Source organism: Furipterus horrens, unplaced genomic scaffold, assembly GCF_987537825.1.
Source record: "Furipterus horrens unplaced genomic scaffold, mFurHor1.1.pri manual_scaffold_2, whole genome shotgun sequence".
NCBI classification, from domain to species: domain Eukaryota; kingdom Metazoa; phylum Chordata; class Mammalia; order Chiroptera; family Furipteridae; genus Furipterus; species Furipterus horrens.
In genome coordinates, this window is record NW_028327172.1 from 185,511,068 (window position 1) to 185,583,156 (window position 72,089).

General features: G+C 45.0%; 1 protein-coding gene and 1 pseudogene across 1 annotated transcript; both read right to left on the reverse strand.

Annotated features, from left to right (window-relative positions):
* Positions 1-6,106: 6,106 nt before the first annotated feature.
* On the reverse strand, positions 6,107-51,895 carry PDGFRA (platelet derived growth factor receptor alpha). Its single transcript, XM_090266862.1, has 23 exons — positions 51,747-51,895; positions 42,372-42,432; positions 40,563-40,880; positions 39,016-39,276; positions 37,781-37,911; positions 35,868-36,039; positions 35,587-35,776; positions 32,521-32,636; positions 31,442-31,568; positions 29,695-29,888; positions 28,859-28,953; positions 28,523-28,655; positions 26,237-26,341; positions 25,735-25,845; positions 25,326-25,479; positions 24,294-24,460; positions 21,390-21,505; positions 20,914-21,036; positions 19,463-19,574; positions 18,140-18,239; positions 17,909-18,014; positions 13,930-14,171; positions 6,107-9,175 (listed from the first exon to the last, which is right to left on the reverse strand). The coding sequence occupies exons 2-23, from the start codon at positions 42,418-42,420 to the stop codon at positions 9,028-9,030; spliced, it is 3,270 nt and encodes a 1,089-aa protein (XP_090122988.1). The 5' UTR covers positions 42,421-42,432; positions 51,747-51,895; the 3' UTR covers positions 6,107-9,027.
* A 17,316-nt stretch (positions 51,896-69,211) lies between these two features.
* Positions 69,212-69,968, reverse strand: LOC150020128 (small ribosomal subunit protein uS5 pseudogene; annotated as a pseudogene).
* Between the last annotated feature and the right edge of the window lie 2,121 nt (positions 69,969-72,089).

The window sequence follows — 72,089 nt, forward strand, 5'->3', positions numbered from 1 at the left end:
GCAAGAGAGAAGAAGAGAATTACATACAGAGGGGTCACAAGAAGACTATCAGCTGATTTCTCAAAAGAAACTCTGCAGGCAAGAAGGAGCTGGCAAGAAATATTCAAAGTAATGAAAAGCAAAAACCTACAACCATGATTACTCTATCCAGCGAAGCTGTCATTCAGATAGAAGGACAGAGAAAGTGCTTCCAGGACAAAGTAAAACTGAGGGAGTTCATCAGATCCGAACCACTGTTATATGAGATGTTAAAGGGACTTGTTTAGGAGAAAGAGGATCAAAACTATGAACATTAAAATGAAAACTGTATCACAACGACCAACAACAGAAGCTAGGGAACCGAAACAAAGGCACACTAAGTAGGCAATGAGAGTGAGAAAAAAATTATAGGTATGGGGAACATTATGGAGGGAGGTCAGCAGTGAAGAGGAAGCAGGGAAAGGGAGGGAGATGGTACAGGAATTAAGAAGCATAGTAGGAGGGAGTGGAGTAGATAGGAAGATGTTGAGAAGAACTATATGCACAGCCAATGGGCATGGACTAAGGAGGGGGGTGACAACTAGAGGAAGGGGGGTCACTGGGTGGAGGGGAACAAAGGGAAAAGAAATCTGGACAACTGTAACAGCATAATCAATAAAATATTTTTAAAAAAATAAAAATAAAAACTAAATTAAGAAAAATTATGTAAGTACACTAAAATCTATAAAACATTGCTGAGATAAAATAAAGACTTAAGTAAATGAAGAGACATACCATGTCCATGGATTGGAAGGCTCAATTTTGTTAAGGTGTCCAGAGTATAAGTCCTTCAACACAAACAAATTTCAAGTATCAGCTGTCTCGTGTTGTATTATCATTTATTATTCAAAGGGAGTCACATGGTCAAGTCCAACATCAATGTCAAAATGTCTGTTTCTCATATAAAAATCGGGGTGAGGAATGTATTTTTGAAGTATAATTCAATTTCCCACAATGTTCACGGAACATTAGTTATATTAGTATCCAAGAACTTAACATAATACAAGTGAATGGTTGTTGATGTGATGGCTAAATAAATGTCTTTGAGAAAAGTGTGTCAAAATATCATTTCATGTTTCAATTTGGAAGGATCTTGGTTTCAAAAATCATAACTAGAGGGTCACGACCTTACCCTATGATGATGATGTTAACTCACTATCCACATTCCTGAGACTACTATCACCACAGTTTCATGCTGGGAACAAAAGGAATTATATGCTAAGAGTTCAATGGCAGCACCAAAACACTCACATCATTCATGCCAAGAGTAGGAAATTGTCATTTTTCTTCTCCCTATTTTTTGTAGAGTTGAGGTGTAATGGTAGGTTGAACATATAAACAAAGAAAATAACCTTAATTAATTATTGTCTCATAGCTTCCCCCTACATACTACTCCATGGAGTTCATTCTTCCTGTCCCTTTGGATGAAATGTAAAATACAATCATTGACATTTCATGCTTTGCTTCAGTGATAAAATGTTCGATGATTCCTCCATATAGCAACCATAAACTGAACTTCAGTGAAGTTTTAATTTCTACTACTTCACCTTTTATCTATTGAAAAAGAAAGGGCTGCAATGGTAAAGAGATGAATATGATCAATTTCTTTTTCCCAACTAGAGCTTTATTATTACACTACTTTCCTACTTTGTTGCCACTGGTCCCTCCAAGATTAAGGGGAGTATCATTTGGGGAAGAAGGAAAAAGATAAAAGAGATCTTACTTGACTGGTACTATCTTGAGTTAATATCAAGAACTGTGAAGGATCTGAGAGGTTTTTTCCTATTTGCAAGGTAACGAGTTAGCAAGTCACATGTTAAAGATGCTGTCAGAAGACACAAGATGCCTGGGTCAGAAAAAAAGGACTTTACTACTCATGGTACAGTAAAAGCATGAACTTTATATTTATGACCATTCTCTTTGTTCCCCAAGCTCTGCGGGGTCTATGCAAAGTGGCCCGGATGGATCCTATACATGCAATGGATCTGTGTCACAGATAAAGACACCTAAGTAAGAAGCCCCAATCTTTCATCATAGGCTACAGGCAAATCTGACCAACCTTCATCCCAGAGGGAGATATTGTCTTTATTACACCAACTACCAACCCAAAATGCCCCCTGCTCTAGAGAGAATGTCCCTATCTTCCATGATGTAGAGACCTTGCCTGTTGTATTAATTTTTGAATCCCAGAACCTAAAACAGTGCCTCGCTAAATAACATTTAAAAAACAGAGGGATAATAGTTGGGGAGAATGTATATGAAGGTGGCCATGGAAATAGCTCAAATCAATCAAGGAGAGGGATCGCAGGGAGCAAGACCACCAGGTAAGGGCTACCCCAGCCGAAGCTCCTCATTCTCAAATGTCCCAGTAACACTTTGCATCCTCTGGTTGCAGAAAAGCTTTAGCTTTATCAGAAGCCTCCAGTAAGCTATGCTCTATAATCCATTCTTTTGACTTTTTGTTACTTCCAGGTAGGGATTGTGGCTTCCATCACAATTTCCTGCTCTGCGCTTCTCCGCTCTGTGATGTACTGTTCCCCTCAGGTAATTAGCTGGTTGGCATCAACTCTGCCAGCTGCCACGTTTAGGCTTTTTAGAGATTTAGGCATTTTAAAGATCAAGTAAACAAAGAAGAGGCTGTTCTCTAATAAATCTTCGTGGAAGGAATTAATTAAAAAATAATTTTCTGCGGCAGGATCATTGCATCATGTTCTTATGCATTTTCCCCATTTCGGAAACCAAACCCCAACCTTCCAAGCGAGAAAGAAAGGATGTCTAATAATCTCAGGCTAATGAAAGATGCATCCACTCTGCAATTGTCTTCGGGCAGCAGATACTACATGCCACCCTGTGGGAGAGCAAGCTGAAGAAAAGGAGAAATGGCATGGGATATTCAGGACAGAGAAGAAAACTGTTTTCTTCATTTCAAAGAGTTATTTAATTCCTAATCAAGTCTCCAGCTTTGACCAGCCAAACGATGTGCAGCTTCATCACCACCTAGAAAAGACGGGATCCAATTCCGTGTGGAGCCGTCAGCATGAAATGTAATGCAATTCAAAGTAGACAGGATACACATGCTCCAGAGGGAAGTCATTAATACCCATGAATAACGATAAAGCAAAATACCATCTGCCAGGATAATGTGGCAAATCTTTTTAAAATTCCAATTAGCCTGTAAACCAGGAACAGCGAGCAAATATGCTCCCCCTGCCATGTGAGACAATGTGTCCCTGATATCTCCATCACTTTATATGTAGACTAAAACGTGAGTGATAGAAACATTACCCATGTATGCATACATTTTGAAGGATGCATTCATTATTCTCTAGGACACAGTGCTAGTTATGTCACCAGGCAGAACAGAATGTTAATTAAGGCCACATATGTATTTTCATATATATTTTAATTGAGGGGGAAAATTGTGCCTGTTATAAACACAGTATATTGATTGTGTTGTAACAATGTGGTTCAATTTAATTCTTATATGTATTTGGAGTCAGAGATAATGAAGCATTTCTATCACTCTGTTATCCCAGGGAAAATTGCCTCATTTATGATGGATTCAGGTATTCTCAGCCATTTTCTTGAATTGCATTTTAGGAAGCACATAACTATTAAAATCATAATGTCCATTATTAGAACTATTGTGGTATAGCCTGAAAAGAAATTGTTCTTATTACAAATGCACAGACTAGTTCTACAGGCCAACTAGTCCATCACTTGTCTTTTGAAATATCTCAAGAAGCAAAGCAACCTACTGTACTTCTGACCACTGACATTTCCCACTAGCTCTTGCTTTCCATGGTTTATTGCAGCATATAAACAGCACTGGAGTTCCTATATTTGAAATTTCTGATCTCAATGCTCTCATTAGTCAGTCGCATGCTTTTCAGAAGTCACTTGGTTTCCTCACCTATGAAATGTCTTCCCTGCTTCAAAGCGCTATTCTAAGCATCAAAATAAGTCAATGTGAAGAGTATCTTCAAAAAAACTTTAAAACCCTCCAGTGGTAAGTCACCTTTTATTATCCTGACTAGACAAAGGATGCAGAGTTGTCTGCATTATATTAAGAGGTAAAATTATACATTAAAGAAGCGGCAGAACTGTCTGCATTATATTAAGAGGTAAAATTATACATTAAAGAGGAGAACAAAAAGATCTCTCTGCAGGTTTGAAGCATGGATTTGATGCTCAATTAGGCCACTATTGTGTAATCAGCAGGACGATCTGTCTCCTTCCTGGGGATGGAACAGAGGGCAAGGCAATACTCAATCTTCTGCAGCTCCTTCCAGCTCTTAATTCCAAGGAGGTGTGCTTGAATCCGCAGGCGACTTGAACTTGGGTGACAGGAGTTAGGCTGGGATAGGGTGCTATATTCCAATTATTAACAACATAACCAATTTCCATTATCCAGGTGTTAAGAAGAAGATGAGTTGTATCATTTTTTTTTTAATTTTTAAAATCATTTGCTTGGGCATGCTTCTGAATACAAAGGCCCACAAACTCCCACACATATCACACCACGGTGAGCAGTGTGAGGCAGGGAAAGCCTGGAGCTGCAGATAATGTGCAAAGCAGGTGATTCACATGCGAATGTTCAGGCATCTACCACGCCAATCATATCTGAAGACTTGGACTCAATGGCAATTTATTTCTGCACACCCTTGGGCCTAGTGATTTTATTTCTGGCAATCTATCCTAACAAAACACTACTCCATGTGCCAGGATGATTGTGAAGTTGTTTTAATAGTAAAGAATTGGAAACTATAAATGCATCTATGGGAACATGAGGGTATAAATTATAGTACATTTGCGCAATGGGATACCATACAGCTGATAAAAAAATGAGGGAGGTCTATCTACATATACTTCTCATATAAATCTCCAAAATATAGTATTTAAAATAAAAAGCCCTGTGGACTCTGGTGGTAATGATGCGTCATCAACTGTAACAGCTGTACCACTCTGTGGGGGATGGTGATAAGGAGGAAGGCTGTGCATGTGTGAGGGCAGGAGGCACATGGCCAATCTCTGTGCCCTCCCTCTCATTTTGCTGTGAACCTAAAACTGCTCTAAAAAATAAAGTCTATCTGTAAAAAGAAAAAAGAAAAAAGCATATTACAAAGCATTAGCTAAAGAACAATCCTACCTATAAATATAAATATAAAGCAAAAATTGTTTCATTACACTTCACAGATGTTGTGTTTTACAAATTGAAAGCAAGACCCTCCACCAGCAAAAAGATTACAACTCGCTTTATCGTGATACTTGCTTTATTGCGGTGGTTGGCACCGAATCTGCAACATCTCTGAGGTGTGCCTGTGTGTGCACATAAGCAGATGCACCATAAGGGGGCTGGGAGGCTAAAAGAACACACACCAACTGATGCAGTTCTGTCTCCAGGAAACAGGACCAGGACAGGGAAGAAGGTATGGTGGAAAAAGTCTTTGTACTTGACACACTTCTATAATGTTCGAATGCTGTCCAGAGTAAATGCAGTCCTGTACTCTTTACATAGGGTAGAAAAACATCACACAATAATATGCCATTATAGACACAGAGAGTGAACTGGTGGTTTCTGGAAGGGAAGGGTGTTGGGGGGCTGGGTGAAAGAGGTGAAGGGATTAAGAAGTAGAAACTGGTAGTTACAGAACAGTCATAGGAATATAGGCAATAATACTGTAGCAACTATGTACGTGTCAGATGGGTACTGGAAATATCAGGGGGATCACTATGTAAACACAATATGATTGTCTAACCGCTATGCTGTCCACCTGAATCCAATAAAAAATAATATTGAAAGTAAACTGCAATCGAAAAATAAAATTTAACTTAAAAATTAATAATATGCTAATATAACAAACAAGTAAAGCTAGACTCAAACATGAGCCAAGTGCCCATCACCTTTAAGTCAAATGCTGGGTCTAAAAACTGACTAGCTCAAATAATTTTTATGTCTTAAATTTTCTATTGGTTTCATCAAAACCATAATGCAGATCCTACTGGAATGTTGCTAGGAAAAGAAATTGAACAGGATTGCTTTAATTTAAATGATTAAACTAAAGACAAAAATGCTGGAACCTTAACATAACTTTAAATTATACATATATCTCATTTATTGAAATATAGAGATCTTCATTTACATGTTTAAAAACAAAAACAGGAATGGATTTTTGTAACACATTTGCATCGCTAGACCCTTCCTATCGAGTTAGTCCTTCTCACACATTCACCACACCACTGTTTTGGGAACACTTATGCATTTTTCTCTTTATTATTTCTAAAATATAAATTTTGGACATTCAAAAGTGCAACAGTTAATGTGCCTGTGGGGAATATCACAGTTAAAAAATATATAAACAAAGGCAGTGATACAGCTTGTCATAAATGTTTTGGCAGTATTCTCCAAGTCTATATAGAAATACATATATACATATTGATGTATAACATCATCTTATCTTACGTCCCTCTTCACAAAAATAGGACTGTTTTGTTACAGATTGGAAGACCACATTTTAAGGACATCATTGATCATTTTAAAAGTCACAAATTGTGTTTCTGAGGCCAGCTTTGATTGTCTTCATAAACATAGAAAGCAGGAAGGATTGGCAAATTTTTATCTGGGGACTTTGCAGGAGGCCATACAGGAAACATGTGTTTTTTTATAAATGCAGTAACACACCAGCTCAGGTGGGAGCTTCATTAGGGCTGGAACCTGCTTGTCTGGGGATTTTCATCCAGCCTGATGTTATGTAAGACTCAAAGGACCATGAAAATGCAAAGTACCAACAAAAGAAGGCTGTACAAGGGACAGTGAGTGATGAACAGAATGCTTGAGCTGTGAGTCTAGAAACACAAGTGTATTTCAAGTCTAATTGGCTCAACAGAACCTAGTCAGGTATTTTTGTTGCTTTTTTTATTTTTTTTAATTGGCCAATCTGGCTCAGTCTTCATACTATGAAAAAGGTGGATAAGAAAGGTGGAGCTTGCATTGAGATTACACCAGTAGGTAGTCAAGTACCTTGTTATTGCTTTTACACCTTCTAAAGCATCACCTGCCAGGAGTGCACAGACTGCAGTAATTACAGCCCATGTTTCATTCATAGGGTGTCAGCGATTAAGCGGTAATGCAGAGAATGCCGATGAACCCACACCCACCTATTTGACGGTTTGGATGGATGTGACAATTTGTCCTCCCATCTAACCCCCAAATATCAGTAAAACTTTCTGGTTATTTTTCCACCAAAATATTGACCTGGTTCTAGAGATTTGGCATGCTGAATCACATCATTTTTGTACATGCATTTTGGGGCTCCCAGGGAAGAGGGAGTTCAGTTCCCCCGTGCAGTGGGAAACAGTGTCTTTACTTTTAGAAGACCTGAATGCTCAGCCTCAGCTAAGACTGAAAAGTTAAATTAAGGGTAGCAATTGCTAGATGTGTGGCATTAAATGGCATTGACCTGAAGCCAAAGATTTAAACAGTAGGCTTCCCACATGGTAGATTTCTAGCCCAGTTCCTAATTTCAAATTATTTTGTCCCGTGGCAATTTCCTATAACCTAAGCCAGTATTTCCCAAACCTGGCTAATCAGAACAGCCGGGGCATTTATAAAAATACAGGTTTCTGCTCCCAGCCCCAAACTTAATAATTCAGAATCTCTGGAATGGGGACTTAGAATCTGGGGATTCTGGTTGCCAGTTCCATTTGGGAACCAAAAAATCCAAACAAAGGCACACACAGCCTTCACTTAGCAATGCCTTTGTGGTCTCAGAGTTTCAAATTCTTTCTCACTGGGGTAAGAGGTGAAGAAAGAGACCTCATGTTCAGGACATTCTTCTGACTCTTTTAGGGTTCACAGAATTTTAAAATATATATGTTGGGATCCACCAAAGTTATCACTAGGCATGAATAAAACCTCAGCAAATGGCATCTTTTTGACGATAATTGTATTTTCTACTGGTAATAACATGAGAAGTCATGTTGGCCATAGGCTTACGCCTTTCTATATTGAGAACATTTAAGATTCAGGGGTTTTGCTTGTTTGCTTTGAAACCCATTACTTCTGAGGGCAGCTAATTGTCTTTAGTACAACAGATTAGGGAACCTATTCAGTACACAGTTAAAATCTCTGATTTCCTGGAAGACACTACTTTTACTTTGTTCTCTATGTTCAACTAAATTTAATCCACTAAAGCTATTACCATATTTTATAGAGAAACATGTTATTTGATATAAATGTCAAAACTGTCAAACTTGTCAACTACTTAGTAAGGATTTTTTTTTAAGTTGTGCTTTCTCTGTAGGGAAAACGTGTTACGTATTATACATTTAGCATTATGGATAACAGTAGTATTATTATAAACATAGATTACAATATAAAAATGAATTGTTGGGCTTCTAAATTACCCAAATCTATTAGACAAGGTTGGTTAATCATTAGCCTTTATCTCTTTAACACTAAAAAAAAAAAAAAAAAGTAAAATGCTATAGTACCAGTACCTTTTAAGGTTCAGAGTGGTTTTGCATGTACTTCATAAGAAAGTTCAACAGCAGCTGACACCAGGTTTCAAGCGGAAAGTACATGGATGGGTTGAGTGGTCGGTCTCTTCAGAGGTCCAGAGAAGATTGTTAATACAAATCTAAACACATCCTTGGTTAGTTATTTACATAATTACAATGCTGGAGTTTTGTTGCAACAATACGTTGGAATCACACCAATGCCTTGAAACACAAAGTTCGTCTCCTGTGGTCCATTACTTCCTTGTCCATCTACTTCCAAATTTCACACACTGAGATGCTACTGAAGCATTGCAAGAGGCAACGCTGAAAAAGTTCATTTCAAAATATCCCATTCACTCATACGTAGAAGGCTCCCCGACACCTTGGCCGGGAACTTCTCATTTCGTATCATCCAAGTCCTCCTCTCAAACTTTGCATTGCAATAAAGTGGTTTTCTTAGAAGGATCCACAGTGGCTCCAGGAGTGGAAGGTACCCCTCACACCCACCAGTTAAAGGAAGCTATCCTCCACCAGGTCTGAGGAGTCTATGCCAATGTCGTCCATCATGTCGATGTCCTCAATGGTCTCGTCCTCTCTCTTGATGAAGGTGGAACTGCTGGAACCTGTCTCAATGGCACTCTCTTCAGAGGTCTGCGAGCTAGAGAGGGAAAGACAAGAAAAGTTACAACCATGCACAGATCAACCTGACCACGGTGGTGTTTCTAGGGAGGCCCCCCTGCCAAAAGACAAAGGAGCTCTTCCTGGAAGATTGTTTGCATTCAAACACGGACAAGATTCCACCAACAAGTCCAATAGCTACCCACTGCCCATAACACTGCAGTGGGCCACATGGAAAACCAAGGCCTACAGGTCATCTTCACACTTCGGCTCTCCTTCTCTTCTGTTAAATCTGTCATCAAAGTTGCAAACAAGCTAAGATAATTAACTACTTTCCCGACTCAATTCTACTGCAAGAGAAAATAAGAAATCCCTGATCAAAAGGCAGGGGGGAAGGAAAAGCAGAGAGATTTTGAAATCAGGCAAACTGCAGCCAGGCCAGTCATTGGGTTTCCCTGAAACCTCCTGAATGTTAAAACTGTGTTCTCAGAATGTCACCCATGGCCCTAGAAGGCCCTCTTCCCCTCCTCTTTATATCCAGTCCCCTTGAGTCTTGAAGGTCCATGTGAAAGCTCGAGTCATGGCTGAGAGGGGACATTCTAGTGTCAGAAGGCCCTTAGGTCTGGAACGGTTTACCACTTGGTAACTGTGGGACTTCACACTAGTCACTTAACCCCCTTGTTCTTTTGCCTATAACATGGGACGACAATAGTGTCTAATAACATTTCTGTTTGTTAGGATGACTAAATGAGTTAATAACCATAAAGCACAGTGCCTAGAACATAATAGGTGCTTAATAAATGTTCACTATTATTATTAGTATAGGGCTTGTATATTAGCAATATCGGGAAATAGTTAATTTTCTTATGTGTGATCCTGCTATTGTGATTATACAGGAGAGTATCTTTATGCTTAAGGGATGCAGGCTGAGTTTCAAATGAGTTAGTTTCAAATGATTTTGCAAAGGAAAAAAAGTGAGTATGTATGCATGTGAAACACACAATTCCTATTATACACATATAGTTAGATAAAACCAACTGTGGAAAAATGTTAACTACTGCCAAATCTAAGTGGGACATGTATTCCCTCAATTTTTCTGGACACAAAAAAATTTTGGAAAATAATCTACCCTAAAATCTCCATCCTGTCACAATTCCCTGTCTGTCTTTCCTTCTCTGAACTCTTACTGTTATCCTGCCTTGTATTGCTAAATTTTTATGCATGTCTTTTTGCTCAAGCGGATCGTCTACTGCCAGGCAGGAATGGTCTCTCCTCCTCGCTGTGAGGCAGCAGCACCAGGCTACATCCACAGCATAGAATCACACTATTGGCCAGGCAGCCAGAAGAAGGAGGCTGTTACACCAAACAAGGGTTCTCAGCACTTTCAGCAATTTCCTGCTTGTCATCCCAGCCTGACTCCTCAGTCTCTCTCCCCTCCTCTCCGATTCATTTCCAAGCAGTGAACTGAGCCTGGCCAAGTGGAAGCCTATGGGAACAGTCTGCTGCCATCCCTCCTAGACCTCTGTGACCCGGAGAGCTCTTAAAACCTATGGGGCTACTGGACTGAAGTTTCCTTTCACAGGCCCACAAGCTGAGCCTTTCCCATGATGAGCTTTGCCTTGGTTACTAGTTTGTACTCCAACTCACACCCCCACTTACAGACAGGTGCTGGGGCCTCATTTGGACCCCTGGGCCACTTGGCTGGTCTTGATAACCGTCTAGTTCTGACATGCCCCCTACCCTGGCAGGCCACACTCTGTTCCTGGGACCTCGGTCAATGGCTAGAGGCCTGTGTCAATGCTGGGATATTGACCCCAATTCAGCTGGGAGCTACATTATGACACTTTCATGAATGCTGTGACTTGGACTGCCGGTACCCTCCTTGGGGGCAAGTTCGACAGCAGAGTCCTGCAGCGGAGTCAGGCTCCCTGGAACTGGCTCTCCTGGGCCTGCTGTATGCCTCTCACCAACAGCCTATCTCCCAGCAAGAAGGCAGGCACGTGGGCACAGAGCTGGTTCCCACAGACTCAGCCCGAGGTCACCCTTGCTGCTCGTCAGGCTGCAGGGTGGGCCCCAGAGCTGATGGCTGGGATCCCTCCTGGTCCCCAAGCCACAGGACCCATCTCAGAGCCCAGGGCTGGCTCCTGACAGGCTCTGACATAGAACCCCTGCGCTCCCTAGAGCAAGGCCTTGTCCTCCACCTGCCCACTCCCCGCCCCGGAGCCTGAAGATCAGGTTCCTTAGGGCCACTCCTGCCTGCTACACCCAGAGCATCCCACTTGGGGATTGCCCCTCTCTTCTATGGGCTGAATTGTGCTCCTGCACCAAATTCACGTGTTGAATTTGAAATCTTAATATGACTGTATTTGGAGCCAGACCTTTAAAGAGGCAATTAAGGTTAAATAAGGTCGTAAAAGTGAGGCCTTAATCCAATAGGACTGGTGTTCTTATGCGAAGAGGATGAGACAAAAGGGGTACTCACACACAGAAAAAGGCCATGTGAGGACCCAAGAAGACGGTGGCCATCGGCAAGACAAGGTGAGAGGCCTCAGGAGAAACCAAACCTGCCAACACTTGGATCTGAAACTTTCTGCCTCCAGAACTGAAAGAACATAAATGTCTGATGCTAAGCCCCCAGTCTGTGGCATCGTGTATGGCACCTGAGTTGACTAAGACACACACCATGCTCAGCCCACCTGTCAGGGCCACAGTCTCATCCGACCTCATGTGGTCATTTGGGACTCACTTTGTGTGATTCCAAGATCAAATGTATCACCCTAGTAGAAGTTCTAATGACCCAATAAAACAACTTATCAACTAGCATTGTTCTTTCTATTGAGAATGTGTCAATTTCTGTGGTCTAGCCCCTGTTCCCCTAGAAAAGTTTCTGGGACACCTTTTTTATGTTATTTATCCTAATGTGACTTTCTAACTTTATTCAGGTGCAGAATCCTTTTTACAATTGAAATACTATTCGGTGCACCAAACACAAAGTAGCCAGATAGATGTCGATCTGTGGAGTGTGCTGAGACCCACGGCGCAGCCTTCCCCCACCCCCATGAAGTTCCACCACAGATCCTCAAAACTCGGACAAACACTATTTGATAAAAGGAATATAAGCACATTTTAAAAATTGTCCTGAGCAAAGGATAATTAGAAAGGTAAGTCAGACAGACTCCTTTGCCCCACCTCCAAATTTCATATAAACCACACATTCCCAAACAAAAACAAAAACCGTTCTTTTAAAATGACCTAGTGCCTGCAAACAAACAAGGGCTGTCCAGACCTGATACCTCAGATGGCTGAGAGGTCACAATCATAAGCCTCCAAAATAATAGTGCCTGTGCTTCTGACTAAATAACTGTATGCAATAAACTGAATGAGGAAGAAGGGACACAACGTCATGAAGGAAGAGGGACAAAGGAGACTCATAGCAACTTGGACCTTGAACCCAGGGCCACTGTCGTCTTCTCCTGGCTCTGTTGAAGGGCTAAGCAAAGAGAGCAGGAAATTAGGGCATTCCATCTGGACTGCGTAAACCAACAGTTCTAGTCCTGGCTGTGCATGTGCATCATCTTGGTAAAAATCTAATGGATCTAGGTGATGATCACCAATGGCTGTTGGTGTCACAGTAGGGACCTCCTGACAAAAGTACACAGCATCATCTTTGAAGCATACTTGCCTCAAAATCTAACCCGAGTTAGATCAAATCTCTAGACAAACTACCAGCTTACAACAAAAATATGAGACGGAAGCACATGGTATAATACACTGCAGGGTGCAATCAGCAAAATTTTAAATATGAGAACTCTACAGGCAAATGCTGTAGCTTCTTCACAAATAACTTACAAGGGGGCAAAAAGAGGTAGGATAAGCTTATAGAGACATACCAACTAAATGCAATGTGGGACTCTTATTTGGGTCTTAAACAAGCCAAATGTAACGTAACACTTGTGAGATGATAAAGAAATTGGAACACTAACTACAGAGCAATTTATTGTCAATTCAGGGGAGAGATAATGGTATTGTAGTTACTTTTAATAACTATAGTTATTTTTAAAAACAGAGCCTTTATTGTTTAGAAATACATACTAGAATATTTATGAATGAAATGATATGATGTCTAGGATGTGCCTCAAAATAGTCCAGAGGGGGCAGAGGAGGAGGAATAAATATGGCTATGCATGCAGACTGGCCCTGAGGTCATAAAGGTCACAGGTGAGTAACGGATACCTGACCATTCACTACACTGTTTGAACTGTGCATGTTAGAACTCTTCCATAACACAAAGTTAAAAAGAAAAAACAAATCAACTAGGCCATGCATGGGCCCACTCCCACAGATTCTAAGGTTTTGGTCTGGGTGATGCTTGTGTATCAGTATTTAAAAAATTTCCCAGGTGATTCCAACTTGTTGCTAGGATTACAAAGCACTGATGTAGGGTCAAACAGAGCAGCCTAGCCCCTGTCTCACCTTTCTGGATGACTAATCAGAACAGCAAAAGAGGCTTATAGTGTCTCAATAATTTCAATTGCTGTGTCAGTTTGATCAAATTCCCTGAGGACTTAGGTCAAAGATTCTCCACCAGGGAAGCACATCCTTCCCTGCCCTACACCTCCGCCAGCCCCAGAGGGCACATATTAGGATCATCTGGAAAGCATTTTCCAAACTAAACAGACCCCTTGGGGATTCTACCCCTTACTCCCCTAAAACAAGATGTGCCACCAGGAGCCTGATCATCTGGGCAAGGGGCAGGGGAGCTCAGCTCGAAGCTGAGGCCACGCCCACAGCTACCTGTGTCTGTTCCTCTTGCCCAGGTCTTCCTCCTCAGGAACAGGGTCAATGTCAGGCAGAGGGATGATGTAGCCGCTGTCAGCACTCAGCCTCTGCTCGTCCAGCCCGCCATCCCAGTCCTTCAGCTTGTCTTCCTCGTTTTTGTAGGTGACGCCAATGTAGGCATTGTCGGCATCGACTCGCATGCGTGCCACAGCAGGGTGGTCGCTCTTCAGGAAGTCCAGGTGAATCTTTTCATAACTCTGCAGACATTCATTTCATAGTTAATAAAGTGTCATTAATCAAACTGCATATATATATATATATATATATATTTTTTTTTTAACTGTTTTCAAATTACCTCACAGATGTGGGATTTAGACAACTGAAGGAGAGTCAGATGTCAACTGTCCCCAGAGATACAGGACATGAAGAAAGGGCCATCACCTCCCAAGACCACATCAACTAGATTACAGAACAATCAACCTGGAGAATCATGTGAAGACTAAACATAAGTCTTATGACTAAGGATATAAAGAAGCAGCCATGTAGGAGGGACAGAGATGCAAACAGGCTGGACCCACACCCATGTGTGGTGGTTCAAAATCAGAAGAGATATTTTGGCCGTGGAGGTGACCCCTGACATGTAATTAAAAGGGTTAAGGTTAAAGACAGAAAGAATCTTAAAAGCAACAAGAGAAAAACAGTTAGTTACTTATAAGATAACTCCCATAAGACTGTCAGCTGATTTCTCCACAAAAACTTTGCAGATCACAAGGGATTTACAACCAAGACTACTCTACCTAGAAAGGCTATTATTTAAAACTGAAGGAGAAATGAAGAACTTCTCAGACAAGAAAAAACTAAACCAAACCAGTAGTATAAGAAATGTTAAAGAAATGTCTTAAGAAGAGAAAAAAGAACATAAATCTGAATAATAGAATGGCAATAACTATGTACCTATCAATAATCATTTAAATGTAAATGTACTAATGCTCTAATCAAAAGGTACAGGGTAGCTGAATAGATAAGAAAACAAGATATAGGGACTTGTGGTCAAGATGGTGGAGTAGGCAGACATGGCTACCCCCTTTGCATGACCCATCAAAATTACAACTGAAATATACAACAACCATAACTCAGAACTATCAGAAGTCGAATGGAAGTCTGACAACTACAGAATTAAGGAAACCACATCCATCCAGACTGGTAGGAGGGGCACAGACATGGAATGGGCTGGTCCATGTGTGGTGGATAAAACTTCGGGAGGAATATCTCAGAAGCCAGGAGGCCCAGCCCCACACCAAGTCCCCCAGCCCAGGGTTCCAGTGCCAGGAAGATAAGTCCCCACAACTTCTGGCTGCAAAAGATTGGTGGCAGAAATTGCTGAAGCCCCAAGCAGTTCCTCTTAAAGATCCCACCACACATGAACTCACCTACTCAGACTCACTCCCTCTAATGAGTTCCAGCACTGGGGTAGCAGCCTAAAGGGGAGCAGTGGTATACAGGGAGAAACTGAAGTGCTTGGCATCAAGGCAAGCAGAGGCCATTGCCCCTCTTCTAAACCCTCCCCCCACAGAGCCAGCAAACTGGTGCCACATCTGAGACTCCATCAAACTGGCTAACTCTATTTGAACTGGCCTTGGAGATACCCAGAGACTCTGCCCCACGCAACTAATGGGCCCACCCAAGCTGCTTTTCCATATGAATCGCTAGTCTTTGTTCATACTTCATAACTTCCTAAATCCTCTCAGACAAGCTACAGCTGGCCTGAGTGCACTCCAGACCCTGCACTAGCAGCAGTCAGCTTGGCTTTATAGCTCAGGCAGGGTGGTGGCCCCAAGCAAAACATAGGTGGAGGCTGACCAACTCCAGGGCCAGTGCACCTAGTGGACAGCTACAGACCACATGGGAGCACCACCCCCTTGCCCTTGCACAGCTGATCCTCCACAGAGGACAGAGGTTGGTGGTCAGTGGTCACAGCCAGTCCTTGCAGCTGACTGGCCTGGGTAAATCCCTCCCATTGATCTGCTGGCAGCAACCAAGGCTCAACTACAAGAGGAGGGTGTACTCAGCCCACCCAAAGGGTGCATCTTGAGTACCCAGCTTGAGTGATAGGGGAGGCTGTGCCACTGGACCCTACAGGACACCTACTACATTAGGCATGGTACCAAGTCACGAAGTCAAAGCAGCTCTACCTAAAACACAGAAACAAACACAGGGAGGCTGCCAAATTGAGGAGGCAAAGAAATATGGCCCAAATGAAAGAACAGAACAAAACTCTAGAAAAAGAGCTAAACAAAATTGAGATAAGTAATCTATCAGACGTAGAGCTCAACACACTGATTATAAGGATGTTCAAAGAACTTAGTGAGGACTTCAACAGCATAAAAAAGATCCAGTCAGAAATGAAGGATATGCTAACTGAAACAATTTACAGAGAGACAATTCATATTGACTGTCAACTGTAATTAAAAAAAAATTTTTAAGGGGAAAAAAGACCACCAATGGCAAAAGTCTTCTGCTGGCAGTTCTTAAGAGCCCCTCCTCTGAGTCAGAAGCTATGACTATGTCCCTCCTCACAAACACCCCCTCTCTGGGACTAGCATGGACCCTTCTGGTCTCATCACATAGTCTCTCCGAGGCCTGAATGGGTCCTAATTAAGAGGTGATGAGGACTTCCATAAGGGGTGCCATACCTGAAGCCTTCCTGATCCTGAAACACTGAAGAAATTTAACTCAAAACTTACAACCTTTGACCTAAAAAGACCCTGTTTTCAACACTAGTTCCAGTCTCTTTCCATCAATATGTGTTCACCAACCAGAGTGTCTTTGACTGACCTACAGTGAATTTCCTTCTGCTTCCCCACTGCCTCACTTACGGGACTTGTCATGGGCAGTGAGATAAGCAACAGACAAAAGTATTTCACTCCCAGTTCAGGGTGCAGCCTCCAAGCACTGCTCCTCCTTGAGAAGAAGGAAGAGAAGTGGAAAATATGAAAAGTCTACAGGATGACTAATTTGAATCTAAGAAATTGAGTTCATTATACAAGTGTGTCTGGATTTCCTTCTCAGCACCTCAGCAGAAAGTGTTTTCATTTGTTAACATATCCTGCTTGGTTCCATGAAATTACATTTGTTCCTCTGAACAATGTTTCCTATTCCACACAAAAAAAGCCCAGCTGGAGCCACAGATAACAGCTGAGGTTGCTCCTTCCAGTCTGCTGGCAAAAGCCAATTTTGCATGGATTTAAGTGCATTCAGATGAGCGATGTAATGGCTGTGGATGCCCTGAGACTTCTCACCACACAGTAGTTTCAGATACTCAAACATCTGGAGAATAAAGTGCTTACAGGTGTTGCACCCTTAAGAGGAGCCCTGCCATGAGGGCCCTGGGGAGCACTCCGTGACACCCCAGCCACTGTATCACACAATCTTTTTCCTCCTTGGGAAATGTTCCTTTAAAACAGTGTTAACAGTGCTGCTTGCTCACATAAGTACCAGCTATTATTGTCTCCCTTTGCTCATTCCTTTCCACCTATCTTAAGAGGCCCAGACAAACCTTTTATTTTTAAAAATATTTTTTTATTTTTTAATTACAGCTGACATATAATATTATATTAGTTTTAGATGAACAACACAGTGATTAGACATTTATATAATTTATAAAGTGATTATCCAATAAGTCTAGTGACCATCTGATACCATATAGTTATTACAATATTATCAATTGCATTCCCTAGGCTGTACTTCACAGCCCCATGACTGGTTTTATATCTGATAATTTGCACATCTTAATCCCTTATTCCTTTGCTCCCAGCCCCTCAAACCTGCTCCCATTTGGCAAACATCAAAATGTTCTCTTATCTATGAGTTTGCTTCCATTTTGTTTATTTTAGATTCCACATGTAAATGAAATCATATGGTATCTGCCTTTCTCTGACTTATTTCATTTAACATAATACCCTCTAGGTCCACCCATGTTGTCCCACAGACAAACCTTTTTATATTGTCCAGGCAGGAGGTTCTCCACAATCTCTCTCAGATGGTAAAAGGAGGGTCTCTTCTCTGGCTCACTGTTCCAGCACTTGACCATGATCTCATAGCTGGAAGAGCACAGAACTCAGAGTGAGCTCTGGGAGGAGTGGCAGGTACCTCCTCAATGGCCCCCACCTCTCCCAGAGACCCACTGGGCAAAAACACAGGGCCCACAGGATGGGGAGAGGCTCACATTTCACTGGTGGCGTGGTCAGGCTTGGCCATCCGGTACCCACTCTTGATCTTATTGTAGAAAGTAGAATCCACCATCATGCCAGGGTAGGGTGTGCCGCCTGAAAGCCAACAAAGAAAGCAACCAGGATTAACAAGTGCCTGGTACATTTTTGAAACACTTGGGGTGATACAGCACATTTAGAAAACATCTGAGGATCCCCACTGAGAAGAACTAGTTCTTTCATGGAAATGAAGAAGTGTTATCTTCCTGCCCAAATCTTAAATTTTAGTGGGTCTTCTAGGTTGCTCAAGTCCAGATCCCCTAGACAAAAATTCTACATCTCTAGAAAAAGCTCAAAAGTGCTTTTCAATGTTTCTGATTGCTGGATCTATATCTACAAAGCAAAACAGAAAAGCAAAAGAAATTTTGAATCACCAAGGCCACAAAAAGTCATTTTCACCAGAAATTTCCAAATAATTAAAGCAGAAGTCAAAGTTGGGGCTTGAAATACTGAGAAAATTCTCTTTTAGCGGACTTTGCACACTGGGATGATCCACGGTGACATCCAATGAGGGAGAACTAAGGAAAAGGATGCCAGGCAGAGAAGACTCCCTTTACTATCATATCAGAGTAACAGTAAATTCATGAAACATTTTGCATGTTTATGGCCAAGGCCAGGTCAAGTTCAGTTTCCTCTCTAAAGGCTTCCAAAACCACTCTAGGGCTCCTTTTTCCTTTCTCTGGGCTTTCATTAGGATTTTAAATCAGGACCAAACAGTAAAGTGTGTGTCTCATCTCCCAGCATGAACCATCTGATGGTCAGGGTCGTGAATCATTCTGCTCTTAGGACCCTCACCTGGGAGCATGGGGCACCAATGTCATTCAGCAGCTGGTGACTGACTGACAACGAGCAGGTGTCTCTCCTCCAGAATGATGACCAGGAAGGGGACCCACGCCCTTTTCCTTCCCACACTACCTCTCACCTGAGCATCTGTCACCATGATGTGACCAAGTGGCAACTCTCTACTGGGGAACCCACCTAACCCAAAGTCCAAAGTGAAAAGCAGCTGGTGAGTGGGTGTCGTCAGAAGCACTCCCACTGGGAGAAAGTCACTTTGGTGTAGCCCAAAGAAGAGGAGGGGCAAAGGCTAGGAATGAGGACAAAGGTCAGGGGTGAAGGCGCAGCTCCCTAAGACCCCCACCTCATTCTGCACGGGCACACACCAGACATCACAGGTGCACAATGTATGATATTATCTCCTGGAACTTGGAAAAATACAGCATTTCCCTTCCAGTGTTGTTCCAGAACAATCCAAACAAGCAGAGCTGTCAGGCACGTACCAAGGGAAAAGATCTCCCAGAGCAGAATGCCGTAAGACCAGACGTCACTCAGTGTGGTGTAGAGGTTGTCAAAGATGCTCTCAGGGGCCATCCACTTCACGGGGAGGAAGGTCTACAGGGAAGGGGCAAGGAAATTAGACCCAGTGGACACACCGATGATCTACAGCGGCAGAAATAGGAAGAGGTTGTCTTTCTTTTGGGCTAAGAATAACTTGCACTAATAACGCTGGCGCACACGAGTGTCTTCTGGGCATTGTTCACTGCTGTACTCTCAGCACTCAGAAGAGTGCCTGGCACCTAGTGGGTGCTCAATAAATAGTTGATGAATGATGGATGGTCTGTGCTCCCTCTTATGTCCTTCCAAGGAATAACATCCAAAAATAGTTTATCTTGAATTTTTACCCCGGAAGTGTTGAGTCCTGACTGGACCCATCCTCTATTTTAAAGTGTTCCTAGAAACAAAATTAAAAACAGATCCAGAGATCTGAAAACCAATTACATTTTGAACTTAAGAAACACTATGAAGAGTCTGTTTCATGATAATTTTGCAGCCTACTTTTGTGAGGTTGTCCAACCTTCTATGGAAATACTAACCTAAGCAGATATATCAAGTAGCCACATTAGCATTCTTCAACCCTCTGAAAATTGCTGGGCAGATAACAGAGATTCATAACCTTTCTGAACAGACCTTGGCTCCACCAAAGTTCTTTCTTTTTTTTTTTCAAGAGGCCTGTAGCTACAGGTCACAGTCACAGAGAACATACTCCTCCTGCAGGTGGGCGCAGCAGCCCTGTGACCTGTCTCACAGTCTGTGTGGTGGGGGTGATCTGGATCTGTACCTACAGGTGGCAGGTGTAACCCCAGCTACTCCATCTGCTTAGATGTCAAAGGGGTGGGCAGGAAGATTAAAGTGTAAGATAGGCTGACTATGCTTAAGAAAATCATGCTTCTAAGACAGACGAACTCAAATGGTTTTCACATTTTAGGGGTTATAGATGCCATTTGAAAATCTGATAAAAGAGATGCTCTCCTTGAACATGCATGCATGTACACCCTTGTGCACAATCTACACATTAACAGCCAACACTTACTGGGTGCTGTATGTGCCAAGCAATGTCCTAAGCATTTACATGAATCCACTGATTTCATTCCCCACAGCAACTCAGGAGATAGGTATAATGATCACTTCCCTGCTACAGATGGGAAATCGAGGTACAGAGTGGTCAAGTAACTTGCCCCAAGTGCCACGCTACTAAGTCCTGGAACTGCTGCTCACAGCTGGGCAGTCCGCTGCAGAGCCTGTGCTTTTCATACGGAACCTGGGAGCCCATTCATGGGTCTGTGGACTCCCTGCTGAAATTATGGGCACCCGGATGGCAGGAAACACTGCTTGATTTCAGAGTCAAGTGAGGGAGGGTGAGCGTGCCAAATGGGGAGAGGGGAGCACTTACGCTGCCTTTCGATACGTAGTTCGAATCATGCATTATGTCTCTGGCTAGGCCAAAGTCACAGATCTTCACGATTTTCCCTTGTGCCAGGAGGACGTTGCGAGCAGCCAGGTCCCGGTGGACACACTGCGCAGAAAGAGAAGACATGGCGCCCGTGTCAATCAATCCGCCGCTAAGCGGCATCACGTCCACAACACGGGCCACTCCGTGGTGGTGCGCAGAGCTGCCTGGCACAGCTTGGAGAGCCGGGTCTGGCCTAAAGAGCTCACTTCCCAGGCTCGCATTCCAACTACTCCGAAGTGCAAGAAACTTCTGGAGAAGAGTAGACGCCTGATGATGTCAGACTACCCACTCTGCTCTGGGAAGAGGAAGGGAGAAGCAGCCATTGCTCCTGGCCTCACCAAGATCTACCTTCCATGCTCACCTCACTCAGACCAGCCACCTGAGTCTAAAGACATCTGGTCCACAAACACACTTACGTTTTTTGACGCCAAAAACTCCATTCCTCGGGCAACTTGGTAGGTGAAGCTCAACAAATCCAACAAAGTAAGACCTTCTGAGCTGTCATCCGAAAGAAGGTTTTTGACTTCTGAGTCTGCAGAAGAGCCATTAAGAGTGTTGGTGCTGGCAGACAGCACGGGGCATCGCCGACCATTCTGCTCAGCAGGCAGGCTTGCCCAAAGAACATCTAAAATGATTTTCTTTTATTTTTCTGGGGTTTTTTTTTTCAATTACAGTTTATACCCAATATTATTTTGTATTAGTTTCAAGTGTACAGCATAGTGGTTAGAAAATCATATACTTTACAAAGTATTCTCCCTGATATTTCCAGTACCTACCTGGCAGCATACATAGTTATTACAACATTATTGACTATATGTCCTATGCTGTATTTTATATCCCCATAAAATGATTTCCTTTTTTAAAATTTTATTTTTTATTTTTTTAGAAAGAAGAGAAGGGAGGGAGAAAGAGAAATATTAATATGAGAGAGAAACATTGATCAGATAGCTGCCTCTTTCATGCGCCTTGACTGGGTACACAACCTGCAACCCAGGCCTGTGCCCTGACCGGGAATCGAACCAGTGACCTTTTGCTTTGCAGGACAATGCCCAACCCACTGAGCCACAATGGTCAGAGCCCCGTAAAATGATTTTCTTATAGAGCTGTCACACCTCACAAGTGGGAATCTATACTATGCAAACTCTAGACAAAATGTTAGTAACTTGTCTTATTCAGGACTAGAGTCATAAATACAGTCAGATTTGGTTAAAAATCTATGCTAGATATTTAAGGCTAATGACTAAAATGATATAGCTGTAAATTGTAAAACAAAAAGTAAATAAAAATTAATTGTTAAAAATAAATTCTATGCAAAGCCTCTAGCTTTAAAAACAAATCTATCTACAGAAACATATATGTTTAGAAATATATATATTATATATACTTATATATATATATATATATATATATATATATATATATATCCATAAGAAGCAACCTAATAGGTTCTCACACATATTTTGTTGTTTGCCTCCCAAATTTCTTATTTTAACCTTAGCAAATCACCTCAGCCACCATTAAAACACACACACTAAAATCTTCCATGGTGACTATACATCAGGGCCTTTTGAAAAAGTATCTTCTAGGAATTGCTTCCTTTTTTCTTTTTCTTTTTTTTCTTTTTAAAGCCACATTCATAGTACTACTTGGCTTATTTGGTGAATGAAACCAACCACCCATCAGACTAGACGTAGCAATCTGAAAGATCAGTGCCAATGACTTCACATTTAGTTCCCTTTGTAACTTGTCCACTTCCCCAGTTAGTCCCATCTGGAAGGGCCCCAGGGTTTTCGAGGAAGGAGGCAATCTAAGCCAACACTTCTTGGTTATTTTTGAAAATTTTCAGGCAAGTGAAGAGTAGCTGCAACCATTCACATTTCTCCAGGCAGCTAGGGGCAGGCCAGGAAGCAGTGGTCTGCCTGCCAACAGGGCCTGGGCTGAGCATGAATCAGGTTCCCCTGACATCTGGAGCCAGGTCCAGCCTGAGAAGCAATGTAAACTATTTTTAACAATACAGGAGTGGAGAGGAAGCACTGATTCCGACAGCTCTCCCTGGCTCATCTTTAAAAAGGGCTTGGAAGTTTACCCATTTGGCAATGGGGAATGAGTGGAACTTGGAACTGCAGCAATGGAAAATATTATTGTGTACTAAGTGAGCTTTGCAAAATGAGCACGTTTTCTTTTTTTAATCCTTACCCAATGATTTTTTTTTTTTTTATTGACTTCAGAGAGAGAGGAAGGGAGGAAGAGAGAAAGAGGGGGGAGAGAGGGAGAGAGCAGGAGAGAGAGAGAGAGATAAAGAGAGAGAGAGAGAGAGACATCAATGTGAGAAACATCAATCAGTTGTCTCCACATGCATCCCACCCAGGGATCAAACCTGCAACCTAGGTACACGCCCTACCAGGGTTCAAACCCACAACCAACTGACCCATCTGGCCAGGGCAGCACATTCTTTTTGTAATAGATTGTACCTTCCACATAAGAACCTTGAAGCATTCAGAGCACATTAGTGATTTTCAAAACAATTTCCGTAACAGCTCAATTTTTTTTTTCATCGACCAATGGGAGGGCTCAGACCCAATTATGCAAGATCACAGGACAAGTCAACATCAGTCCCATCTAGTGGCCTCCTCCATACTGTAAGCCTGTGATTAGACTAGGACTCTGGGGGGACCACCCCCTAGCAGATGTGGGGTGGTCCATCTGGTATGGGCATCAGCTAGGCTCCCTGGAGTTTATAAATCAATTCAACCCTGCCACACACCCATCTGCTTTGAAACAAACAGATCTCCCTTCAAACAACACCCTTGTCAGAAAATATATCCTCAAATGGTCCACTTTCCACTTTTTATCACAAATTGGATATTAGCAAAGCTAAAAGCAAGGGATATTGAACCCATAGATATCAGATATTTACATAATTAAATTTTTTAAATAATATTAGAAACCAATATAAGATTGCCAACTTTTAATTTGGCCAAGTTAGGGTATTGGGGAAAAAAAAAAGAAAACATCAATACCACCTTACTTTTTTTTTGTTTTTTTTTTTAAAGACATGTTATAAAAAGATCATTATAGCAGAATAAACAATTCTTTAAAACAATTATATTTAAAGTCTGAAAAATGCATTACATTAGGTCTGTCTTTATTCTTTTTCTTCTCTTCAAGGTCCCAAGCAGGTTGTACCAACTGGCATTTCAGGACCGTGAGGCCTGGGAGTTCTACATACCATGCCTGCTCAACTTCTTCTGAGCATTTTAAGTATTGCATTAAACCACTGGAAGAGTACAGCCCCCAAAGAGTCAGCATAGACACTTTACCTGACATGGATTTCTTCTTATACGAGGCTGGGCGGTCATACAGCGATCTCTGGATGTCCGAATATTTGGAAACCTCTTTCCTTTCCAGCATGGGGACATACTGTGTCGTGTCAGCTTGCTTCATGTCCATGTAGTCACCATTGTTTTCAAAGGATAAAACAACATAACTGTAAAAACAGAAAAAGAAACCTTATCCAGGTGCCCTTCTAGAGTGATCATTCCACATGAGCAGGTACCTACAGTTTGTAAGGCAGCGTGGTGGGCACGGGGGTGGCAGGGGTGAGTAAAACACATCTGTACTCTTCACGTGGTGGGGGAGGGGTCTAGTTGGGGAGGTGAGCGTTAACCAATAATCACACAAATACACAAATTATCTCAACTCAGGTGTGCCTGTCTTTATTCTGTTTTCCAGTTTACAATTCACAAGCCTATGCCATGTGACCATGAAGCTTGGGCAGACAATTCCTGCTCCTCGATATATTTAGCACCACTTTGGTGTCCATTGAGTAATTTAATATGAAGTGAAGTCACTGTACTTCCTGATGCTACAGAACTTCAGATCTACACAGATCTTTATAGCCATCTGTGGGTTTCTGCAACTGGGATTACTATCGTTGGTTTGACTTATAGGGACCAGGTTCAGCAAGGACCAGTATCTCAAGCTTTGAGATCCTCAGACAGTTTCTCTCAAATACAAGCACAGAGGCATCCCTGGCCAGTGCTACATTTTTGATAGGTGTTAAGTGGACCACATATAAACAGGAAAGTGGCTCCCAGAACAATTCCAGCTCTTGCTTTCCTTCAAACCTATCAGCAAAGCTCCCTATCCAATATCCTGGTCCCAAACACCAACAGATGTCATGTATTCACCGGCACTGTGTCACGGGATGATGGGGCAGGGTAGTTGGACTCTAAACCTTGCTACCTCCTGGCACAGAATCTGCAGACATGGAGTCTATCAGGGCATGGGTTCTCTCCACTGGAGAGGCTCGTAAAACAAGGATTAATGGCAACATCTCTCTCTGAACCCACCTCCGAGTGCTTTCATCAGTGGGATTCAATCCAAAGATGTCCAGCTCTTTCTTTGGCTTCTCTGGGTGGTGGCTCAGGAAGCTGTCCCTGTTCTTATGCAAATAGTTGACCAAATCCCCATAGAAGCAGTACTCAGTGATGATGTAAATGGGGCCTGTGGGAACCGAAATCGGTTAGGAGATGGATTTGAAAATGAACAGATAAGCCAGGAATTGCTGTTTGCACGGATGAGAGATGCTCAAAAACAATGAACTTTCTTCAGTTCAGTGGAATCCAGTCAGCTCCATTCAAGGGACTTAATTTGCTGGAACGTTGGAGGTACAAAGTGGGGATTTAAAAAGCTGGGTTCCACAGTTTTCGCTACCACAGGTGTTTATGAACCCCCTCCCTCACAGGTCAGTAAGCCTACCTGACTTGGTACAGGCTCCCAGCAAGTTTACAATGTTTAAATGCGGCCCCAAGTGGGTCATTATCTTCAGTTCAGACATGAGAGCTTGTTTTTCACTGGATCTGGCTGTGGCTATTGAAGAAATAAATCGCACATCAGTTCTGAGCAGCCTACTTCCCTGAAAAAGCCAAAACATGGCTCATCCTGTGACTGGATATTATTTTATTTAACAAGAGTCTAAAAGAGGGAGAGGGAGTGACTGGTCTAGACTAATAACTGATCCCTAGTCTTTGGAGGAAAAAAAAAAGTCATTAAAAATAATAACTCTTGATTTTCCAACATATAGGCAACAAAAACAATCTCAATAAACCTAGCTGACAAGAGTCTATGTACGCATAAAACCTAGAGTCAAAAGAACCAAGAGCTCATCTTAAATTTGACATTTACTGGCTTTGTGAGTTTGAGCAATTCACTTAATATTTCCATGTTCAAAAAAAAAAAATCCCTAGGAAGGAACACTTACGTTTAAGCATCTTCACTGCTACTTTCATGACAGGTTGGGACCGGCTTAATCCATAGGCAGTTCCTTCAACCACTTTCCCAAATGCACCCGATCCCAGTATACGACCTGTGGGCAAACAGAACCATTAACACACACAGGCCTCAGGTGTCTCTCATCAGCTTTTTTTTTTTTTTCTTTTTTTAATATTTTATTTATTTTTAGAGAGGGGGAATGGAGGGGGAAGAAGAGGGTGAGAAACATCCATGTGCGAGAGAAACAATGGATTGGTTGCCTCTCACATGTCCCCAACCAGAGACCTGGCCTGCAACCCAGGCATGTGCCCTGACCGGAATTAAACCAGCGACCCCTCGATTTGCAGGACAAGACTCAACCCACTGAGCCATGCCCGTCAGGGCTCATCAGCTTTATTTACCACAGCCTGAGCTCATGGGTGCACAGCTGGGTGGTGTTTTTCCTCTACAGAGGAAGCATAATGATTCCTCCAAGTCATCATGTCAAAGCCAGAACTGAGCCCACAGGGAAGGAAATTAGTATAATTGCTTTTGCCAAATAACATTTGCAAGGAAAAGGAAAACACAGGCGGGAGAAAGGAGGGTGCAGCCCTCCCCCACAGGAGTACACTGTCTACCAGCTCGCGTGCTGGGCCAGACCGTGGGCCCCACTGCACTTGCTTTCTGTGGCTCTAGCCCAGGCCCCCTGCTTGTCTGCCCTTCTGGTTTCCATATGCAAACAGTGGCAACTTTTGCATCCATAAGTCCTTATCCACTGCAAATACTTCAGTAGTCAGGATGTCCTTGACTCCAATGAGTGGTGAAGTAAACTGCAGGCTGGCCCCCTTGCTGCCTGCCTGTCAGGAGGACCAGGAACCACAAAGATCAACCTGCCCTGGGAGCCCAACACTTAGCTGCATGTTGGGAGACACAAAAAGAAACGCAAGCCATCGTCCCCACCCTTAAAGAGCTCACGGTCTAAAAGGGACGTTTCCAAGAGGGGTTGGTCTCAGCACCTAGAGCCAAGCTGGGAAAGACTCATCTCCTAAAGGACACTGACAGCCAGCACAGCCTCTACTGCATGTCTGCACCGCTGCAAACGGGGTGCCCACTGCCCGCCTGCCCCGTGGGAGCACCCAGAAGCAGAGGAGCACAGCAGTGCCTCTTGGCACACCGGGCATGTGGCCCTTTTCCCTCATATTTCATTACTGCTTAACTTTTTTCAGCTTCTTGTTTGCTTTTTATAAAACAAGGGGAGGGGGGAGGGGAGTAATGGGGGGAAAGAAGGGGAAGGGTCTTGTCAAGAACAAGTATAAAGGACCCATGACATGGACAACAAAGTGGGGATTGACTGTGGGAGGCGGGGTGGGAGGGTGGGGCAGGGGAGAGCAATGGGGGAAGAATGGGACACCTGTAATTAAAAAAAAATAAAAAAAAATTTTTTAAAGTAAAACAAAGGGAACTTTTTTTAAAAAAATGAGCTTAGTTCCCAGGTATAAGTATTTGAATTGGGAGTAGCTAGGATGTCTTGTTTAATTTCAGGTTAAGTAACTCTCTACGAAAACCTAACCTTGCTATATTTTGGAGTCAGACAAGCGGATTATTAAAAATTACCTTTGGCATCCTCCAAAGTACATACCACTAGAATATTCATAGAGATACACCTCTTGGTCTAACTTTCATTTCTTTGTCCTGTTTTCATTCATTCAGAATGTGATTTTTTCTTTAATAGATTATGGGCTAAAGCTTTATGTATTTGGTCTCATCCCAATATTAAAATATTTGAAAAGTCTGTGATAAATTGGCTTGATTATTCTTACATGTTTTGCTTAAACGAGTAGCTATAGTTTTATAGACTATATTCTAAATATTCAATACATATTCTAAAAAAGTATCTAATATACCCTCAGAATGTTTTGGATCAAAATATATTTTATGGTTGTCCTCATTCATTTCTTATCCATTCCTCTTTAGTCACAGAAATTCATCTCATTTTCAATTTGTGTCATTTCTAAAGCAAAGCCATTTTGATGAGTATCTTTGGCAGCTCACCTCATATTTTCTTCTTTTATAAAATTTTCTTTAACCATAATTTGCTATAAAATGAGATTTTAAGGAAATCACTGCTGTGATCCAATTAACTCATTTTCAAGACAAAAAATATTTCTGAAAGTCAATTTCTATTGCCTAGCCGTTATGAAGCACGAGCTCAGATCTCTCATTCCTCCATGGGCCCGTAAAGAGCAAAGCACAAACTGAAAGGGAGTCTTGGGTGATAACCACGCTAGAAGCTTACCCAGCACTAGTCCATCTCTTGGAAACTCCCATCTCGAGTCATAAGGCAACTGCATTGGGTCCACATAAATATATTCATGTCCATCAGGGCTGATTGATTCAATGACCCTCCAGCGAATTTCATACCTCGGTTTCTATAAATGACCAGGACAAGTAGTGGGTGAATTACCAAAGTCTGAAGGCACCAAAGCTTAACTGCAGCACCAAAGCGGCTGGACACTGTAACGCAACACAGAATTACTGAGCTCCTTCTCTGTGCTAAGCACTGAACTAGGTTGCTATTCTTCCAGTTCTAAATGGCTTCCAAGAGTTTTAGTTCTCTGAGAAAAATATCTACCTGTTTCCAAATGACAACCAGGACAATCAATGAGATGATCACGATCACCAATAGCACCAGGACTGCGGCTGCCACCGTAAGTTCAGAACGCAGAGCTGGAGGAGAAAGAGAGAGGCACAATGGAGAACTGGCATGAACACACAGGAGAGCGGGAAGGCAGTGTAGTTGTGACTGGGACAGAAGTCCCCGAATCTGGTGGAGAAGCATGAGGGCTGCCTGGCTCATTTTAGGGATGGGCAACAGCATCTCTCAATTATCTACACCCATAAGACTACTCCAACTCTTCCCTTACAAAAGAAAGGGACAAAATTCAATCAGGGTAATGCAATATGCACTCTAAAGGTGCTCCAATATTAACCTTCTGGACAGAATATGAATTGGAATATAAAGACTGATAAATGAGATTGAGAGCTACTATAAGTTCAGCAACGTAGGTTCAGTTTGTTTTAAAAGGTTGCACTTTGTTTATATTGCTCTTGGCTTCATTAATTTTTACTGAAGGGATTCAACCTGTCTCAGCTGTTGGAAGGAGCATCAAGGCAGAAGATCTTTCTTCCTCCTCCATCCCCACATTCAAACTAGAGAGACTGGGTAGCTATACTGTTAGACAAGCAAAATGCCAAGGGGCCTCTGCGAGGTGCAGTTCTGGATCTAAATCCGAAAAAAGGACTCACATGCAGATGCCATGAGGAGGCCCTGTAAAAGCAATCAGAGCCCAATTTCTGCCTGGGGATTTTCGTCCCTATAGGACCCCCCTCTGGGACTCAAAGTTCCACCTCGGGGAGAAAGGGCTTGGTTGATGACTTAAGAGCTGTCCTCACTGATCAGCAACTCACTGGGAGCTACCAGCTTCAGCTCTCGGTTCTCAGACCCGAGCAGATTCTTAGCCAGACATCGGACAGCAATGGTCTCCTCCACTTTGGCGAATGTCACCTGGCCCTCCACCACACTCCTATCCAGGGGGTGGACCTCCGTGATGATGTTGGAGATGTTGCTGGCCAGAACTGTCCACGAGGTCTCATTATTACATCTGGGAAGAAAAAGGACACAAATACAGAGCCAGTTATCCAGAACAAAGGAAGTGAGCGGAGTAGTGGGTATTATCTAAGACAGCAAGCCGTTCGAACCTGGTCAAACGGCTTGGGGGTGCTACTAGTTGATTTTCTTACTTTATGTGCATATGAACATTAAAACTTGTTTGCACACACCCAAGACTGAACAACCTATGTGTAGATAATAGAAAGTTAACTGATTATGAAGGCAAGGCAGAGATAAACAAGTCCAATGAAATTAACTACCAATCTCAAGCCCTGAAACCAGGAGCAAACTGAACAGTTTTTTTACTTCAAGAATTTTTAACTATCCCAATTTCCTACCCCTTCAAAAAGGCCTGGAGCTCTTCCTTCTCTCTAACTACACTGTGAAGAGTCCCCAAGGTGTCATTGGGTTGGAGCAATCACCTGGTTGAGATTTGAGACCTAGACTGTAGCTCCAGTCAAGATCCAAAATTGGTCCCTTAACCCTTAGGAAGGGGTAGGTCTCAGCCTTTAGGAGAAGCAGTTGAGGCTTCTGACACAGCCAGTCACCCCAGGGTAGAAGTGTAAACATGTAGCTCATGTGCCCATTGGAGAAGGCTCAGGAACAGGGGATGAAGGAGGGACTGGTGAGTTAAATCCCATCAAACTGCAGGCAGGCATATGAGGTAGTAAGCAGTCACATGGGCAGTATTTTCATTTATGTTCACATGACATAAAATAAAGTTCCCCATGTAAGAATTATGAGGTGAAGCCCTGGCTGGTGTGCCTCAGTGGATTGAGTGCCAGCCTGTGAACCAAAGGTCACCGGTTCAATTCCCAGTTAGGGCACATGCCTAGGTTGCGGGCCAGGTCCCCAGTTGGGGGCATGTGAGAGGCAACCACACAATGATGTTTTCTCCCTGTCTTTCTCCCTCTCTTCCCTGGTCTCTAAAAATAAATAAATAAAATCTTTAAAAAAGAATAAATTAAAAAAAAGAGCTATGAGGCAAAAATGTGGGTTTAGTGTAACAAAAATCCCCTTGTAGAAGTAGCTCTTTAAATTCTTCTTTTTTTTTTTTTTAGATTTTATTTAGTTATTTTTAGAGAGAGGGAAAGGAAGGGAGAAAGAAAGGGAAAGAAACATTGATGTGCAAGAGAAACATTGACTGGTTGCACACCCCTCAACTGGGGACACCCCCCAACTGGGGACCTGGCCCGCAACCTAGGCATGTGCCCTGGCCCCTGGCTGGGAATTGACCCAGCAACCTTTTGGTTTGCAGGCCGGCATTCAATCCACTGAGTCACACCAGCCAGGGCTCTTTTGGTTTTTAAATGAGAGACCCTTGAAGAATCTGATGAAAGCCATGGACCTTCTGCTCACATGTTCATAACACACAGGTGCGCATGCACACACAAGGGCCATGTAAAGAACCTTATCTTGTAGTTTAGGGGACTTAGGCCAAATAAGAATCTCAAATACAAAAGAAATAAAATGCATTTGAGGTCCTCTGCGTCAAGAAAAAAACATTCTGACCGCAAATGAAAAAGGAACATCTGGTTTCCCTACTTCTTAATATCCTTGCAAATCATCCACTCGATATCAGGAAGAGGTGTCCCTGTGGCAGTGCATCTCACAGTCTGTCCCCCTGTAGGGCCGTGGTGATCGTCGACCAAGTCCAGAATAGATGAAGGAACTGCAAAAGGTGGAAAGAAATCAAAATTCAATGGTTCCTGACCCAAAAATTCTGGAAACTACAACATGGAATAAGAGTTCAGAATTTGTCCACAGGGCATTCAAACCTGCAAATCAAGTAACCGCCAGAGAGGAGGGTGTGTGCCTAGCAGCACTCCAGTTTGCACAGACCCACAGATTAAGAGCATTTTCACAGTTTCAGTGTTTGGGGATTGGTGCCCTGTGGTGTCTTAAATCTGGGGTGAGGGGAGCAAAAAGCTCCTGCGGTTATTTGGCTTGAAAGGCAAAGAGGCTCTTAAAATTAATACAGCGTGGGATTCGACTAATGGATTCAGCTCCAGGGGAATCTAAAGTAGCATTTACCAGAGTGCATCTGCGGGATATTATTAAGTTTTAAAGATATTTTAAAATCTGTGATCAAACAGATTAGAAATAGGCTGCCTACTGCTTGTATCATAGATTTACCGTGAGGCCCAATGAGCCACCTAAGACAGTACCTGGCACGTGGTAGGTACTCAGTGAATAGGTGTTGAACCTAAAAGTAAAAAGACTCCGGTTTCCGGTAAGGGCCACTGGACCGTGTCTACAAGGGAAGTTAAGCAAAAAAGGTCCAAACTCTGGAATAATCTAAGGTCATTTGGACCAAAAAGCATCATTTCACTCTTCCCTGAACTTGCAGGTGCCAGATGAGAAGCAGGTGGTAAGGAAGCTGTGGGAGCTTAGAAATTTCCAATCAGACTGTGCCAGAGCAGCCTGGAACCCCCTAGAATTACATGAATTCTTAACTCCAGCAAAGCTATCCCTGATGTGTGACATCCACAATCCCTGCTTCTTCCCCTAAAAGTGTTGCTTTTCCCTCCACGACCTGGGGGAAAAGTACCAGGCTCTCCTCAGGAGACACCCATTCACTCATTCACTGAGCAAGCATTATCTTCAGACTGCCCTGAACATACCTTGAGTTAAGAGTTCAAAAGTGTAGCTCTTCATGTCATCTTCATTTTGAACTACAATAGTATAATGGCCACTGTCTTCTTCCTTAGCACGGATCAGCTTTAATTTACTTCGATACCTTAAAAGAAAAGGAGTTTGTTTCAGCAAGAGACAGCCAAATAAATTCCAAATGCTTCAGCAATTACCACGTTCAATTTAAACATTATTTATTTATTTATTTATTTTTTAGAGAGGGGAAAGCAGAAAGAGAGGGAGAGAAACATCACTGTGTGGTTGCCTCTCACACGCCCCCAACTGGGGACCTGACGTGCAACCTAGTCATGTGCCCTGACTGGGAATCGAACAAACCAGAGACACTTGGTTCGCAGGCCGACGCTCAATCCACTGAGCCACAGCAGCCAGGTTAAACGTTATTTTTGGTAAAAAAAAAAAAAAAAACTTTTTTCTTGTCTGGATCATAAAGATCCAACACACTTTGTACACACTGAAGGTCTGAGTTGTAGACACTTTAATTCTTCTTAAGCAGAAGCCCAGAGATTTTGAGACGAACAATGGGTTGTGTGGCTCCAGGCGCAATTAGCTCCCGTAAAGCCTGACTTCTGAATGGGAATCAACACATCCCACCAGCTTGATTTTTACCTTTTAAAAGAAACACTTATTTCCTCCAAATATCAATCAATTAGGTGGTTCAGTCAAACAATTAAACACCAACCAAAAAAAAAAAAAAAAAAAGAGGAGATTCTCTACATGTTGATATGGAGAGGTTTCCAGGATATAACATTTCTTCTTGTTTGTATTTGCTTTTAAAAAAACAAATAAGTAAATAAACTCTGGAAGATTTCATAAGAACCTAACAAAACTAGTAAGTTTCCCTGAAGGTGGAAGGAGAGAGGCATCAGGTAGATGGGGACAGGAGTGGAACGAGGCTTCTTACATGCACCTTCCTTGCGTCTGAATGGCTTTAAAGCACAGGATTCCATCACCTATTCAAAAAAATCAACTTGAAAAATATCTCTCTTCATACTTGATTAAAGCAAAGGTACCCCAAAAGATTCTTAGGTGTATTATAAATGACACTTGGCCATGCATATGCGTGTGCGTGTGCATCAATATAGTATTTGCTCATTTGTCCTTCTTTATAAAACATCACAGGATGGAAAAGCAACTACAGTGGAGAAGAGCACTAGTTAAGGTGAGCAGGACTGGGCCATTCTTGACAACCCCGTGGTGAGCAGACTTTGGGCATCACTGAAATTCTCATTATTGAAATGCTTCAGTTTCCATATGTGCAGCACAGAAAAACTGTATGCATAGTATAGTCACTTAGATAATTAATTAAATAAAATTATATGTGTAGAAGCATTTCATAGACTCAAAAGTATCCTGCAAAAGCCTGGCTGCTGTGGCTCAGTGGATTGAGTGTCACCCTGCGAACCAAGTGTTGCTGGTTCGATTCCCAGTCAGGGCACATTACTAGGTTGCACGTCAGGTCCCCAGTTGGGGGCGCCAGTGAGAGGCAACCACACAGTGATGTTTCTCTCCCTCTCTTTCTCCTTTCCTCTCTCTCTAAAAATAAATAAATAAACAAACAAATAAATAATTAAAAAAAATAAAAAGCATCCTGCAAATTAGTCTTCTAGCCCAAGATGCTGGGCACTAGGCGCTGTGATGAGAACACGCAGGGCTGATGTTTTCCTCGGCCGCATCACACTGGACGTGATCCACGACTGGATTCCCCCAGAGAAGCCTTAGGCACACCTGGCTGCTGATTGCCAAATGATCTGTCCTTCATTTTCTATACTGTTCAGCCAAGAAAGCTGGTAGATCCACTAGTTCTGATCTCTAGGAATCCAGATACCCATCCATCGTGTATATCTTTGGCCCATAATGGGAACTAGAAAAATGTGTGCGGAAGAAACCCTGCGTAACTTGAACAGGCAGCTTTCCTGAACCACCCAGTTGTCATTACATTGACTCTCACTCGCAGGTAGTGCTTGTACTCAGGTTTGACGTGCCGGCCGTGCTGGGGTACCCTGTACCACCTGGCCTCACAGCCGAGTGGGAGCTCAGCCCTGCCCGCCTCCTGGCGCACCTTCATTCTGTGTCATCAGAAAGCCTTCCAGACCCAGTATTCCACTTCCTTTTCCATCATTGTCTACAGGTCATAAATGTCATATTCTCAGACACTGCTTCTCAATGACTTGTGGAATTTAGTTCAGAAAGAAGAAAGCAAATCCTGAGATTAAGTGAACTGCTGAGAAAGGTTCTGTCTCCTCCTCCCTGGGGGCTTGAAGGAGGGCTGACTCTTGTCTGTGGGATGGTTTCTGACAAGGGCACAGGGCTCGGGTTAGTTGGGTCCTCTGCTCCTGGGTTCTAATCGGAGCTTCAAACTGCAAGAGACCTCATATATCACCTGATCCAATTCCTTGCCTTGAAAGGCAAGTACTATTACCCCTACATGACAGCTGAGGAAACTGAGGCTGAGGTGTGACTTACCCAAAACTCCATCACCAGTTAAGAGATGTGCATAGTCTACTGCTCTCACCAGAGGGCAGGGCTTTAAACTCCTCATTGTCCCTTTTCTCCTAACCTAACTTAACCAGACTCCACCCTTGCTTCCTGTGGAGGTCTCGCTGGGGCAAGCGTGTGTCAAAGGAAGTCAGTGATGACCTATTTTATGTCAGTTTACGTGATAATTGCCTTCCAACTGTAATCCCCATACATGTCTACTTGCAATATGAATGATGCACATGAAGGAATATATTCAATCCAAGTGGATCCAATTGTACTTTCTTTCTTCCACCCCTCACTAGATCTGGGAGCCTGTTTTTCAATGAAGGACAGAGATCTTCAGTTCTTCTTTCTTCTTATCATTAAATACTTATCAACATACTATTACCACATTGCAATGTTATGATTACGGGTACTTGATTTCCAGTATCTCCCAAATCCGATGGCTACATTTTCCAGACTGACTCCTGGTTTGGATTTTAGGACACACAGACCTCTATCTATCCAGGGACACAGAATAACAAGAAAAGGCAGGGGTGCAGAGGGTGTTTCTTTACCTTATTTCCTGAATGTTTTCTACGTCGGTGGTGATCTCCGTGAGGTTTTCGATCAGAGTCAGATTGTCTTTGAGCCAGGATATCCTGGGAGGGGGATAGGCCTGCACGTCCACCACAAAATGTTTGACTTCATGCAGATTGACAGCTTCCAACTGGCTGAAGTAGGGTTTGATTTCAATGAACCCTTTCTCTGTACAGGGGAGAGTTTCCATTAAATAACGATTATCGCACAGGGGATCCCGAGCAGCATGGACACTGACATTTTAGAAAGCAGAATGTACCGTGGACAGAAATGGTGACTTTCTTCATTTCTTTGACCTCGCTGGTGGCCTGGCGGGCAACACATTCATAATCTCCACTGTCTTTCACCGTGGCCTTGGGGACCATCAGAGTGTACACCAATTTGAGGGACGGGTCCTTGATTTCATCTAGCGTTACATCACCTTTGTTTTTCTACAGCAGAAGGAAAATTGACTTTAAAAAGCTAGCTCGTAGGCGTGGACCCTCATGTAAACTATGGACAGTGGGTGACAATGTACCACCCTGTGAGGATGGCAACAATGGTGGAGGCTGTGCATGTGGGGGGATGTGTGGGAAATCTCTGTACCTTCCACTCAAGTTTTCTGTAAACGTAGTAACTGCTCTAAAAAATAAAATAATTACAAAATCGTTTTTAAGCTAGCTCCTTGGGAAATCACATTTTAAAAGGATATTTAATGACCTAGTAAGGTGTTTGTGCTATATTGCCAAAGGGAAAAGGATAAAATAAAGTACAATTTAAAGCATAATACCTATTAATTGTTAAACATTTATCATGTATAGAAAGTATTTAAAGGATTCATCTCCCTAAGATATTAATGGCTCTGGCTCAGTGGATTGAGCACCGGCCTGCAAATCAAAAGGTCCCCAGTTCAATTCCCAGTCAGGGCACAAGCCTGGGTTGCAAGCTAGGTCCCCAACTTGGATCATGTGAGGGGGAACCAATTGATGTTTCTCTCACACATTAATGTTCCTCTCCCTCTCTTTCTCTCTCCCTTCCTCTCTCTCTATAAGTAAATTTTAAAATCTTTTTTTTTTTTTAAGATATTAATGGTGATGCTCCAAGAAGCGGCTTTTTCTGTTTCTCTATATTTTATGAAGTTTCAACAATAAAGCTGCATTACTTTTATTATCAGACAAAAAGAATTGATTAGATACTTGTATATTTGGGGACCAAATAGCATATATTTTGGCTTGGGGAGAAAAATTCTATCTCTAATAAATGAAAAAGAAATTTTATGTTTTAAGTATTAAAGGCAATCAAGTATGAACAGAAAAATAAAATAGCTTCATATTTCAGGGAAGATGTATAAAAGCAGAAATTTGCATATCAGGAGTGAAGGGAAAAAAATCCATATATATATACACATATATATATATATATATGGTTTTTGTTCTTCAGGACTGCTGTAATAAGCACTGTTAATCATTTCTGCATGAGACTGCCACTGCCTCTTAAACCCATTTCTCTTATACGTGTACCACATGTATTAGAATGAATGGGACCCTGTGTATAAATCCACGGTGACCAGAAATGGTCACAGTGGTCCCCCTTCCCCACATCTACCTCCACTCCTCCCTTCTTCCTCCTTCTGTGCATGGGCTGGCTTCTAGCAGACTGCTTGGGATTTAGCAAAACCACTAAATCTTTGCTGAATGACTCAGGTGATGCCTGTTCACTAAAGGCGAGCCATGCAAAGAAAGACTAGGCAGGCAGGAGGCAGAACAGTATCCTGGGTGGCAGACAACAAAGCAGAAATGGACCAGGTCAGACACCCAGCATTACTAATGCCTCAGAACCCAAAGGCACCACAGTCAAGAAGGTGAGAGTTAATAACGGTCTCAACGATAAGAAAATTTAAAAATACAATCATTTTTTGCTTTTCTTGAAGGCACTGAACCTTCCTATCTTTCTGACTTATGAACAAGAAGGTTCAGCGTACAACCTTGACACACATTCAATGTCCTGGTCTGGCTAGTGTCATCTCAAACTCTCCCACTGCTGAAAGAGCCGTAAAGTCAGAGAGCCGAATGTACCCGCTGTAGAGATGGGAAGCTGAGGTCTAGAGAAGCCAAGCGTCCTGCCCTGTCAGTGACAAACAGGTCTCTTGAGCCCACTCCTCACTGTACCACCAGGAGCCCCGAAGGCACCTACCATGGCTCCAGGGTAAGTCCACTGAAAGTCGACCACCTCGTTGTTAAAGACGATGCACGTGAGCGTAATTGTTTCCCCCGACTTATAGACGGTTTTAGGGGCTTCCAGTTCTAGGTCAAGTTCTGATGTTGCTATTTTGAAAAAGAACAAACAAAAGGACCTAAATATCTGTAGTATAGTTAGGATCTTAGAAGGTTTGGGGTGTTTTACTTTATTTTTTTAAGAAAATTACAAAAAATAACCTCCAAACCACTTTGATCAAGACAAAAGTTTGAAAAGTCTCAGAAGCCTTGATTTTGAGTTGGCATACATAATTTGGCATGTCATTATAATACAAAATAACACACACACAAATAATAACAATAGTAAGAATAAGTTCCAGTTAAACAGAACACCACCTTCCCAAGCATTTGGGTTAACCATCACTGTGCTCTTTTTCAGTCACCTTTTCTGGTGCATTTATTCATTCAGTCAACCAGCCTTTACTGACCAGCACTGCTCCAGGCACTTAGCTCCTACCCCATCATTCATTCTCCCCTCTCTCCTGCTCTGCTCCCCAGTTATTCTCAGCACTTTGCAAGAGCCTTGCACAGTGCCTGGCATAAAACGAGCCCTTAGTAAGAGTTAAATGGCATACTCTCGCTTCTGCCTGACCTGCATGTTAAGTGTTCAATCAGTCGCTGACATGAACATGTATTATACTTTCCCATTCTCATTAAACTCTCACATCAAAGGAATGAAGTCTACAACTACAAGCTTTTCTCAAAATCAAAATCACTTCTCTTTAGCTACTAAAATTAATCTAGGTGTCCAAACCCCCCCCCCCCAGGTATGTGTTTTTAGAGCCTCTATAGTCAGAAATGTGAATAACACAGTAAGAGGCTTATACAATAAAAGAATTCCTTATAGTATTTGGAAGTCAGCTGATGAAACATAAAATCTTACAGGGGTAAGAAAGCTTTTACCTTCAGTAAGGCTAAGCTTCATATTACTATAGCCACAAAGGTCAGCCTAACATTGTATGGGTAAGGTGGGATCCTATATCCCCAAGTCAGAATTCAGGATCTCCATCACCAGGGACTATTAAAAAAAAAAAAAAAAAACTACATGCACATTTTAATTTTTAATTTTTCTTATTTTTCAATTACAGTTGACATACTTTATTATATTAGTTTCAGGTGTACAACATAGGCCTGTACGTTTTGTTTAAAGAAGGAGGGTGAGGGCACAATTACCTTTTAAAGCATAAATGTTAAATGGAATGGTCTGGAACTTCTTCCCTCTGACGATGGCCTCGCAGATATAGGGTCCACCAGTGAAGCTTCCATTAAAGCCATGTCTGCTGTCATAGGCAGCGAGGACCACTTCATCCCTGTTGAGTAGAGTTACGGGCGTCTGAGGGTCGGTCGTGCGACAAGGTATGATGGCAAAATCATCGTTCTCCACGATGACTAAATAATCTGTTGTTCCTAAGGGTACGAAGGCCACATCTGGGTCTGTGGTTTAGAAAGAAAGAAAAGCACATTAGGTACTACTTTCACACACACACACATACACACAAATTATCCCATTGGCACTAATCTTACTAGGTATAAATTTGACCTTCACACATATGTTCAGAAGCTGTCACCCCAATAACAGTCATCATAATAGCCAGAAGATGATTTTAAAATATGAACAATGCAAAATTGCCTGTACCCTAATAAAAAATACTGCTGATACATATATTAGCCAGGAATTGAAATCAAAATTTAAACTACTAAAAACAACAACAAAAAATGAACCATAAAATAATCAACTCTGTTCAAAACTAAAGAAAATAGTCATAATTTTTAACTTAGGAGATGCTGTTTGAAATTCCTACCCCCTATAGTCGGCTCATGGCTAAGCCGAGTCAAGCAGAGTGGTGGCAGTGAGAAACCACCACACACACATTCCTCCAACTGCAGGGGTCAGCTCTGAAATCCCTCACAAGCCAGGCCACGCCCCCCGGGGCTGCTTTCAGCCAATGACCATGTGGAACTGGGGGGTTCCTTAGGCTGGAGGACTGCAGGGCCTTCCACAGAGGTCTAGGATTCATCTTCCCCACCTGCCCGCCCTCTCGCCTTCATTCAGGGTCACACGTACCATGCAAACAACTCTAGCAGACTCTGCGGGATCCCTTCCCATTTTCTCACACAGGCCTCTCCCTAATTAAACCCTTGCATGCTTAACCCCACTCCTCCTATCTTAGTTAGCATCTGCTTCTCAGAGGACAGAAGATAAGATCATGACTATGAGATATGCCTCAAATTTTAATTAAAAAGAAAAAAAATTCCTTCCGATTCATCAAGAGTAGATAGATACATGTACTAGTGAACTTGAGAAATAGCTTATTTATTTGTAAACTATTATAATGATCTATAAGCAACTCCAAGATAGCGCCTACCTAATTAATTTGTGTCCCCAACACAGAGCACAACGCCTGCCATGCAGGAAATGTACAATAAGTGTTCGTGGAACTTGAATAGAAATGAATACATCTCAGATTTTTTTGTATAATACCAATAAAGGATATGCCACCGTGAAAATGATTTTTGAAACTTACTACAATTCCAAAGCGTTAACAATAAATTCTTTCGTGATAATAACATTACAAATAATCGACTTAATTCTGTGTGTCCGCCTGCACTTTACTAATTTTCTCCAATAGTTTTTACTTTTATATTCTTTTAAATCCCCAAGAGCGAATACAGGAGAGACAGGACAACGTCAAGGGCAGTCCGGGGCCCCGCTGGCTCACCTGGCACGTAGATGTAAATGTGACTGCCCTCAATCTCGTTTTCTTCTGTCTGCGTTTGGTTGTAGTAGCAAGTATACAGTCCTGTGTGAGCTGCGGAGGCACTGGCCACTTCCAGCACTTTCACAAAGAGGCCACTGTTGTTCTCCTCATTTCTGATTGTCACATTGGGCTTCTTGTCCTCGGGTGTGGGGTACAGCCAGGACACTTCACTCTCCCCAAAGCATCTCAGAGAGAAAGATGAATTCAGCTGCACAACCTTTTCATTTTCATTGGGGAGGATCGAGGGTAATGAAAGCTGGCAGAAAACGAGGCTCGGCCCTGGAAAAGGAAACAGGCTCTGAATAGGATGCAGCTAGAAGGGACCGTTTCACCCAGAGAACCAAGAGAGGCAACAGTAGCCGCTTATATGAACAATGACCATTTCTACACAAAAATCCGTTAGCCTAGATGCGCATAAAAGGCCCCCCATTATAAGATTCACCGCATCTGCTCAGAGCAGCAATTGCTCCAAAGGCTTCAATAGCTGCACCGAGCCCCCCAGACTCACCCCCCCAAACACTTGGATAGAGGACATTTGACTCCAATTCCATATTTCAGACTCTTATGTGTTACCATAAAATATCCCAAGACGGTATAGGCTCAAGCACATATGGGTTCTTTATTGTCAACATTCCCTGCAGAGGTTTCCCTGAGTAAGAAAGGGGAGAACAGGGGCAGGCAGACTCACTGAACCGAGCACAAAGCATATCTGTGCTCAAGAATTACACATCTTTCATTTCGTACCACACTCAGACGTGCCTTCTCTCTAATGCCTTCCGGAAACCAAAGAGAGACAACGTGGATTTTCACTCAAAAATAGTAAGTAAATCCCAAGAGTGAAAAAGTCTAAGTTTATCTTAGAACCTGAAATTTCAGTCTAGCGTCCCCTGTCTAAAACTGATAGAAGATACATTGTGAGTTAATTATTAATTAATGATTTCTAATCTCCCTTGGAGCCTGATGTGAGGATCCCACCCATCTTTAATACGTGTCCACTGTAGTTCCTGCAGCTTGTTAAGATTGAAGTCGTAAGCACATCTGAGTCACCTACCACTCTGTAGATGATAGTTAGTGGAGTTTAGAACTACTGAATCACTGATCTTGCTCCATTCTAGAGTACCCAAATAGATCAAACCTAAAGACACTAGTAGGCTTGAGTTAATGCTTCAGACTAGAAAAACTATTGGTTTCATGGTGAACATCAGCAATTCATAAATATCTAGATGATAATTAAGAAACGCCCAATAAATATTTCAACAAATGGCTCCAATGGCATCCTCCTGGTGAAAAAGGGTTGGTGAGAATCTCAAGAGTCAAATATACTATTAGATTCTTTAGAAAAAAATGGCTGGAGAAGGTGGTTCTATAATTTCCCAGCAATTTAAGCATCTTTCACTTAAGACAAGTATGACTTACAACAGGTATCATTTCCTTGATGAGAATTTTCCTTTTTTTTTTTTAAACATTCTTGAAGTTCTCTAATCGATCTTTACTGGAAGCCCATGTTCCAGGCAAAGGAAGAGGGCAGTGGGTGAATTTAGACTATTGTTCCTACCAATATGTCAATACTGGGATTGACATATACTAAAATTGCCCCAGGAGAACATTCTTTTTGAAATAGGAAACTGAGGGTTTGTGATCACTCTAGACAACATCCTATAGTTTTCTACTTCTCTTCACTCTTTTGGACTGTGTATGCCCCGGAGCACAGAACTTAGAAAACAAGACTTCTCCCAGGATAACAAACCCCAAGAACAAAAGGATCCATACCTGCTAGGAGACAGCCTAAGACCAGGAGTGCCACATGGGAAGTCCCCATAGCGCTGGAAAACTGAAAAGTCAAAAGTCAAACAGAAACAATGTTAGCCAATAGAAACAACCCATGAGTCTAGTTCTCTCTGTGCTCTGGGCTACGGAAAATGTCAACAGCATCATTTCAGTAAAAAACATCCAGTGTAAGATTCACAGCTAAAATAGTAAGAGGCCATGAAAAATGACTCAAATAGCCTAAAAGGGCCCCAAGATCATGACAGGAGCCACTGGAAGCCGAAACACTTTGGATTCCATGCAGTTTTCAAATTCCGAAATGTTTCACTTTATGGTCTTGGAATGTGTCCAGGAGAACTGTTTCTTTTACACCATTTCACTTAAGAACATGAAAAACAAAGAAACACATGTATTTACTCAACTTTCCAAACTTGAGCTGTTTTTACTCAAAATGGGTTGCCACTTGCTGTGTTTCACTACAGAAAGTACATGGAGGTCCCATCCTCTTCAACAGCGGTCCCCAGTCCTTGGGCCACGGACCCATAGCGGTCTGGTCCGTGGCCTGTTAGGAACCGGGCCGCACAGTAGGAGGTGAGCAGCGGGCAAGGGAGGATAAGATTCTTGGCCAGAACAAATATCTCATTCTCTGAGAACCATTCAGATCTAGAGTTTTTGAAAGTCCCCCTAAGCAATGTCACTTAGAGGACAATGTCACCTTGTCATGCAGAGGCCCACTCCAGGCCAGACCTGGCTCCCAGTTTCAGTTCTCCCAGGACCTGCTACACTCACAGACAAGCTGAACACGGCGCAGAACGCCCAGCGCACAGGCCCAGAAGGGAGATCAGTAAAGACGGGGAAAGAAACAGGAGAGGAAAGTGTGACTAAATTCCAATCTCAAGGGATGCAGTAGAGCTCAGGAGAAAATCTGAGAGACCCATGCTTCGTTTTCAGGTGAATATAGTAACAGTGCCTACAGAAAACAAGTTCTAGACTCTGATGCCTGGCCACAAAATCTAGGGAAGGCAAGAGCAATGGAGCGAGAGATGGAAACTGAATGTTCATAAGACACAAGCTGGGAAAGCAGTGGGCAGAAGGAAGGAAGGAAAACAGGATAAAGAATATTTAAGAAACAGAACCATTAAAGAGGGGCCCTGATCTGGTCAGCTCTCTTAAAAAGCTCTTTTCTTGATCTTCATGTTTTCACACACACCCCCACTCACCTTATTTTATTGCCCCTTGCACTTCCCACTCAAAGTGGTTGATAAAGGGGTCTTACTGAAGGCAGTAAAGAGGGACTGTAAATGGGCTTGCTGACGTCAGTGGTGCTGAGCACCCAAGTTTTCACTGAGGCGGCCTAGGCTGACTTGGGTCCCTGAGTGGCTTGAAACCCAATTTATGCATTGGAATGACATCATCGTACTTAACAATCCGGTCCATCACTGACTTTGGAAACTAAGATGTGTGTACACAATTCCTGAATTAAACCGCCTAAAAATCAAAAACAAAATGTTTATTTTAGTCGTTTGTTTTTGGTTTCAGAGTGTGTGTGTGTGTGTGTGTGTGTGTGTGTGTGTGTGTGATTGGAGAGGATCCAGGAGATAATAGCCTAGTCATTTTTGGTGGTGCCTGATCATGAATTTTTGCTTTAAAGTGGCAAGGTGATCCACTTGCAGAAATCAGATTTCTGCTTCATTGAATTATACCAGGAAAACGAAGGAGGAAGAAAGATGAAATGCCAGCAACAGGGAAGGGGGTAGGTTGGAGAGGGGAAAAAAATGATCATTGTTTTCTCCAAGGTAGGAATGAGAAACCACTAAACATGAAGCACTAAGCCAGAGTTTTCATGTGTACGTTGTATTTGTTAATAGCAACCCTGTGATCGAGATAAGTGGCAACTGAGGCTCAGAGAGGTTTAGCAAATGGCCAGGAGTCACACAGCTGGTCACAAAGCCAAGATTCTAACACAAAATTCTGTATGATGCAAAAGCCACACTCTCTCCAATCCACCATATGGTCTCTCTCAGGGGCAGGTCCATGTTTCAGCCTTCTGTGTTCCCCTCCTCCACTCCCAACTATTTCCTACTGCACACTGGGGCCCTGCTTTTCCTCTCTGCTCCCCACAGTGGGAGAAGCACAACTGCAGTGCTGCGAACCCGAATGCAATTTGCACAGCGCTGGCTGGCTGAGGGCTCCTGAGGACCCTGGCATGTGCTCGGGGTCCAGGGTTTCCACGCTTCTTCTGTAATGGGCACAGTGGGCCCCAGAGCCAGCCAGCTTGATTTACCTCAATTAGCAGTAAGGACTTGCATGTTTGTACATACATATATCAGCCTCCCACTGATAATCCACTTAGCCAACTTCAAAGGAGCCCTCCAGAGCCAGCTTGCTGTCTTGGGTTTTATCACATTTATATCCTGTATTTCTTTAGCAGGGCTTGCCAACAACGCATCTTTAAAGCATTCCCTGGCTTAAGAGCGGGGTTTGCCGCTTTGACAGGGCGGGCTCTGAGCATCATTTTGCCCTAGCCAGACCCCACCAGATTTCCTTCTGTGCATCCAGATATGGTGGACCCGCTGCCAGGTAGGATACTTACAGACATACAAAGTGGACAATGAAAACAGGACCTCAGAATGAGCAATAATGATGCCAATACGGAGAATCAACATGTGTCTGCTGAAGATTTCAAATGCCCTCCTCTGGTAAGAGTGGTTCCCTGGCTAGAAATCCAAGCAGATTTAAGTTTCATGTCATTACCCATCCATTTACTTGTGAATAATAGCAGTGTTCGCCCTACCAGGAGGTAATGAGAAACAACCAGAGGGAATGGAAGCTTCCCTTCCTAGTGGCCCTGTAAGGACAATCTCCAGGAGACTTGCTATATCTGGAGCTTTTCTGCTCCGTGTGTAAGAGCTCATCCTTAATCAGTAACCCCTCTCCTGAAGCTCATCCAAAAGTCAGATGTGCAAATATGACTGACTGACATTACAAATTCAGAGAAACATGGCACATTATGAGTCAGCAAGAATAAATCACTTTGTGAGGAGAAACAATACTTTTCATCCAAAGCTTTTTTAAAAAAATCATAATCGTGTCTCATGCCAACTACATGTTGGACTTCAGTTTCCATCCTCTATAATCACAACTCAAAAACATTTGCCACAAGTTAGGGAAACGTTCAATTTCAGGCAAAGACTTGTGCTCCTCCCCACAATGCCCGCCCCCTTTTCTTTCTCATTCCTCCTCTTAGATTTGATAGAATCACACTGGGCTAGGCTCTGACCCCATATCTGACACTTACTTCGTCTCTCTGAACCTCAGTCTCTTCTTCTGTACACCAGGGATAATTGCACCTGACTTGCTAGCTTGCCTTACTACAATATTGTAAAGATTCAATTATAGGGTTTAATTGCTTTGGAAACTACCGCTATTGGTTTTCACATTGACTCCTTTTGTCTGCAGGCTCCTCAGCTGTTTTCGATGAGAGGGATGTCAGGAGTGACTTGCATCTGCCCGGGGAAGAAGCTGATCTGAACTCAGTCTCTGCCCAGGCCTGGCGTAGCAATCCACACTATTTTAAGTTGAGCCAATATGCAGTCCCATAAACAGAAAAACGTATCTTTTGGCAGTCATCATTCTTTCTCTTTAACAGGTTGGCATCTCGTCCTGCAAACGGACGTGAAGAGCCCATGAGTGTGGCTCCATACCCAATGACAACATGCTAAGCTAAAGAGTAAACAGAGCAAGCCATGCAAAGGCCCTATTTCCAGAAGTAAGAGGGCAGCACTCTTCTCATCAAGCCACAGAGCTAGCTTCCTGGTCACCCACTGCATGATGCACCCACGGCAGAGCCCATGAATATGGAGTTTCGCCCCACCCTGGCCTGATTAAAGGCCACAGGAGACACTCTTGCAGTCCCAAAAGCCACTGACGACTTCAAGATTCAGATTTCCGAGGTTTAGTTAATTTCAACTCTCCTAGGTTAATTCTCACTGTGAAAATTACATATCCTGTTTTTTTCCCCTGTGACAAATGTTCTACTCAGTCTCATAACTTCAGTCCAGGCAATCCAAGTGCCTGTCTACACTGGTGGTAACTTCAGGGAGGGTGTGTTGACCAGGATCTATATCCCAGCAGAGCGCGTTTTGTTGTTCTGATCTCCCTGAGCTCCATTAGACATTCCATTGGTGGGTGGGGGCTCGAGTATTTCTACATGGAAGCATTTTATGGGACAACGTGCCTTCACAAACTTTTCTGCCCTCCCTGCATCAGATAGTTAACCATGGAGACTAACATGACAGTTCCTTTCGATTGCAACCAAACTGGTGTGACTCCTAATGGGACGGCCTTAAGTGTAGCAGCTTGTGGTACCCTTGTGCTCAGGATCACCAAACCTGGGACACCAGGGTTATGCCAAGAATTAACAACCAAACCACCCCCACCCCACCCCCCAAAAAATACTGATCTCCCAATGATTCTTTCAGGTTTATAGGAAAAGATTATCACTCATCTTTCACTTGGTCCTACCCGAAGGGAAAAATGCGTCTTACCAATGCCTGGACTTGCTTATTAGAATCTCCGCGAAGCCCATTTCCTCAGAGGCACTGCAGTTCTCGAGTATGACCAGCAGATGGCACTGTTGGTCCAAGGACATGCATCCAGGCGTTCCTGGAGACGCAGACGCCCCTACAAATTCTGTGCTAAAATGTCCCAAATCTTAATTTTCAACCTCTTCCTTTCTTAGATTGTACTTTTAGATATCTTAGCCTTCCAAAGCCCGAAGAATAGAAGCAGGAAATTGGAAACTGCCTCTAAAACTCTCCGCGGGGCCGGAAGAATTCAGGGGACTTGCCACCGAGCAGGGGCAATAGGGAAACGACGCTGCCATCCCAGGCCTCAAAAGTTCAGCAGGAAAAGCCCCTCGAGAGGAGACTGAGAGGTTCAGGATTTGGGTTTAGCCAACGCTCTTAGCATCTGGAAGTTTCCGCCCACTCGAGGAGGGAGGACACCTGGGCCGCACGGGGTTGGGGCCGCGACGCCGTGGCCGGCCCCGCGCGGCCCAATGTTAGCATGTCATTGTCACCCTTCCTAATCCCTCCGGGCGGGGTCCGCGACAGCCGCGCGGCCCGGGAATCGCAGACTGATTGGAAACGACTATTCCCCTTTACACGATTGCGCGGCGGTCGTGAAACAAACAGTAACGAGCCGCCTACGCAACAGGAAAGTTCGAAAGGGGCTGAAAAAAGAAAGTCGGGGACTAGTCCCCCCTACCCACCATGAGTGCAGGGGACCCTCCAGCCTCCGCTTCTCCCACATTTAATTATTACGACGCCCCATCCTCACCCCCAAACCCGGATACCTCCACTCCCTACCGCCCAGCCAGCGCCTCCCAGACCGAACCAGTGCCTGCGAGGCGTCTATTGGAGGCCTCCAGGAGAAAAAGCGACCCGGGTTAGTCTTTGCGGGTGCCCCCTTAGTCTCAGCCCGACGTTCCGACGCGGGAGGCTTGCGGAAGGTTGGACCGCACTCTGGGGGCCCGCTAGAGGGCGCAGCAGCCCCGCAAATCTTACCCTCTGGTTTGCCAGCTCCCTTCGGCCGCTCCAGCTCCAGGTCCCCCGACAGCACAGCCCGGACCGCGGCTCGCCCACCTTCGCCTGGGACGTTCTACGCTAACACCGTCCGGCCCCCTGCCCCGCCACACCCACACTTACAGGGCCTCTTTCACTCCCTTCCTCCACGCCCTCCGCGGCTCGGACACCCGGAGGACGATGGGGACGACCGTACTATCCGGGTTTCTGCGCCCTCGCCCGCCGCGCTCCTGGCCTCAGCGCTGCAGCCGCCGCTGCGCCCCAAGCAAGACGCTTGGCGTTTGCATTGTTTTTGGTTGAGACCTGAGAGGCGGCCGGACCGGGTGGAGGGAGTGGGGCTGGGAGGGGTGGAAAGAAAGGAACCGGGGGTTTAGGGTTACAGTCGCCCGCCAGCGCCTCCTATGGGCTCGAAAGCGACATGGGCGGGAGCAGCTGCTCGCGGTGAAGGCCCCAGCAATAGGTCCGACACTGCGCCCCCTCCGCTTTTACGAACTGAGCCTCCACCAGTAACCCCTTGCCAGACGCTCTCCTGTGCCGCGGCTGCCCAGCGCACACTCGCGCCCGCCTACACCTCTCGCTCCGTTTTCGCAGGGAAGGGAGGTGGCAGTAAGAAGAGAAGGAAGTGCCCCAAGGCCGAGGTTTTCTGTATCCCCCTCCGTTGTACTTCTAACCGATCCCTGGCTCACTATTCAGTTTTAAACAAAAGGAAATGCCAGTGAGCAAATTCAGCAAAAGACTAGCACTAGCCGAGACCAGACTAGAACGCAGTGGGAGAAAGCAATTTGCCCCTTGCCCTGCATCCCATGCGGGGGGAGGGGACAGGGGAGGCGGGCCCGCAAGACCACCCTGCATCGCCCCGACAGCTGATGCTGCTCGCGGACCCCGCGAAACCAGACGCGATAGACGCGGAGAGCCACACCTTTCGGTCACATAGCAGGATTTTAACTCTTTCACCAGAATCGCTACTTTTCCATCATCAACATGTAACCGTCTCGCAGCTCCTTGGAGGCCAGATGAGTACCTCCCACCGCTGGAGTCTGCGGGAAGGCGCTGACCACCGAGTCCCCAGGACGCGTCCCAGCGCTGCGCGCCGCCCACGGACGGTCCCCAGGAGGCACAAAACCCGCCCGCCTCGGCGCCAGACGCGTTTGCAGCTGGAAAGCTTAGCCCGATGCCCCTCCCCTTCCACCCCTCCCTAGCCCGCGCCCCGGGAGGAAAGCGGACTTGGGGCCGAGAGCCGGGAGCTGGGCTCTGCTTAGGGTCCTTCTTGGTCTATATAAGGCTAGTGGAAGCACAGAGGGTCTGCCACGGGTTCCTTATCAGTGTCTCCTCCCCCTCCCCTCACCCTACCTCCTCCTTCTGCCTCCCCCTCGCTCTCAGGACCTCGATTCTGGAGTCCAGATACATTTGGGTCAAACGAAAAGCAAGACTTACAAGAGCCGCGAAGGAAGGACTGACCAGGGTGTCAAAGCAAGGCTTGTCTGGCCTTCGCTTGTCGGGGAGCGGAGGAAGGGCCAGCCCTGGTTATCGTGAAGACTAGAAAAGAGGAAGCCAAGGGGGCTGGAAAAGAGGAAAGGGATGCAAAGCAGCAGCACCAGAAACCTGGTGGGTCGGATGGGGGGTGGGGTGTAAAAAACAGAGCCAACGCGGCAGCAGAAGTGCGCACGCCCGGGGCGCTTCTTCCTGCCCTCCAGCGGCCCGTGGGGCTCGCGGGGCTCCCGGGTGTTAGTACGGGGAGCTGCGCGGATGATTGTCGCGCCCATTTGCCCTAGACCTCTCTTCCTGTTTTAAAAAGCTGCCTAGTTCTGGTGGGGAGCGACCGCGGTGAGGCGATCCAAAACATTGAGCAATTAGGCTGTGGAGCCAAAAAGCCATTTCCCACACCGCCCAGCCCCAAGCTTTTCCAGGCAGCCTGGCCAGGCTCGGGGCACCCGGACCTGATAAGGGCCATTCACGCTCCCCCTCCAGCCTGGATTTGCCTCTCACTCTCAGAGGTGAGTGACAAGTTCTTCCAGACACTTTTTCTATACATCCTAATGTCTTCGTGGGGCTGCGGGAGCAAAGTGCAGGACGGACGCTACAGCTGCGGGACAGACGGACAACAGACAGACAGCCCAGAACTTCCTTCCCGGCCGAGAGGTTTGGTAAGGCCATTGGCAGCTCCTGCACACCTGGCCAGGCAGCCTGGACTCCAGGCCCTCTCAGGCAACTGTACTCGGGCCGGGCCACACCCCCTCTCGCTCTGAGCTGGCCGTGACCACCCTTTCCAAACAGAACCGCTGTTCCCAGTTGTTTCCAAGCCAAATGAACGTCGCCCGCTCCCCTTGCGCTGCGGGGAAAAATTAACCTCATGTGTAAACAGAAAAGCCGATTTCCATGGGGATAGACGACAGGGAAAGGAGGGGCGCAAGGAGACCGCTCCACAAGGAGCAGGGTGCAGGGAGGCCCGTGCAGACAGCAGAATAGAGACTGGGCTCTGGAGAAGATGAAGCAGCACAGGTCTAGTGCAGGCGGCAAGTGCCACGCATCCCCGCGCAGAAATGGGCCATGCGAGGGAGGTCCGGGGCTTCGGTAACCGGAGGCGGGTGGTGAAGATGGTTCCCCTCCCTCTTTCTGTCTTACCTGGAACCAAGTTTTTCCGTTCCAAGTCATCCCTAACTTCCCCTAGAGAAGTTGGGCACTTTTCTGGCGACCTTCCTTCTTTCCTTGCTGTGGCCCGGAATGGCAGCAGCAGAGCTCCGGGCTTTGCAAAAACGGCTCCACCGAGGAAGGGGGCGCGCCAAGACGGGTAGTGGTGGGGAGCACAGCGCAAAAGAGGGCCCCTTCGAGCACTGTTCGAAATTCCTCAAATCCCAGTTGCTGGAATGCGAGGCGACTACGACTTCTTCACTCGGGGCCAAATGTGTTTGTCATTACTCCAGACCGCCTGCCCGCCCGCCCGCGCCGCCGTCGCCCCCACACTAGGACGCGCAACCCGAGCGCATTGCGGGGCTGGCGCCCCCTCTCCCTCACACTTCACTGATCCCACAAATCGCAGGAGAGCTCCCAAAATCCTCGCCAGTTCGAGTCCCCTCTGCTTGTCTTGCAGCTGCCACGGTTGCGCTGAAATCTGGCCGCGGTTCGCAGCCGGCGCTGCGCCGTCCAGTAATTATGCGTCCTGGGCCGGCGCCGATTGTACCCAGCGGGCACCCGAGGTCCGGTCTCCTCCAGCCGAGCCCTTCACTCCAATCCTCCCTGCAACCCTCCCGCGCCCCACTTGGCGCTCTTCTCTCCCCACCTCCGCCGGTGTTTCAGCAGCGCTCCGTGCCACCGGCGACAACTTTGTCCCGCCAAACCGCGAACAAGGAATGAAAAATACTCATTAAAAACCTGTCGCCTTCCAGGACCTACTGCCAAAAAGAGGGCAAACACCTCTGCTCCCACTCACAGCATTACTTGGTGCTACTTCTAGTATACACTAATTCCACCCTAACCCCAAAAGAAACCTCAAAAATGTGAGCCTAAACAATTTCTTTGGGAGACCATAGAGTTGTTAGAAAAACACTGCTTTTAAAAATAGGTCTGGAAAATGTTTTCTTTTTTAATCCCTAGACTTTCGAACTCTACGGTTATCTTCCCTCCAAGTGAAATTTATTCAAAATAAATTACTTTCTGGACACTCCACTGAAATTCAACTCCAATTTTGTTTTCTCCTTATTGCCCAAAGTTGAGTGAAGTTACTTTACTTCTTCTAGCCCAACAGGCCTGACAGGGACTTCTCTTAGAAACAAATTTTTTTTTTCTTCTCCCTTACCTTCTCCTCTTATGTTAATTCGAAATGAAAATCCTACATATGCAGTAAAAAGTGTGTCCACGGCCTGCAGTCTTCCCCTGTAGTCCCCTCCTGTTTCTCTCCCTCTAGCTCCAACTGTAGTGGGCTCAAAAACCGCGTTTTGTAATTGATTCAATGTTATAGTCCATCCTTCTAAAACTAATCATTTGCTCTAAGTAAATAGCTGTCAGGAAATGAAGCCCCACCCCCTTGGCCTCTTCAAAATAAAAGTTTCCAAGAACTCTGTGCGCTCTGAATCTCCCAACCTTCAGATTGTGCCTTCTCGGTTGCTCTTACGCAATCAAGGGGTCCAGCCCCAACCCCCAGACTTCGACAACAACTGGGGGGCGGGGGAGAAGCAGACCAGATGGGGTGGAGGTGGGAGAAGGGGGAGGCGATGATGCTCTGCGGAGAAAGATGTTCTTGAAAACAAACTGCCCATCATTTCCCGAATGAGTTTACCTCCTCATTTGGGGGGGGGGGGTATTTCCTACTCCGCTATGCTGCTTAGTATCCTCTCCGAAAGGAAGAAAAATGACACGTAAAATTGTACTTAATGCCCAGAGAGAACATAAGTCTGGAATCGAGAAGTATGCTTTCTGCAGAAATTCCCAGGCCATACAGAAACAGGGTCCTTGGGAGAGGTCTCCAAGAGGCTGGGTCGTTTTGAACCTGAGGTCTTTTAGGAAAAGTGCCGGGTAGTTGCTAATCCTTTAACGAGATTAGACAAACTGTTGAGCCCAATACGAAGGTGGTGGGTTGGGGGAGAGGGGAGAGTTCTTTTTTGTTTGTTTTGAAAATGGGTTTGGAAGAAAGTGCAAAGAATCTAGCGTCTGTGTAGGTTTGGAAAGATCTCCGACAGAACGACCTTTAACGGGCCACTTATCTTGTGCTTTGTTTTCGGGCTTATGTGAGCGAGGTTGTCCCGGCTTCTATCACATACATTAAAAGGCTGGGGCTTGGGCGTTCGGAGACTCTTCCACGACGAGCCCGCCAGCTCCGCGTTCAGGGGGAGGGTTCATTCTGACCCGCCCGGAGCTCCCTCTCGCCGCCCGGGTGAGACGCCGCCTGGATCGGACCCCTCTCCTTCCCCTACACCACAGGGTTAAGAGCAGAGCCCCAAACCCCTATTCCCAAGGCACGAGGCAAAAGAACGATCCTGCTCGCGAAAGAAAGGGGGCGCTGACGCTCCAGTAACCAGACCCGGGCGCTGTGGGGCTTCCTAGCGAGGGCGGGGGAGGGGAGCGCACTAACCTCCCCGCCTACTCCAATTTTGAAATCTCTTGCGAGGGTTGGGGGGTCGTCCTTTACCTTCACCCCACCACGGTCAGAATTCCCAGGTCCAGCTTAAGACTGGAACGTTGGCCAGCCATCACCTTCTCCCCCATCAGGAGGGTGGACAAGGGACAGTGGGCAGAGGAGGGTCACAGAGAAGGACTCCAAGGGGTGCTGTGCTTAAACTGGTACCGGCTGCCGGGGTGTCAGGCTCGCGAGGACGCCCGGGGCTGGGCCAGGGGCCCCATTCCCCAGCTCTTCTGCGCGCCCGCCTCTCGAGCATCTTCAGTTCGGGTGACTGCACTGCTCACTATTACTTCCACATGTTCCTTCAGGAAATCATTGAAAGCAAATATATGAACAGACCCTTGTTCGGAATGCTAACAGGATACCGTAATGTTTGTAGATAACGAACGAGAACTGACGAACGACCCCCATAAAAATAAGTGTGCGGAATAATAGGAAAAAGCGGGTGCTGGCTTTCGGACAATTAAGACAAGTTGAGATCTGGGTTTTTATATCAACTTCTCAAGAGGGTAGAAGGTGAGTCAGGGAGCTACCCAGGAAGGCCTGCTCTGCTACCGGAATAGTGCCAGCCCTGTCGCACCAGTGTCCTGAACGCAGAACCCCAGTGCTCCCGCCCACAAATAGTAACTTCACAGTTCATTTCGGAGGCGCTTATGCCCGAAAAGGCGGAGTGGGGGAGGGGGTGTCTTCTGGCCCTAACTCCTCGCGAGTTTAAAGCAGAAGCGAGTGGATGAGCAAGTGAGCACCCAGTTGTCCTTCTGGTAGTAATTACCTGTCTCATTTGAATGATGCCTTTGTTATGATCATTAACAAACATTTGCTAAAGGTTTCCATGTGTGACATTCCAGAAGGTTTAAAAGCCTGGGGTGGTGACTCCTGGGATGGCGCACCGGTGGGGGGTGGCGCAGGGAAACAAATGGTTGGGGGAAGATGTCGCCGAGTCTGGGCCGTGCAAAGATGCAGAGAGGTCAACATCTGCCTTCCTTGCAAAATCAAAATAAACCCAGTGGTCGGGAGCGATCTCCGGGCTGAAGGCCCACGGAGAGGGGCGGTTCGTTCCTTAAAGCGAGTCCTGTCCAACAGCCCCCACTCGCACGCCCCTCCCATTGCTCATAGGCGGGTTTGAATCCAGCCGTCCGCTCTCCTCGGCTGCTCCGAGGCTCGGGGAGAGGCCGGGTCTGCGCCGGCGGTCGGCCGGGCGTGGGGGAGGGGGTGGGGAGGTGAGGCGGGCCTGGCTGCGTTCTGCGGGTGTTGTTCTAAGATCCTTCCAGATTGTTCCCCGGACGCTGGGGGTCCTGGGTGGTCCTGGAGCCGCAGCCGGCAAGAGGCGGCGCCTGGCCAATGTGGACTACGGGGTCTTTTCTTCCTCGGCTTCTGCCCACGGCACCGTGGGGTACCAGGCCGCCCTGTGCGCCCCGAGGATTGACCCTCGGGGCCTGCGCAGCTGGGCGAAGGTCCCAGCCCGCACCTGGATTTCGGTGTTCAACCCCTTGTGTTTTTTCCTTGAGAAATAATCGTGGGATTAAGGAGGGTTTTCTCCCCAAACTGGGAGTGAGGGGGCAGCTGCGACCCTCTGGGCCAGACTCGGGGGCTGAGCCGGACGGGGAAGTTTGGGGAAAGCGGCGCGGCTGGCGCGGCCTCGCACGTCTAGGCCCTGAGGCCACATGAAATTGGATGCAAGCGTATAAAATAAAACTGCAGTGGAGCCAGCCATCAAAAAGAAGGCACCCGCAAACTTCTTACAACCAAATCAAAATGGTCACTGAAACAAAAACAAAATCTCCCCCGCCCTGCCTCCCAGACTAGCTCTTTCGTCCCCGCCCCGTGGTAGCCTGGCTGCAGCTCCGGGCGTCACACCTACGGCTTTCGTGGGCGTTTCCCGCTGAGCTGGCTTTTTGTTTCTACCCTCCTCCTCCTCGGCTGTCAGCCCCACCCCCCAATTCGACTTGTCTCGGAGAATACTTAGGGTCCTTTTGCCTTAGAAGACCTAGGGGTGTAGCTGTTGTCAAAGCCGTTAGTTGTGAACATCACATGTAAACAAACTTGCGATTTTTGGTGGGGTGGGGACACATTTCTAGCTTCCTGATTTGAAAATAAAGGACCATTTGGGGCTTTACCAAAGAAAACGGCCCTACTTACCCCTTCCCCCAACCCCTTCAATTCTTGCCTTCGAACCGCCTCCCTGGGCCCAGCGAAGGGACCCTTCGTAGGGAAGACTCGAGGAGGCGTGTGGATGTGGCGCGCAGATGATGGGTCCCTGCCCTTGCCTGGGGTCTGAACCGGCTGAGGCTTGGAAGTCTGCTCTGAGCCTCTTTACAGACTCAGAATTCAGAGACGCTCAAGTCTTGGAAAAGGAGGAGGAAGAGTTCTCCAAAAAGGTCTCCACTGGCGTGTGTAACTTGGGGGGATGGTTCTCTCTCCAGACATCCTCGCATACTTCTTCTTCTCCCAGTTGCTGGCTAGACCTAAGGGTGCAACCTCTCTCCTGGGTTCCTTTGGGCTCTCTCGCTAGAGATTAGTCTCCGGAGAGAAGCAGAAACCAGTTTCCTGGGATAAGTGCGCAGCTGCACCCTCTCCTGGGGTCCCTAACACCACAGCCTGCCTTCAGACCTCAGTGAGGGCCAGAGCTGTGTTTGTGACCCGACCAGCCTAGACGGGCCTGTGCTCCTCGGTGGTGGGAAAGATGTGGATCTGGATCCGGATTTTTGATGCCCTCTTCCTACGGAGGGAGCCCCACTTCCTTAGCATTTTTGTGTCTCCTACTCCCCTCTCCACTTTAGGCCTTAGCGCTTAGTTTCGTACTTTTAATTTGAAAACCATTGTGAGGGGAGGGGGAGGGACTGAGGAGATGGGAGGTCTGCTCTCTATTAGGGGCCTCAGCCATCCAGCTTTCCAGCACAGCTGTGACTTGGGAGGAGAAGGAGGGGGCAGGCTCTGTTTAGGTCAGCCTGACTGAAGAAAGGGCCTTGTCCTCTAGGACAGGGGTCCCCAACCTCCCCAGCTGCAGACTGGTACTGGTCTGGGACTGTTAGGAACTGGGCGGCACAGCAGGAGGTGAGCTTGAATGTAATGTGCTAGAATCACCCCGAAACCATGCCACCCATTCCAGACCTTGGAAAAACTGTCTTCCACGAAACCTGGTCCCTGGTGCCAAAAAAGGTTGGGGACCACAGCTCTGGAAGCCCCAGGGGGACCGCTGCTCTGGAAGCCCCAGGAGTACAAGTACAGCAGAGCCCTGTGATTTAAAAAAAAAAAAAAAATCTTTCCCCAGAGAGGCATTGTGAAGTGGAAAGTCAGTTAGCCAGTGGAACCTGGGTTCCACAATTACACTAATTAGAGTATATACATTTGAATATGAGCCATATTATTTAATCAGTGTATTATTTTATTTAATCCTCAAGACAACCCTCTGGTTTGTGCGTGATTATCCTCATTTAATAAAGGAGCAAACAAAACCAGCTGGTTAAGCAATATGCATGTAGCAGTGCCAGGATCTGCCTAACCATGCCCTGGTTCCAGTTACTGTGTGATCTGATGAAGACAGCTCATTTCTCTGGGCCTCAGTCTCCTCATCTGTATGAATAGGCATAATGTCTGGATTGTTATGAAGATTAAAGGAGATAATGTATATGAAGTCCGGGAAGAAGCTAATAAATTTTCTTTCTTGTCCTTCAGGCTTTTCCACGGGCATGGTCACTGTCGCATTCATCTCTAGTTCCCTTGGACTGGCTGCAAGAGCTGGGTGAAGGTCTGTCTAGTTTTCTGTCTCATAATCTGTTTTATTTTCTACTTCATAAGGGTGGGGCAGGGGCATCTTAGTGCCCAGGTACTACTCCCCAATGTCCCAGGCCCTCTCAAAAGACAGGCCCAGGAAGGAAGGCAGGACAAAGGAGGTGAAGCAAGGAAGGAACAGAAAAAGCAACTGAAAATTAGAAGACAGGCCTGGTGATATTAACCAGAGACTGTAATGAACCCAGGAAGAAGGAAAGCTAGGAAAACTGAGGCCTCAGCCTTGAAGAACTTGAGGTGAGGACCAGTCACGGAACCCCTTGGGTGTCTTGCAGGGTTGCACACAAGACACTCTGACTTCTAGAGAATTCACTTGATAGGGCAAGGTGTCCCATGCATACATCTCACATGTAGCCACCCTCCCCAACGTGACTTCCCCCTAATCTTAGTTTTGGAAGCGTTTCTTTTGCCACTTTTTAATTCATCAAAAATGTATGGCATATGCCAATCAGAATTTCTTCTCAGCTTTGGAGAGTTCGTCCATTGATTCAAAAAACATTCATTGAGCATCTGCCTTGTGTCTGGCTCTATATTGGGCATTAGGGATATAGGAGTAAGCAGAATGGCTATGGTCCTTGCCTTCAGGGAATTTGCTAGAATACTCTCGTCTAGCCACCTGGGTTTCCCCCATTGCAGTCTCACTGCTGAGTATTGAGACAGCATCCATTGGAACAACACTCATTTCTTTGTAAGATTGTTATGAAGAAGATGTCTAGAGAAGGCAGACCAAGGAAAGTCTTGAATATTGGGCCACAAAACCTCCTCGAACTCTCCAGAATGTGTACAACTGGGATCTGCACCATGGGTTGAGAAGAACTTGTCTTAATCCAACTGAATACAACAAATACTTAACTGAGCCTAATATACCCAAGACTCTGCCAAGTGCTAAGGATACAGCCCTGCCTGCATAGGGTTGTAGACTAGTTGAGCAAACAATCAGTTAAACATAAAGTTGCGATATAGCACAGTGAGCAAATGTTAGAGGTGCTCAGTGATGTCAGAGCACAGAGAAGGAGCCCACCTCCAACTTGTGGGGCAGAGAGAACATCTTAGAGGGAAGAGACATCTCTCTGAACCTAAGAGAAATAAGAATGTCACAGAGAAGGAACCTAAGGTGCATGGGCTTAAAGGTGAAAGAGCATGAGGTTATCTGCTGTAAAAGAAGTTTGGAATGACTGGAATTCGCAATTTGTAAAGGTCCAAACAAGGAAGACCAAGAAGGAGGACAGATCCTGGAGCCTTCCAGGCCATGTAAATAGCCTAGATTTAATTCTTTGAAACTACCAGAGCTAATTTAAGGAGGGGCAGAACTGGGGCAGAGTTGAACTTTAGGCAAGATCAGCATGGATATCACCAGGAGGCGTGGAGGTTCCTCCTGTATTATAGCAAGGTAGGATGATTCCCTGGCCCTGGCGCTGATGGCAGGAGGCAGCAGAAAAGGAAACAGAGGGAAGAAAGTAGAATGCACGGCAGACTTGATTGGATGGAGCTGCGAGGGAGAGTAGAGTCCCTGGCTTAAGCCAAAGCTGGTGCTATTTACTTAGAGGATAAAAGGAACACAAATTTGGGAAGGCAAAAGATGAGTCTACTCTTAAACATGATACATTTGGAAAAGCTCAGAAAGGAAGAATTATATTGAGGAGAAAATCCAGAACAGAATCTTAAGTAACTCCAGCATTTTCAGGTGGACAAAAAAGATGCTGAGAAGAAACAACCAAGAATATTTGTTTCCTAAATACTCAGCTGTTGTCTCTGAATTCATTCATCGGGGGTTACTTGAATTTAAAGAGCTGTCTCCACTTAATATCTAAGTTCAACGTTATAAATCTTGGCTATACCTGCCTGGTGATTTTGTGTGCATGAGTGATTACAAACATTCTCCCAAAAACATGAGTGCTTTAATTATTATATGACTGGTAATAGTAGATTTTTTTTTTAACCTCACTTATACTCTTGACTATACATTTGTAGCCACACTTGGGTTTCAAGACCCAAGCGGGATGGAAGCCAGATCCTTGTCCTGAGGACATTTTTCTACCCTTGCCTTGCGCTGGAGATATTGAGGCGGGGGGGGGGGGGGGGGCTCACTTTCAGGGACTATATACATGTGATTGCAGTGGCAGAGATGGCACATTACCCTCCAGGAATCATTCTCCTTTCTTTCTCAGTAATAGAGCCTCTGGTTTTTTCTGCGCCACCCCACCTCTGGGACAAAATCTTTCATTCACAGTCTCTCTTGCAGTCAGATGTGGTCATGAAGAAAACTTCTGGTCACTGAGATGGAAGTAGGAGTTGTGAGTACAACTGCCAAGAAGCAGTCTTAATAGTCAAGGGCACATTCTTCTCAAGCCAGTCTTTTTGCTGGATGGAAAGCAGGTGTATGACTGGAGCTTCAGCAGCCTTCTTATCCTATGAGGTGACTTTAAAAATGGATATTGTGTCCTGGCTGTTGTGGCTCAGTGGATCAAGTGCCGGCCTGCAAGCTGAAAGGTTCCTGGTTCAATTCCAGGTCAGGACACATGCCTAGGTTGCAGGACAGGTCCGCTGTTGGGGGCATGCAAGAGGTAACCGGTTGCTTCACACAGTGATGTTTCTCTCCCTCTCTTTCTCCCTCCCTTCCCCTTTCTCTAAAAATAAATTTTTAAAAAATGGAAATTGTGCACAATGGTGTAATAAAATGAAAAGTCCCTGACCCATGAACCTCCAAACAAACCCCGATAACCTACTGCCTTTCTGAAATAAAGGAGAAATAAAATTCTGTCTTATTAAGCCTCTTATTTTGAGTTTTTCTGTTAAAGGCAGCCAAGCTTGATCTTGTGGATGAAAAAGGGGTCACATACTACACACCAAACAAGCTCACATACAAACCGAGAGACCAAAAATAACCACATAGGATGGTCTGAACATAAAAATTCCTGACTAAAAACAGCTTATGATGGTAGTCACGTACTGGGCCTGCAGCTTCCCTGATGAAGGTCAGTCTTTACCTGAACTGAGCCTGCCTATTGTCTTCTTGCATCTAAGATAACAGATTCTTGGAATGTCAGAGTACAGTTAATCTCCTTTTCCAGGTCGTACTTACCCTCAAGAGCAGGGGACCGACCACAGGACCCCTTGTTATTACCTTGTTCCCCAAGTACCATCTCTATGTGCTGTAAATGTTAATTAACTGTTCTATATCTACCAATATAAAAGAAATATGTGTCCCTCCATTTTACTTTTTATCCAATCCCAAAGATTACCACACTTCGCTTTCTTCTACCCCCTAATGAATTTTGTGGGGGGTTCAGAATGAATCACCCCAAGATGTGCCTCTGTGGTAAACAGATTGTTTTGTGCTAAAGGCAACTTGAACAGCGGGTTTAAAAGAAACTTCTTCCCCTCCATTGACTTCCTGGAAGAATTTGAATTAGAGGCCTTGCTGATAATGGGAGATTATCAGAAATAAGGGCTTTTGATCTATCTATAGGGCAGGGCAAACTTCTCTTTACTAAACATCTGCTCTTCTTATCATCCTGCAATGACCCTCGGAAGCTCCCTAGACACTGTACCTGATCCCCAGCTCAGGCTATCTTCTATGCCTGATACCCCTTCCTATCTCTGAAACTTTTGTGCATGTGGGGTCTCTTGACTCTCTCGTATATGCAGGGTTCCCATACACATGTGTGTATTAAATTTGGTTATTTTCTTTCACTAATCTGTCTCATGTCTATTTGATTATTAGACCAGCCAGAAGAACCTCGGGGTAGAGGAGTTACTTGAATTTAAAGAGCTGTCTCCACCCACCATTTCACATAACCCTTCTTCTTACATCTCCTTTTTTTATTCTGATGCATAAAACAAGCTGCAAAGCTGCCATTCTTCAGAGCATTTTCTCCATCCATTGAGATTTTGCTTCTGGGCAATTGTCATTCTGGCTCAAATAAACATTTATAAGACTTTTAATTAGGCTGGATATGCTTTCATGAGAAGAAGATTCCGAACAGCGTAGGCGCGAGGACGCAGCCCTGCTTTACTCCGCTGCTGACTGGGAAGGCCTCAGAGGTTGCGCCGTTGTAGGACACCGTGCTGTGCATGTTGTCGTGAAAGGACATGACCACAGCAAGCAGATGTGGTGGGCAGCCAATCTTCCGTAGCAAGCTGAAGAGTCCGCTTCGACTGACCAGATCAAACACCTTCGTGAGGTCGATAAAGGCGAGGTAGAGTGGTTTATGCTGCTCGTGACACTTCTCCTGCAGCTGGCGTAGGGAGAAGATCATGTCCACTGTTGATCGGCCAGCTCTGAAGCCACACTGGGACTCTGGGTAGACGCGGGAAGCAAGGGTCTGCAGGCGGGCAAGAGCGACCCGGGCGAATACTTTGCCGACGACGCTGAGGAGAGAGATGCCCCGGTAGTTGTTGCAGTCGCTGCGGTCTCCTTTGTTCTTGTACATGGTGATAATGTTGGCGTCTCTCATATCCTGGGGGATGTAACCCTCCTTCCAGCAGAGACAGAGTAGATGGTGGAGCGGCTGTAGCAGGACTGGTTTCCCGCTCTTTAGAATTTCTGGAGGGATTCCGTCGCTTCCTGGTGCTTTCCCGCAAGCGAGGCGGTCGATGGCTTTGCCGAGCTCTGCCGCAGTAGGTGGGGTGTCTAGCTCCTCCATGACTGGTAGGTCTGGGATGGCGTTAAGAGCAGTGTCTGTTACGGTGTTCTTCGTTGCGTACAGTTCGAGGTAGTGCTCGGTCCACCGCCGCATTTGCTCTTCCTGGTCAGTGATGACCTCACCTGTCTTGGACTTAAGGGGGGCGATCTTGGAGGGGATTGGGCCTGTTGCCTTCTTGATACCCTCATGCTCCTCCAATATGCCTTTAAGGACTGCAGCGAGGGTGTCTTCATTCACACCAGATCCGATGGCAAGCTCTACAACCTGGCCCGTCTACGAGCCAAGACCAAAGTCAAAGAGGTGCTCATCCGTGAGATGCTCTTCGCCGACGACGCAGCTTTGACATCACACTCTGAAGAGGGACTTCAGCAGCTAGTCACTTGCCTTTCCCACGCATGCAAGGAGTTCGGACTAGCCATCAGCCTGACGAAGACGAATGTTATGGCTCAAGGCACGGGGACACCCCCATGCATCACCATCGACGGATACACCCTGGAGGTTGTCAACGACTTCACTTACCTCGGGTCCACCATCTCGAGCTCTCTGTCAGTCGACTTGGAGGTCAACCGGAGAATCGCCAGGGCAGCCACAGTTATGGCCAGACTGAACCGGCGAGCGTGGAACAATTCCAGCCTCACTGAGAAAACCAGACTGCGCATCTACCAAGCCTGCGTACTCAGCACTCTCCTCTATGGCAGCAAGACGTGGACCACCTACGCAAGGCACGAAAGGAAACTCAACAGCTTCCACATGAGGTGCCTGCGACGCGTCCTGCATGTCGCCTGGCAGGATAAGGTTCCCAACACCGAGGTGCTGAAGCGAGCCAATATGAGCAGTTTGCATGCAGTTCTTAGCGAGAGACGCCTCAGGTGGCTCGGCCATGTCAAAAGAATGGATGCAGGCCGTATCCCCAAAGACCTCCTCTACGGCGAGCTAGCAGAAGGCAAGAGGATGACAGGGCGCCCAAAACTGCGGTTCAAAGACATCTGCAAAAAGGACATGACACAATGCTCCATCAATCTCAACACATGGGAAGTTCAAGCAGACGACCGCCTAGCCTGGAGGCTCGCGGTCAGGCAAGGTACATCACGTGCAGAGGCTGCGCGCAACGAGGAGGCGGTCCAGAAAAGATCGAGGCGGAAGCAGCGTCAACAGCAGCAACAACAGCCATCTGCCTTCACCTGTAACAAGTGTGGCAGGGATTGTCACTCCCGAGTCGGACTGCACAGCCATTCTCGGCGGTGCAGATAGACTCTCAAGAAGCTACGCCATCGTCTCTCGAGACGGACGGCTGCCGACGACGACGCTTTCATGAACATTTACTTGGCATAATTGGCAGAATTCCAAAGAAGCCCACTGAGGACCGCTATGCGGACCTCGACCAGGTGCCAGGGGCTCATTGTCCCTAGCTCCTCACTTTGTATCAGGTGAACTTGGGTGAGTTTTTCTTGGAATTCTGGACCTCTCTGTTTTAAGGTAAGAGGCCCAGACATTATCTGAGCTATTCTTTAAAAAAAAAAAAAAAAAGTGGGGATAACACTAAAGGTTAAGAGCAAAGATAATTCAGGCTAAATATAAGGATTGAGATAACTCAGGTGCAGGAGGGGAAAAAATGAGGGGCTGATTTCTAATTTTTGCTTTTCAAAGGGAACTACCCACTGTGAATCTGAACAAAACCTTTTGCTGGATCAATGAGGGTCTAAACTTGTTGGGCTCTGAAAATAAGGGACATTTCCTCTCTCCAGCTCAAATTTTATCCTTAGGTGACTCAAAATCTATGTGGAGGTGGTTGAGGGGACCCCTCAGAATGAGCAGAGCTTTATAGGGAATTCCAGCACAACTGTAAATAAAGAATTGACTAGTCTGGGAACACACACATAAAGGCTGGTCACCTAGTGCTCCAATTCCTCATGAAAGTATTAGACACCTGAGCAGAGGGTTCAAGCCACCTGGGTGGTGACAGATCCTTGGAGCTCAACCCATAAGCAGCACACTTCAACCTGCTACACAATACTCTTAGAAATGTTTCCAGACACTCCAGATCTCAAAAGAAAACTAAAATTAACATGGAAAGTTGTGCCTCCAAGGCCAACAAGACTTTTAGACCCCTGCTCCCACTAATACTTTTGCAAGTGTACAATTTATAGGAAGCCTTTACTTGCAAGTTCTTACAGACATGGGAAGATTTAACCAAAAAGTGATACCAACCTAAGATGGCCAAAATGTAGTTATTGTAACACCTAAATTATTGTGTGTATGTGTGTGTACATGTGTGCACACCATAGGAGAAAAAAATCTGGCTCTAAAATCAAACTGAATGAATGAGAAGCTTACCTCAACTGGCAAATAGAAGCCTCTGAAATATAACACAGAGAGACTTTCTCTCCAAGGTGTTAATAAGAAGAGTTTAGAGACTGTCTCTGAATTAAAAAAGGTTTCTGAAGCTGCTCAATACCAACACCCCAATTTCCCCTCTTCTTCCTGCCCTGCTATACCATTTTCTTTGTTGCCCAGACTTACTCTTTTTTCCTCCTTTATCTTCTTTCTTTTCTACACTTACTCAGCTGCAGCTCCCTACTGTCCTAGGGGAAACTCAGAAGGAAAAACGTGGCAGTTCCCTTTGGAGAAAAGCTGATGTCAGGCAGAGGGGAACCAGCTATTGTATATGCTCCGGGGATTAGAACAGAATTAAGAAATCTACCTAAAGATTTCCCCTACCCTCTCCAGGACCCTGATGGGTTCACAGAGGAATCTGATTTAACTGTTAGAACATGTGATCCTGGATGTTCTGACCTAATCCAATTAATACACGTTCTGGTTTCTGAGAGGAAAGCAACAGAATAGGTAAATAAGGTCTGCTGAGAAATTCCTGTAGAGGACTTTTTAAAACAGAAAGGGACAGCCCTGGCTGCGTAGCTCAGTTGGTTAGAGCATCGTCCCAGTTTGACAAGGTTGTGGGTTTGATCCCTGGTCAGGGCACATGCAAGATTCAACCAATGAACGCATAAATAAGTGGGACAAGTTCTCTCTCTCTCTCTCTCTCTCTCTCTCTCTCTCTCTCTCTCTCCCTCTCCCCGCCCCCCCTTTTCTCTCTCTCTCTAAAGTAAAAAAAGAAAGAAAGAAAGAAAGAAAGAAAGAAAGAAAGAAAGAAAGAAAGAAAGACAAAAAACAGAGACAGACCTGGAAAAGTGCAGGGAATTAGCCCACTGGCTTTTATTAAACAATATAAAAGAAACTGGCCAGTCCTGCATATTAATAACCTGGCAATTCTGGCTGATCAACTACCTAAAACTATTCAAAAGAGAGAAAAAAGACAAATGTGCCCAAATCAGGAACTTACAGCTCCAGCAATTAAGCAAATAAAGTCAGACCTTCCCAGAGGTCTCTCAGACGGGGACAGAGGAGTTTGTTCTTACTAGAAAATGTCAAGTCCCCATAAAAAGGATTGTAGAAAACAACTGGGATTTGGGAAAACAAAAGAAACAGAAGCAAGCATAGGGCTGTTCCAAGGACTATGAGAGGAAATCTCCCCTTCTCCTTGCTAATACTTTAGGAAAAATGGTAATTACCATAAAAGGGGGAACTACTAAGGCCCTGTACAATAGATACCGGGGCTGTTTTATCTATTCTTAGCCTTCTTCAACTAAGTTGCCCTCTGCCTTGGAGAAAACTTCTGTACCAGGGCTAGGGATATCTAATCAACTGATGTCCAATCAGTCTGTTTCCTTTTAACTAGAAAATGTCACAGGGCAATGTATGTGTTTGCTAGTCAAATCTTCCCCAATTTACCTGATGTGATAAGACTTTATTGAAATCAATGTTGCCCACATATTCCTTTCCTAGAAGGGTGAAATGTATTTAGAACTAAAGAAATCAGATACTGAATCAATTAGGAAAATAATGATTTTAAAGGAACCTCCACAAGAAGAAACTGATCCTGAGACAGACTGAATGTTTGTTACAGAGTGTTCCAATGCAACTTTGGGTCTAACCCAGTACAGATATTAGTAAGACTAAATCAACTCATCGTCATCATCAGCAGCCGTCCGTCTCGAGAGACGATGGCGTAGCTTCCTGAGAGTCTATCTGCACCGCCGAGAATGGCTGTGCAGTCCGACTCGGGAGTGACAATCCCTGCCGCACTTGTTACAGGTGAAGGCAGATGGCTGTTGTTGCTGCTATTGACGCTGCTTCCGCCTCGATCTTTTCTGGACCGCCTCCTCGTTGCGCGCAGCCTCTGCGCGGGACGTACCTTGCCTGACCGCGAGCCTCCAGGCTAGGCATGTGCCCTGTTGCATTGGATGATGCATGGTTCTCCTTTTCTGTCCTTTTCAAAGCTGCATGGAGTTCTCTCCTTCCTAAAAATCGTGTAGATCTCCTCTCCTCTCTAAAATGGTTGCTGCCTATTTTTGAATCCCTGAGTGTGTCCTGTGATGTAGTGGGCGTGGTAACCAGTTCTGATGATTCACAGAACCTTGTGCAGGCTCTGTATGCTCTTTCTGCACCATTCCATGGTCAAGACCCCTCCCATCTTCTTGGGGCTTTGGAAGAACCAAAGCCATTTGCACAACTAAGACACCAGCTACTAGCCAGAGTCATGCAAAAGCATCTTAAAAGCTTTTCCCCATGCCCCAACCCGCAGGCTCTGGGGATTTTTGGAGACCCCCACTCTGTAACACTTTTATTATGATGTGTCTTTGGGTCCAACTTGTATGGGACTCTGTGCTTCCTGAGCTTGTATGTCTATTTCCTTCACCAAATTAGGGAAATTTTCTTTCATTATTTTTTCAAATAAGTCTTCAATTTCTTGTTCTTCCTCTTCTCCTTCCGGCACCCCTATGATTTGAATGTTGATACATTTAAAGCTGTCCCAGAGGTTCCTAATTCTCTCCTCATTTTTCCCAATTCTTGTTTCTTCCTTCTGTTCTGGGTGAATGTTTATTTCTTCCTTCTGTTCCAAATCGTTGTTTTGAACCCTGGCTTCCTTCCCTTCACTGTTGGTTCCCTGTATATTTTACTTTATTTCACATAGTATAACCTTCAGTTTTTCCTTTATTTTGTAGCCACACTCAATTATTTTGATCACCAATGTTTTGAACTCTGCATCTGATAGGATGGCTATATCCATTTCACTTACTTCTTTTTTCTGGGGTTTTGTTCTGTTCTTTCATTTGGGCCATATTTCTTTGCCTCCTCAATTTGGCAGTCTCCCTGTATTTGTTTGGGTATATTAGGTAGATCTACTTTGACTCCATGTCTTGGAAGTATGGCCTAGTGTAGTAAGTGTTCTGTAGAATCCAGCAGCACAGCCTCCCCTATCACCCAAGCTGGGTCCTCAATGTGCACCCTCCATGTGGGCTGAGTACACCCTCCTCTTGTAGTTGAACCTTGGTTGCTGTTGGCAGGTCAATGGTGTTAGATTCACGCAAGGAAGAAGGGAGGAGACATGTAAACCAGTTCAAAGCCTTTATTGGGGAGTCCAAGCAGGTGGGCTGAGTCTGGAGTGACTACAGCCCCAAGCAGAAACAAAGTGGGGGGTTTTAAGGGCTGGGGGAGTTGGCGGGACTTCCAAAAGTCCAGATGGCACTAGTGATAGGGAAGTAGGCTTAGTTACTAAAATCTTGTCAGCAGAAAACGATATGGTATTTTAATCAGGATAGCCACAGGGCATCGGCAGTTACTGATGTCAGCAGTTACTGGGGGCAGCAGATTTATTGGGGGATTGCTGAAATTAGACCTGCATTCCCAGAACCCAGATCTTATGCCTAAGAAATTGGAGGGATTTGCCCAGGCCAGTCAGCTGCAAAGGACTGGCTGTGACCACTGACCACCAACCTCCACCCTCTGTGGAGGATCAGCTGTGCAGGGGCAGGGTGGTGGTGCTCTGACATGGTCTTGAGGTCTTGAGCTGTCCACTGGGTGCACTGGCCCTGGGGTTTCCTGGGCGGTACAGGCCAAGGTCAGCCCCCACCTGTGTTTTGCTGGGGGCACCCTGCCTGAGCTATAAAGCAGTCTGAGATGGCTGCTACTTTTGCTGGGATTGGAGAGTCCCAGGTGAAGACATGCTGTGAAACCAAGCTGTCTGTTGGTAGTGCCAGGCCTGGCGCTCACTGAGGCCAGCTGTTGCTTGTTTGATAGGACTTAGGAAGTTGTGAAGCATGAGTTGAAACTGGCCATTCATATAGAAAAGCAGCTTGGGGTGGGCCCATAAGTTGGGTGGAGCAGAGTCTCTGGGGGTCTCCAAGCTGGTCAAATAGTGTTAGCCAGGTTGATGGAGTGTCAGATATGGCACCAGCTTGCAGCCTCTGTTGAAAGAGGGTTTAAAAAAAAGACAATGGCCTCTGCTGACCTTGATGCCAGTCACTTCAGTTTCTCCCTGTATGTCACTGGTACCTTTCAAGCTGCTACCCCAGTGCTGGAGCTCAGAGGGAGTGAGTCTGAGTAGGTGAGTCCATGTATGGCTTCTTTAAGAGGAACTGCTTGGGGCTCCAGCAGTTCTTCCACTGACTCAATCCCTGCGTGTTTTGCAGCCAGAAGTTGTGGGGACTTATCTTCCTGCCACTGGAACTGTGGGCTGGGGGGCCTGGTGTGGGACTGGGACTCCTTGCTCCTGTGATATCCCTCCCAAATTTTTATCCACCACACGGGGGTGAAGAACCAGCCCATTCCATATCTGCACCCCTCCTACCTGTCTTGATGGATATGGTTTCTTTAATCTGGTAGTTGTCAGACTTCCATTCACCTTGATTTCTGACAGTCTTGGCTAATAGTTGTTCTACATCTTAATTAATTTTGATGTGGTTATGCAAAGAGGCGAGCCACGTCTACCTACACTGCCATCTTGACCAGATCTGGATGATTTACTTTCATGCTCTAGGCTGTATTAGATTCTCAGGAGAACAAAAGTTAACTATTATAATAGCTTAGAGTGTTCCTACATCTGACTGGACATTGTCACAACTGGATTCCAAATTATTCATTAGTTGCCAATGGAACTGATCCAATCCAATGGAACCCAGAAGGGAAACAAGCTGTAAAAGCTCTTTAAAAAAAGTTACTTTAAGCTCTTTCTGTGGTACACTTTACATAAAAACTTTTTTCATTTTTATACATAAAGATAAAGGAACTATGTTAGGAGTTTTTAACTCAAAATCATAGGTATCATGCCCTGACTAGTGTGGCTCAGTTGGTTGGGCATCATCCCACAAAACAAAAAGTTCCTGTTTTGATTCCTAGTCTGGGCACATGCCTGGATTTTGGACCCAGTCCCTGGTTGGGACATGAATGAGAGGCAACCAATCAATGTTTCTCTCCCTCTCTTTTTCCCTCCCTTCCCCTCTCTCTGAAAATAAATAAATAATGAATAAAATCTTTAAACACACACACGCACAGAGATTGTCACAGACCTATGGAATATTACAGTCAGTAGTTACACTCGGTAGCTAAAGGGCTCCCATCCTGCCTGACATCCACCTCTGCTGCAGTTACGATATGCAAACACACAGCAGAAACAGCTCTGGGCTCGCCGTTATTTATGATCCTCATTCTGTTGACTCTCCACTGAACTCTCATCACACTCAACACTTCTGTCAGTCAACTGACTTCTAAGAACCTGCTCTTGTTTTCTGCACCTAATGTTACTTGAACTTGATGTAACAGTCTTATAAAAAAAAACAGCTTAATTCACTTTATTTTTTTTCTTGTATGAAATTATGTGGTGGCCACAGCTGGAGCCTGCGTCCTCTGCACAGAAATTCTGGTGTTGTTCTCTACAAGCTGGTCAGTAAGTTCCTGGTAGAGAGACTTGGTGGACATGGTCTTTTTTCCAGAGGTCAGCGTGAGATAGCTATAGGTTTTGGAGAGGGCATTGAACATGACCTTGACAAAGTTGCCCAGGGTGGCAGTGCAGTCCCTGGCTAAGGTGTAACTGTTGCCAATACTGGCCATCCACGGCAGCTTCTTGGACAACAGGAGCTGAGACAATGCCAGTGCCGCTGGGGTGGGGGAGGAGGTGTGCCAGAACAGAGCCACAGCAGCTGGTCACCCTGCAAGGCATGGTATGGGGCTTGCTGATCTTATTTCCCCAGTAGCCTAGCTGGACTGGGACAGCAGAGATCTTGGCCAGGATGATGGCACCACGGATGGCAGTGGCTACCTCCCTGGAGCACCTACCACCCGGACCAACATGTCCATTGTAGTCTCCAACAGAGAGAAATGCCTTGAAACAGGTCCTCTGGCCAATGCACATCTGCTTTTGCACCAGCATCATATTCAAAACCTTGTTCTTGAAGAATGCTGCCAGGAAAAAGTCAATGTCAGATTTCCTGATGGGCAGGGAGAAAAGAAAAAGCTCCTCCTGGAACTCCATCTTCATGTCCTTGACCAGGCAGCCCAGCTTGGTGACTAGAATTCACTCTTTGTCCTTAGCCTTACCTCTGGGAACCTCACAGTCTTGGCCCAGGGCCATCCCATTCGTGACCTTTCCCTAAATGCCACTGTCAAATCCTCCAGAAAAACAGCCATGGCCTCTCATTCCAAGGCCCCTGGGACCTCCAGGCCTTTCCGAGACACCTACGTCATTGCCCTTTAGTGTTTTCTTGGAAAAGAAAGATGTAACAATCTTAACCCAGCAATTTTGCTACATTCTTTGCAGGATGAAGACATCCAACAGGTGTGTTTTGCTTACTGACCACCTTCTTATTCCTAGGAAACTCTTATTGATGAAGTTGTCTTAATTTGGTTTACAGATGGATCATGGCTGAAAGATGAGCAGGGACATTATCGAGCTGGATGGGCAGTAACTTCCATGATCGACATGACTGAAGGTTTTTATTTACTTGAATAAGATGTTCCCAACAGGGTGAATTGATTGCTCTAATTCTAACTCAAGCTTGTCCATCAGCCAAAGATCAAATAGTCAATATTTACACTGATAGTTGCTATGCCTTTGGTGTAGCTCACAACCTTGGGATGTTATAGAAGCAGCGAGGGCTTTTAACTTCATCAGGGCAGCCCATAAAGAATGAAAAATAGGTTGCAGAATTGCTAGATGCCATACAGCAACTAAAACAATTTGCAACTATCAAAATTCCAGGACATGCTAACGCTGCCACCATGGAAGCAATAGGAAATCATCTCACTGGTGCTGCAGCTAGACAGGCAGCATTAAACAGCCAAATTATCCAGACCCAGGAATGCTCCCTGCTTCCTATTAAATCAATAAAAGATTGTCTTTTATAGATCCAACCAGTAGTCACAAAAGAAGAAAAGAGGATATGGCAAAAAGAAGAAAAAAAGGCAGGGGGGGGGGGCAGCTTTGACCCAGACAAGCAGATATGGTTTGGACCCAATCAGGAACTCAACTACCTATACTTCAATATGTACATGAGTAACACATTGAGGTCCTTAGAATATGATTTCATGGAGTAAAAAATACACGCTGGGGAAAGAGTAGTTTTACAGTTGTTTGTATGAAAAATAATACATAATTAATAAATAATACAAGAGGAAACTCTGTTTTGTGTATTCAAAACTGTAAATCTACTTTTGCCAACCCCTGTATTGCTGGAAACTTTCTCCTACTGTAGCTCATAAAGTGTATAGAAGATGTTGTATGTGTCCAAAATATAGCCCTGGACAATCACTCCATGGGTCCCAAGATATTTTCCACTTCCTTTAGGTTCAACTGAAGTGTGGTCATTGGATTTTATCCAAATGCCACCATCTCAAGTATACAAATATTTGTTTGTTATGATCTGTGTATTTTCTCATACAATTACACAGTGACTGGGGTACTCATTTCACTGGGCAAATAATGCAATCTGTCTGTAACATTTGGCCTATGCAACATCATTTTCATTGGACTCCTTACCCCAGTCCTCTGTATTGGTGAAACATACAAATGGTACAATTAAAACTCAATTAGATAAAATTTTTTAAAACTTCTCATCTCCCTTGGCCAAAAGCTCTTCCTATAGTGTTCCTCAGCCTGAGATCTACTCCTTTCGGTAAGCAGTCTTTCTCCTTATTATACAGTCACTGGTCACCCTATACATCTGGATAAAGGGACATATGAACCAATCTTACTAAATGGAAGCATTCTGCATTATTATCAAGGACTTATTAAACAGCATAAAGAAATCAATAAATTCGTAACTGATTTATTTCACAGTGTGCTCCCAGGAGATGAAGACTTCAAAGATTATGACTTACAACCAGGAAAAATTGTCCACTGGAAAAGATATCAATTAAAGACTCTCTCCAACCTCATTGGAAGGGCCTTTATCAAGTATTAGTAACTAATTCATGTGCAGCTAAACTTAAAGGTGTAATACAAGGATTCACATTTCTATAAAAAAAAATGGTACCTAACTGCAATGGACATCTGTCCCTGTCTCTAACACTCACCTCCACCTGCAGTGGACATCAAAGACTCCGCAGAGATGAAAGCCACTGACATCAGAAGTGGACATCAGAGCTATCCCAAGACATCAAGAAGGCCTGTATACCTACAAATTTATGTTGAACATTGTTTTATTGTCTTCATGTGTCTGCTAATAACATTAGTCATAACAATAGTTATACCTGT

Excerpts from the sequence above, each read along its gene's own strand:
- PDGFRA (XM_090266862.1), bottom strand. The coding sequence starts at position 42,420 with ATGGGGACTTCCCATGTGGCACTCCTGGTCTTAGGCTGTCTCCTAGCA. Across the intron at positions 26,342-28,522 it reads AAGAGATGGACTAGTGCTGG|GTCGTATACTGGGATCGGGT; the intron begins GTAAGCTTCTAG and ends GTTTGCCCACAG. Across the intron at positions 14,172-17,908 it reads TGCCTGGACAATATAAAAAG|AGTTATGAAAAGATTCACCT; the intron begins GTTTGTCTGTGG and ends GAATGTCTGCAG.